Raw genomic sequence first — 60948 nt, 5'->3', positions numbered from 1 at the left:
TGGTTTTCCTCTTCCCTCATACTTTCATATGAAAAAAAATGATTAATATTTTATTGAAAAAAATTAATGCCATTTGGCATGAGTTCCTCACTCTCCTCTCTCTTCCACATCTCCTGTTACTCAGATGCCTTCTGCCACTATCTCCTTCATCCTTACCTGCATGATGAATGGGTTTAGTCCTTATCAAAGCTGAGTTCTCTACTTGGTCAGGTCATCCTGTGCCATGCCATCTCCTCCAATAGTTTTATCTCCTCTCTCATATCAACTCTGTTATTTATTTTTAATTTCTGCAGTCTACTAGATCATTCCCTATCTCTTTCTACAAACATGTCCATGTTGCCCACTTGCTGAAAACTCTCTTTCTGCTGTCATCTCTCTTCTGTTCTTTGTAATGCCCTAAGCCACTGCCATCACATCCTATTGCCTCTTTACTACAAACAGGCAGAAATGCATACATCATATAACAAGTAATAGTATCAAAACAGAGTTTTCAAGAACCTCTTAAAACTATAAAATTGAAATTTGATATTTATAAAATAAAGAAATATGGGTCACAAACCCCAAAATAACTATTAAATAAAAATAAAAGGAAGGAGATGGATATTTTCACAAAAATAATGATTAGAGAATCAAGGTTGTAGTCACAAAGATCTGAGTTCAATTTCTGCCTCAAATACTTACTAGCTGTGTAATCCTGCAGTCATGTCACTTAATAGTTGTTTACATTAGTTTCCTCATTTGCAAAATGGTGATAAGAACAATACGTAACACTCAGGGCTATTATGTGATTCAAATGAGACAATAGTTGTAATGTGCTTAGTACAGTGAGGTAAGTGCTATATAACTCTTATGTTATTTATTATTAATTACATATAGCCAGTTACTAAACCAACTCATTCACTTCAGGGAAAAAAGGTCATTCATTTCATTTTATCCTACTATATTCAATGAAAGATTAAAAAAAAATGTTTTGTCCCCAAAGAGCTATAAATAAATCTTATACACACACACACACACACACACACACACACACACATACACACACACATACACACACACATACATACACAATAGACAAATAGATAAATGTAATATAAATGTGTGCAAAATGTAGTATAAATAAATATCAAAAGAGAGCCTATGAAAAGAAAAAAATGGGATAAAAGAATATTTCATGAAATAAGTAACATGTGAACTATACACCTTAATTTACACATTAATCAATAATTTACAGAATCAACAGGTAAATGGTGGAGAAGCACATTTCTGAAAGAAGAAACATTTTGAGTCTTGGAGATTTGAAAGTACAAGGCATAGTCATAGAATAAAATTTTTATGTTGTTTTGGATTTCTTTAGGCAAGCAGTGAAAGATAAAGTCTAAGATTTATATTATTCCCTAGGTAAACTCCACCTATTAATTTTTGACAAGACAATTGGAAGCCCAAGGTCGTACAGCCATTACATGATAAGTGTCTGAGGTCAGTGTCATACTCAGGTCCTCCTTATTCCAGAGTCACTGCTTAACCTACTATCAGATCTAAGTGGCCTTATTAATTTAAATATTAAAATTAAGAGCTTTAATAAATCAAATACGATTTTGATCAACTATGGAGGAAATCAAACAGAATAATTATTGGAAACAAAATCAACAGATTTGATCATATACAGATATGTATAACAAAATTTTAAAATCAAAACAATAGAAAAGGTTTGGAAAATATTCCTAATAACTAAATACTATGTGTAACATATACATCCCTCAACATTCACTTGTTTTAATTTGTACAACTTTAAGCATTTGTATGATTTTAATTAGCAACCTCATTTTCACTTTCATGATAAAAACCCGTGTGCACAGTAGAGAAAAAAAATGAGAGGCCCAATGCTGCAAATTTGTAAAGCACCTAATTTCTAGTAGGCATTTCACTGGGCTTGTTCACACTCTTTGTAGACTGAAAAAACTCTCTATGCCTTCTTTTCCATAGTTTAATTGTCTGCCTTAAAAACTCAAGGTTTGAATTATAATTATTCTCCAAAAAGGTACTGCAAGTCTCATGGGATCCTCTGAAACAAGAACATTGTATAAATGTATTTCATTATGACATAAAACCATTAAGAAAGTAGATTAAGACACACTGCAATAATACTTTTTTTTTTAAGGTAGAAACTCTAAACACAAATTTAACAAATTGTACAATAAAACTGTAATTAATCCTGGGATCACAAGAGAAGATTCTATAGCTTAGAAAAAATACTTATTAAACACATGGTATGGGCAGAGCAAGATGGTGGAGAGTACACAGGTCTTTGTCTGAGCTCTTCTTGGCTTCCTCAGATCAAGCCTCTGAATTGGTTTTGGAGTGACAGAATCCATAAATATTTGGAGTGTAACAAATTAACAGCAGAAGATGTTTTGGAAGACAGGTCTGTTTTAATTGAGCTGGGTGGCGGAGGCCCAGGGAGGACCAAGGATGGAGTGGCTAGGGGAATCTACTGGAAGGCTCGTAGCCAAAATACAACAGCTTTAGCTACTCTGTCCTGGTTCAGAAGCCAAAAGATCAGCAAACTAGTTGTGAGATCTCCAACACTGCTACAGAGAGCAAATACTGAGCCAAGGAATACCAGCATTACTGGGGACTTGGCCATGCCCACCCAGCATGAGAAAGAAACCAGCAGCACAGGCTCTAGGATAGCATGAAGTTGCTGTCACTTGTAGAGGAAGTTTGGGACAATCTCTCCTTTAACCTGAGAACAGGCATCAACATTTAAAATGACCAAAAAAGCAAAAAGAGCTCTTAACCATAGATCACTTTTATGGAGATAAGGAAGAATAGACCTCAAGCTCTATTTACTAAAGGCAAAATATCTCCAGATGAAGTATCAAAGGTGATATGATTTTGCCTCCATCTCACAAGGCTCTCTTGGAAGAATTCAAAAAGTATCTTAAAAGAGAGAAGAAAAAATGGGGAAAGGAAATGAGAACTTTGCAGAAGGGTTTGGAAAAGGAAACACAAATTATCTGAAGAAAATTCCTTTAAAATAGATTTAATGAAATTTTTAAAAAGCATATAACCACTTAAAAAAGATATTACAAAACAGGAAAAGAATACTCTTTGAAAAACCAACTCATTTAAAAATTCAATTGGCCAAATGCAACAGGAAATAAAAAAGATAATTAATGAAAATAATTTGCTAAAAAATAGAGTGGAACAAATGGAAGTGAATGACTCAATAAGATATCAAGAATCACTCAAACAAAACCCCCCAAAAAAAGAAAAAATAGAAGAAAATATAAAATACTTCACTGGAAAAACAACTGACCTGGAAAACAGATCTAAGAGAAACAATCATTTAATAATTAATGGACTACCTAAAAATTAAAATGAAAAAGGAGCCTAGAGAACATCTTTCAAGAAATGCTCTGATATCCTAGAACTAGAGTGTAAAATAACTGTTGAAAGAATTTATTGATCACCTTCTGAAAGAGACTCCAAAATGGAAACTCCAAGGAATAACATAGCTAAATTTCAGAGTATCAGATCAAGGAGAAAATACTATAAGCAGTTAGGAAAAAACAAAAACAAAACATAATTCAAATATTGATGATCCACAATCAGGATCACCCAAGGCATAGCAACTTAGACTTTAAAGGACTGAAGTGCCTGAAATATGATATTGTCAAGGGCAAAGGAACTTGGACTACAACCAAGAATCAACTATCCAGCAACTTTAATTTTCAGGTAAAAGATGGGATGAGATGTTCTCTTCTTTTGTATAATATATGATGGTTCTCTGGGAGCAGGTTTCTTGGGGAGGTCTATGACACCAGGGTGGGAATCCAATATGCAGTCCACTTGCAGGGTATCTTGGGACCCTGATGTTTTGATAACTATGAATGTGAAAGGGATGAACTTTCCCCTAAAATGTAAGTGGATAGCAGACTGGATTAAAAATCAGAATGCTACAATACATTGTGATTACAATGTGATTGTAAGTGATTACAAGAAACACATTTAAAGAATACAGAGTAAAGGTAAAATGTTGGAGCAGAATATTATGCTTCACCCAAAGTTAAAAAAAAAAAAAAGCAAGGATAATGATCCTGATCTCAAATATAACAAAATAAAAAATAGATCTAATTAAAATAGATAAGGAAGGAAATTACATTAAGCTAAGGGGTACCATAGATAATAAAGTAATATCAATAGTAGACATACATATACTATACCCTAGCCTTATTTAGTGCAATGTCAATTGCCAAGAAATTAATTTACAGATCTACAAAAATTGTAACAAAGTTCATCTAGAAGAATAAAAGGTCAAGAATTTCAAAGGAATTAATGAAAAATGCTAATGAAGGTGGCCTAGCTGTGCCAGACCTAAAACTATATTATAAAGCAGCAGTCATCAAAACCATTTGGTACTGGCTAACAAACAGTAGTTAATCGGTGGAATAGGTTAGGATCACAGGACAAAATAGGCAATAATGACAGGAATCTAGTGTTTGACGAACCCAAAGGCCCCAGCTTTGGGGATAAGAATTCACTATTTGACAAAAACCAGCATGGAAGAAATTAGGGCTAGACCCACACCTAATACCACATACCAAGATAAAATCTAAATGGGTTCATGATTTAGACATAAAGACTGATATGAGCAAATTAGAGAAACATAGGATAGTTTATCTCTCAGACCTGGAGAAAAAAGGAGCTTATATCCAAAGAAGAACTGGAACTCATAATAGACAATTTTGGATAAATGTGGATGTGTGTGTGTGTGTGTGTGTGTGTGTGTGTGTGTCAATTGCATATTTCAGCATATACTGGATTGCTTGCTATCTAGGGAAGGAAGGTTGAAAAATTTTGCAAGGGTGAATGTTCACAACTATCTTTGCAAATATTTTGAAAATAAAAAGTTATAATAAAAAATAGTCTGGGGTTGAATTTGATTTAATTTGATTCAATCCACTGAAACCCCTAATTGTCTTACAAATGCAAAGGATTCAAAAATGTCAAAGTCCCCACATCAAGTACAATGCTAGCTTTTTTCCCCTTGGCTGAAACTATAGACACTGAAGCTCCACATTTTTTTTTTCCTTTCCCTGCCATCATTCTTTCCCATTTCAGTTCTGGGTAAAGCCTGGCTTTCAAATAGCAGGATCCAGCTATAAAATTGGAAGCTATTAAAACATCCATCAATTCCTCACTTACTTCTGTTTCACAGGAATAATGGCTATTCTCATAGTGTTGCTTTTGGAAATCTAGGATTTTCCCAAAAAATAGAAAATAAAAAATGCTACCCCATACATCGGATTATAGGACAAATTGCCTCTTCCCAATGATTAGCATAAGTGAATTTATTAACAATGATTAGCATAAGTGAATTACAGTGTAGGTTAAAAAAATACCTTTTAGGATTAATAGGACTTGGAAATTAATAACTAATAGGATTTGTTACAAATTAATCTGCCAGGAGTCTAAGAGGAAGTCCTGTAAATGACTCAGTTAGACAATTCATCTAATTAGCAACTTCACATTTTTCATTAACAAGCTGCAGTAAATCATCGTGTTGTTTGTGTGTGTGTGTATGTGTGTGTGTGAGTGTGTAAGAGAGACAGAGACAAAGACAGAGACAGAGAGAGAGAGAAAGAGAGAGAACCTCTACAACTCTTTCCCAGTGGCTCCTCCTCTTTTTCAAATGAACTCTTCCTTTTGACCCAGCTAACTGCTTTTTGCACTATTGACTACTTTACTAAACCCTATACCCACAGCTTTAATGGCCTTCTAGGACCTTGTGAACTTTTAAGACAAGGTCACCTTGGCTCATCCAAATATCTGCAACTAAGTTATGAGGTTTTAAATAATGATTTGCCTCTATAGTTGAAATATTAACAATAATTTATTCTTCATATGTATACACTGACCCTCTCCCTAATAAGTATATGTATTTTCAAATAATTATATAATTCATTACTAATTATCTCTCCACAAATAATACACAATATATGTACATAATAATGAATATACATATTATACTGTGTATAATATTATTTGCTCCATAAGACACCTAACTAGCAAGCCAAAGACCAAATATATTCAAACTACATGAAGCCCCAAGTTCTAGGCTTCCAGAACTTGTATTTGAATCTTAGATGGTAGATAATAAAAAATATTACAGAACACCACATGCCATTTAGAGAGAACACTGAAGTTCTACAGGATATCATCAGGTGTGGCAGATGTTATATAGAACATCTATCTCTTGTAAAGTATTGGCAAGTCATGTCACAAAAATAACCAACAACATGTAGAATAAGCTTCTATTCTTGGTTGTTTGGACAAAAGGAAAAAGAGAGGGAAAAAGAAGATGAGGGGGAAGGATAGGAGGAATAGGAGAAGGAAATGCAGGAGGAAGAAAAATAGGGAGGAGGAAGAGGAAAAGGAAAAAGAAGAGGGAGGTATACCTTCTGAATCCAATTCTTCCTGTGCAACAAGAGAACTGTTCAATTCTGCACACATGTATTGTATCTAGGATATACTGTGACATATTTAACATGTATAGGACTGCTGGCCATCTGGGGGAGGGGGTAGAGGGAGGGAGGGGAAAAGGCGGAACATAAGTAAATGCAAGGGATAATGTTGTAAAGAAAATTTTTTCAAAATAAAAAAAATTTTTTTTTTAAAAAGAAGAGGGAGCTAAACGGGAGGAATGGAGAAGCAGCAGAAGAGAGAAGGAGGGGGAGGGGGGACAGAAAACATAAGGAGGGTAAAAAGATAAGAAGAAGGGTAAACTAGCAGCTATTATAGCTGTGGGTTGTCAGGATGCGTATACATTTTTGTATTCTAAAGTTCAATGGACCTGGAACTGAAATAAGAAATCATTCTGAGCTTATGATGCAGAAGGTACATTTCACACACATGGATGAGGAGAGGAGGGGGAAAAAAAAAAACAAAAAAACGGTGGGAGGCTGGTGAAGAACAAAGCCAGCTGGGTAATAGCCTATACTGTTCCATTTGACAGAAATTTCTTCACGGTTTGGGGATTAAATCCACATTCCTAAAACAAAATATTTCTATCTTCTACGTTAGAATGTCTTCATTTTACAGAAGAAGAAATCGAGTCTCGGAAAAGAAAAACTTTTCCCATCATCACAAAGGTAAGCAACAAAGCGGTCCCGAGATTTGAACTAAAATCCTGGAGCTCATCCAACCTCTTGATCTGGAGCTTTGGACTCATCGCACTCAGAGCCAAACGGACCCGGCACTTGTGCACTCGGCACTGCGTGACTTGATTCTACCGCATCTGCGTGAGCCACGGATCCGACAAAAGCACGCGCAGTTCAGTTCCCCTCCTGCCGTTACCAGGATTGCAGTCGGTTCTAGAGCTGAATCGGTTATAACTGCTCCAGGCTCATAGGTTTCTCAACCTCCGCCACCGGTTATAGACATTTCCTTTTAATTCCCCTTCCAAGCAGGCTGAAGGCCTGAGAGAGGACTGTCCCACGACTTCTCCCGTCTGGTCCTGAAGTCTGTCTCCAGGATGAAGATTTTCAACTCGGACAGGAAAGGGCAGTCTACATCGCGCTCCTTCGCTATCTGGCGGAATCACTTCGAAGCCCCAGAGTCCGACTCTAACGCTGGATACCTGATCCAGGAAAAGAACCTCTGGAAGCTCCACAAAGCTACCTCGATCGGGGACATGGCGAAAGTGCAGCAGCTGCTGCTGCGAGGAAAGCACAACGTGAATGATACTCTGGATAAAGTGAAGAGGTAAGAAGAAAGGTTGGGAGAGGAGGAAGAGAAGAGAAGGTCCTCACTGGAGGAAGCTAAGTCACCCCCATCTTTTCATCCCTTGTCTTCCAGGCCTGAGCTAACCCTCGGAAAATGACAGCAAGTCCCGAAAGCCGGCGTCACCTCTCCCTCCTGCCTGTCCATTTATAATGAATGGGAAACTCTTTTCTACTTTTAGCCGGGGTCCAACTTTACCTATACTTAATCAGTGGCGACGTGGGAGCAAATACTATTCTCTTTTGCTGAAATGTTGTCACGTCTAAAACGACTGCTTGAGGAGAATTTAATTGGCAAAGTTGCTGAACTGGTTTGTCATTTCCTTCTTAAGTTCATTTTGACAAAAGAGGAAACTGAGGCAAACCAGGTTACGTGATCTGCCAGGGTCACATAACTGTAAGTATCTGTTTTTGTTTGTTTGTTTGTTTGCTTTTTTACAGGCATTTGGAATTAAGTGACTTGACTAGGGTCCCACAACAAGGAAGTGTTGTGTCTGAAGCCAATCCTCCTAAATTCCAGGGCAGGTGCTTTATTGTCTTTGCCATCTAGCTGCCCCTCAACTAACAAGGATCTGACGTCAGATTTGAACTCAAAAAGATGGATTTTCCTGACTCCAGGCCCAGAAATTCTTATTGTGCCATGTAACTGCCCCATATAGTGAAATATGGAAAGGATATGTGAAGTGTAATCCTGTCAAGGCAGAAAATTGTTGCTTTTATTAATCCACTACTATATGTGTCAGCCACAAGTACAAAGAAATGGGGGACTGGGATTGTCACTGTATTCTAGATCAATCAAATAGGGGAATTAATTAGCAAGGGAAATTGCAGAAAGTTAAAGAATATGAGAATTGAGAAGAGATCATTGGATTTGGCAATTAAGAGATCTTTGGAGAATTTGGAAGATGGACATAGAGTATTTTTAAAAATTGATAGGAAAGGAAGTGGACACACCATTTGACAACAGTCCTCTCCTGGCATTTAGCTACAAAAGACAGGAGAGATGTGGGATGATAGTGGGGATGGATTGAACAAGTGAAAAGTTCTTTTAGGGATGTTTGTAGTCAAGCAATGGAAATAGCCAAGATGCAGAGAAAGATTGGAGGAAGAGGAAAGAGGAGGAAGGTTAAGAGGAATGATAAGTAATTTAGAATGGTATTGCTTGTTTATGTAAAAGCATTTTCTTTGGCAAGAAGGGCCACCTCTTCATGTGAGATATGTGAAGAAGATAGTGGCTGAAGGGATTTGATTGATATTATATAAGAAGGATGGGGGGAAGAAGGAGATCTCAGGGATCAATTTTTCTTTCAGTAAAATATGAGGCAAGATTTTTTGCCCTGAGGCAGTTGGGGTTAAGTGAGTTACCCAGGGTCACACAGCTATGAAGTGTTAAGTGTCTGAGACCAAACTTGAACTCAGGTCATCCTGACTTCACGGATAAGTACCACCTAGCTGCCCTTGAAGCAAAAATTTTAGTTGAGAATGTTCAGAATGAACCATGGAAGGTTTGAGGAGGGATGGAAAGGTTTGGAAGAGCTTCTGTGGTAAGTGGCAAAGTAAATTATTTAGGAAGATATAAACGAATAGTCTTGCATTAGTGAGAGCCCATTTAAGGTTATGTAATACAAATTTGTAGTGGCCCTAGTAAGCACAGTTGCATGATTTTCTCCACCTTTATTTAGCAGCATGTGTATATGAGCAAAGGCATGAGTGATTCAAGGCTGAGGCTACAGGAGTGATGGTCTGGGATTAGATGTCATGGTCTAGATGAAAAACAGAGTTTAAGTTTGCAAGGCAAAGAAAGAGGTGAAAGGACAATAGACTGTGATCAGTTAAGAAACTGAGAATTTGTAAGGGTGGCAGTGCTGCATTTGTGGGTGATCAAAGGTATAACTACCTTTGTATCTGGCCAAGGTAGGATGAAGAAGTATACTATATGAATGAAATAAAGAAGTTGGGGAAACATAAAGTGAGGGTGTATTAGAAAGGAGAGAGATTGTTAAGATTACCTGGGTGCAGGAATAATGGTCTGTGATTAGATTCATGGTCTGGATGAAAAACAGTTTCAAAGAAGAGGTGGATTGACAGTAGATTGTGATCAGATAAGAAACTGAGAATTTGTAAGGGTGGCAGTGCTGCATTTGTGGGTAATCAAAGGTATAACTATCTTTGTATCTGGCCAAGGTATCATAAAGAAGTATACTGTATGAAATGAGAAAGTTGAGGAAACGTAAAATGAGGGTGTTTCAGGGAGTAAAAACTTATGTTGGAAAAGTATGATGCATTGGAAAGGAGAGATTGTAAGATTACATGGTTAAAAACAACTAAGTATAAACTAGATACTTGAGGAAGGATACTAAGGATACTACTTGAGGAAGGATACTAAGTTGAAATGGGAGTAGTCTCAGAGGGAACGGATTCGTTTTAAGGGTGAGGGATAAAGACTTCTTGTAGAAGGAAAGATTTTAGCTAAGATTTGAAAGAATCCAGGAGGTAGAAGTGAGGAGCATTCCAGGCAGTGAAGATACTGTGTCAGGAGATGGAATGTGTGGAGCAGTCAGTCAACAAATATTTATATAGAGTCTAATATATAACTGACACTGCACTGAGAGCTGGGTATACAAAAAATGATACAAGAAAGTCCTCACTCTCAGGGCACTCACATTGCAATGGAAGTGACAACATGAAGTACAAACACAATACTCCATACACATAAACTAGAAAAAAATCAACAGAGAAAGACTTAAGTATGAAGGAGGATTGGGATTTTAAAAGATACGATTTTAGCTGGGACTTGATTAAGGAAGTTAGGTCAGGGGAGAGATGGAGAGGAGAGGAGAGAGAACCCAATAAGTTGGGGGAAATCAAATGAAAATGGCTGGAGTCAGGAGATAGGAATATCTAGCTCTAGGATGAGCAAATAGTATCATGTTTCCTCACTCAAACCAAACTACTGGAAACAACAAGCCAATATGTTCTACACAGTATAGGGCAGAAGATCGTGTAATACTCAAAAATGCAACTCAATGTACAATTAGCTCCAAGTCTTATATCTACAGCCCTATCTTTCTATATTCTGTTTATTTTTCTTTAAATCATTTTAATAAGAACTCTCCTGCCCAAAAAAATCTTAAGTGCTTGGGAACACTTTATTTGTCCATATTTTCAATTTAAAACAAAAATTTAGGGCATGATTTCCATAAGGTGATAATGATAAGCATGATAAGGTGAAAAAGTAGGTTTGAAGTTAAAACTGTAATTCAAGAAAACTTGATATTTTCATGTGTAGTCTATAGAATCAGCTTAATTTTTCTCTCAGAATACTTCATTTACTTGTCCAATATAGATATATAGATAGATAGATAGAATGAGTCATAGAAATTATACATAGAGAAGTTAAATTTAAAATGCATTCTTAAGAGTATGTATGGTTTATTTTCTTTTTTAAATACTGAAAATCTGTGCCAACCAGACTGGAAATTTGATGATTCAAAGTACAAAATTCATTTGTCCAAATTATGTTTTGTACTGTTTCTTAATTGGTGAAAATCTACAAGCATTCATAGAAACAATGAAGCCTTGCCCTGATGTAAACATTTTTTATGCCATTTCTAGTATCACTCATTCATTAGTTTTGAAAATTCAAAGTGAGAGGCTATATTTTGAGTTTTTCTTAATATTTTTTACTTATCTTAAAAGCCAAAAAAAGTCATTTTCATGTTACTTATGCACATAGTCCATACATCAGTGTACCTGATTTAACATTTACAAAACCAAAGTAGGTATGGATGAGTGAGAATAGCCTGAGAGACTGAATCCAAAGGCCTGATGGATATGTTGTGCATTCAGACCATATATTGATGCAGTCTTTTTTGATATAATCATTTTTGTTTTTAAATTTTATTTTTATTTTTTTCCAATTACATATAAAAACCTTTTTTTAACATTTGTTTCCATTTGATTCTCTCCCTTCCTCCCCATCCACCACCTGTTTGGAAAGACACAAGTAAACTTATGCAAAACATTTCCATAAAACTCATGTTGCAACAGAAAACATAGATCTCCCCTCCCCAAGAAAAAACAAAAGGGGTGGGGGGAAATTTAAGTATGCTTCAATTTCTATGCAGACACAATCATTTCTTTCTCTGGGTATGAATAATATTTTTCATCATAATTCAAAGTATTCCTTGATTATTATATTGCTGAAAATAGAAAGGTATTCTCGTGTAATCATCATGCAACATTTCTATTAATTTGTACATAGTACATTTCAGAGTTCACTTGAGATTGTGAAGGAATTTCCCCGTTTTCCTGAGAGCATCCTGCTGTTGATATGATTATTAAAAAGTCATTTAAACATAGTAATCATAATAGAAATGAGTGTAGATAACCATTGACTTAAAATAGAGAAAAAATATTATAGCCAATCAATATTAGTCTCTTTTCAAGTTGAGACACTTTTAAATGCATTCAATAGTGATCTGCCTATTTGAACTTAAGCAGAATGTCAACTATTTAATTATTCACCAGTTTTCAAAGTAACTATATTTAATATAAAGACACACCCAGAATGAAGAACGTTGGATTTGCAAGCATCATCAACATGTGAACTCACTGCAAACTCTCAGATTCTTCTCTCCCCTTCTCCCCTAAAATGCACAGGAACCACCTTACTCTTCATCATGGTGCCACTCAGCCAGCATGATGACTGACCCAACATCTTTCTCCTTTACTCTCTTTCTTCTCTAATGCTACTTTGCTTCCTTCCTTTCTGACTTTTTTCACATACTCATAACTCAGTTTGCTGCTTAAACAATTTCACACATGTACATAAATGTTTTAATAGCTTCCCCTCTCTCTGCAAGTTCCTTCCCAGGAATATCATTCTGTTTACTTTGTCTTACTTTTATTTTCCTTATTCCTTTTCTGAGTGAAAAAAAAAAACAAAACCTAGTTTAATAATAGCTGATAAGCACCTGACTTAAGAGAAAATTAGCAGTGTAAACTGAGTTAACAAATCTCAAATTATTTTAGAGATCCCTTCATAATCTTGATAATAAAAGGCTTCATTTTATATCATCACATATATCATATCATAATAATATGTCATAATATATATATAGCTTTTTAATTTCAAAATACATGCAAAGATAATTTTCAACATTCACCCTTGTAAAACCTTGTGTTCTAAATCTTTTCTCCCTCCCTGCTACCCTTTGTCCTAGACAGCAAATAACCTAATATGTTAAACATGTGCAGTTCTTCTATACATATTTCCACAATTATCATGCTGCACAAGAAAAGTCAGATCAAAAAGGGAAAAAATGAGAGAAAAAACAAGCAAATAGCAAAAAAAAAAAAAAAAAATGAAAATACTATGTATTGTTCTACATTCAGTTCCCACAGTTCTCTTTCTGGATCCATCACAAGTTTATTGGAATTAGCCTGAATCATTTCATTGCCGAAAAGAGTCATGTCCATCAGAATTGATCATTTCATAATCTTGTTGTTGTGTACAATGTTCTCTGGTTCTAGTCAGTTGACTTGACATCAGTTCATTTAAGTTTCTCCAGGTCTTTCTGAAGTCATTCTGCTGATACACAATAATTTATTCAGCCATTCCCCAACTGATGGGCATCTATTAAGTTTCCAATTCTTTGCCACTACTAAAAGGGTGCTACAAACATTTTTTGCACATGAGAGACCTTTACCCTTTCTTATCCCTTTGGACTACAGTCCTAGTAGCATCTTTCCCCTTTCTAATTAAAAATTTAAGTGTTAATTTTTTTAATAGATGCAAAAATCTTTTTGTGGCTATCTATTTTAACTAATTTAACTACTAATTTGTTTAATTACTAAATACTAATTACTCAAAAAGACTTGAACTCATATTTAACCTCATACACTTTCTTTTTTTAAAAATTTTGTTTATTTTAAACACATTGCTTTATGAATCACGTTGGAAGAGAAAAGTCAAAACAAAATAGAAAAATGATGGGAGATAAACAGAAAAAAAAAAAAAAAGAACATAGCATATGTTGATTTATATTTAGCTTCCTTAGTTCTCTTTGTGAATGCAGGTAGCATTTTCTGTCCAAGGTCTATTGGGATTGCTCTGAATCACTGAAACATTGAGAAGAACCAAGGCTATCATAATTGATTGTCACACATTATTTTTATTGTGTACAATGTATTTCTGGTTCTGCTTGTTTCAATCAGCATTAGTTAATGTAAATCTTTGCAGGTCTTTTTAAAATCAACTTGTTCATAAATTTTTTATGGAATAATATTCCATTTCTTTTATATACCACAGCTTATTCAGCCATTACCCAATTGATGGATAAAAGCTGCTACAAACATTTTTGCACATGAGGGGCCTCTTCTCTATAATTTCCTTAGGATATAAACCCAGTAATGGCGCTGCTGGGTTAAAGGGTATACACAATTTTTTAGGCCTTTGGGCATAGCCCCAGATTGCTTTCCCAAAGATGTTAGATCATTTCACAACTCCACCAACAATGCATTAGTATCCCAGTTTTCCTACAGCCTCTCCAATATTTATCATTACATTTTCCTGTCATTTTAGGCAATCTGAGAGGTGTGAGGTGGTATTTCAGAGTTGTTTTAATTTACATTTCACTAATGAATCTTGATTTAGAGCATTTTTTCATATGATTATAGATGGCTTTAATTTCATCATCTGGAAATTGTTCATATCCTTTGACCATTTATCAATTGGGGAATGACTTATATTGTTATAAATTTGACCTATTTCTTTATGTATTTTGAAAATCAGATCTTTATCAGAAATACTACCTGTAAAGATTTTTTCCCAGCTTTGTACTTCTCTTCAATTTTGTTTCTGTTGATTTTGTTGATTCAGAAATTTTTGGTTCAATGTAATCAAAGTTGTCCATATTACCTTCCAATAATGTTCTCTAGTTCTTCTTTGGTAATAAATTCCTACATTCTTGAAAGATCTGATAGGTAAATTATTCCTTGTTCTCCTAATTTGTTTAGATATCATCCTTTACGCTCTTATTTTGATGTGGGGTGTAAGATGTAGGACTATGCCAAGTTTCTGACATTATTTTCCAGTTTCCCCAGCAATTTTTGTCAAACAGTTAATTTTTCAAAAAGCTGGAGTTTGGTGATTTATCAAATTTCTATAAATCTTGATTATTGTGTCATGTGCGTTTAATTTATTCCACTGGACCACCACTCTCTGTTAGCCAGTACCAAATGGTTTTGATGACTGACACATTAGGTTTGGAACTACTAAGCCACCACCCTTTGTATTTTTTTCATTAATTACATTGACATTCTTGACCTTTTGTTCTTCTGAATGAATTTTGTTAATTTTTTTAGTTCTAGAAAATAATGATTTGGCAGTTTGATTAGTATGACATTGAACATGTAGGCCAGTTTAATCAGAATTATCATTTTTATTATATTAGCTTGACCTAGCCATGATCATTGATATTTTTCCAATTGATCTGACTTTATTTGTGTGAGAAATGTTTTGTAATTATTTTCATATAGTTCTTGGCTTTGTCTTGGCAGATAGACCCCAAAATGTTTTATTTTGTCTACAATAATTTCAAATGAAATTTCTCTCTCTTGCTGATGTTTTGTCAGTAATAAACAAAAATGCAGATGATTTGTGTAGATTCATCTTATATCCTGCAACTTTGCTAAACCTGTGAATTGTTTCCAATAGGTTTTTGGATGATTTTACAGGATTCTCTTAAGGATATCATCATATCATCTGCAAAGGGTGATTGTTTTATTTCTTCATAGCTTACTCTTAATTCCTTTAGTTTCTTTTTCTATTTTTATTGCTAAAGTCAGTATTTTTAGTACAGTGTTGAATAATAGTGATGATAATTTATGGGCATCCTTGTTTCACCACTGATCTTACTGGGAATATGTCCAGCTCATCTCCATTACAAATCATGTTTGCTGCAGGTATTAGATAGATGTTGCTGATGGTTTTAAGGAAAGCCCCCTTTATCCTTATACTCTCTAGTGTTTTTAATAGAAATAGGTGCTGTATTTTGTCAAAATCTTTTTCTTCAACTATTGAGATTATCATGTGATTTCTGTTGGTTGTGTTATTTTGTTATTAATGGGGTCGATTATGATAAGTTTTCCTAAGCCAGTGCCATATTCCTAGTATAAATTTCACATGGTCACAATGTATTATCCTGCTAAGTTGCTGTAATCTCTTTGGTAATATTTTATTTTAAAATTTTGCATTAATATTCCTTAGGGAGTTTGTCCTATAAATTTCATTGTCTAGTTTGGATCTTTCTGGTTTCATATCATTACTGTATTTGTCTCATAGAAGGAATTTCACAATACCCCTTCTTTGCCTAATTTTTCCAAATAGTTTACATAGTATTGGAATGAATTGCTCTTTAAGTGTGGTACAATTCACTTTTGAATCCATCTGGCCATGGGGATTTTTTCTTAGGGAGTTTATTAATGACTTGTTCAATTTCCTTTTTTAAATGGGACTATTTAAGTAATTTATTTCCTCCTCTGTTAACTTGGATAATTTATGTTTTGGTAAACATTCATCCATTTCAGTTAGATTGTCAGACTTGCTGCCATGGATTTGGACAAAATAGTTTCTGATTATGACTTTAATTTCTTTTTCATTGGTGGTAAGTTTTTCATTTTTGATTCTGGTTATTTGATTTTTTCTTTCTTTTTCTGATGTAATTAACCAAAGGTTTATCTATTTTGTTACTTTTTTCATAAAACAAATTCTTAGTTTCATTTATTCAATAGTTTTTCTATTTTATTCTTTTGAGTTTCAAAATTTTTAATTTGGCATTAACTGATAGTTTTAATTTGTTCTTTTTCTAGCTTTTTTAGGCATGCAACACTTATCTCCTCTTTATTTTTTTCATGTAGCTATTTAGAGATATAAAATTTCCCCTAAGAACTGACTTTGTCTGCATCCCATAGGTTTTGCTATATTTTATTGTTCTTTTCTTGAATGAAATTATGGGTTGCTTTTGTGATTTGTTGTTTGACTTACTCATTCTTTAGAATTAGGTTATTTAATTTCCAATTGGTTTTTAGTCTGTCTTTTTCTGGCCCTTTATTGAATATAATTTTATTGTGTTGTGGTGTAAAAAGGAAGCATTTACTATTTTTGCCTTTCTGCATTTGATTGTGAGGTTTTATGCCCTAATATATGGGCAATTTTTGTGTAGGTTCCATGGACTGCCAAGAAAAAAGTATATTCTTTTTTGTCCCTACTTAGTTTTCTCCAATGGTCTATCATATTTAGGTCTATCATAATCATATTTATCTAGGAAAATATTCATTATTTTCTTCCTGGATTATTTTGTGGTTAGATTTGTCTGATTCTGTGAGGGGAAGATTGAGGCTCCTACTAGAACAGTTTTGCTGTTTATTTCTTCCTGTTACTGGTTTAAAATAATCTCTAGGAATTTGCTTGCTCTACCACTTGGTGCATACACATTTACTATCATTATTACTTCATTATTTACTGTGATCTTTATCAAGATGTACTTTCCCTCCTTATCTCTTTTAATAAGCTCTATTTTTACTTTTGCTTTATCTGAGATCAGAACCTACCCCTGCTTTTTTTTTACTTTAGCTGAAAATATAATAGATCTGTACCAGCCTTGTGCCTTCACTCTGTCTCTCTGGGTCAAAAGTATTTCTTGTAAACCACATATTGTAGGACACTGTTTTTTAATCCACTCTGCTATTCCCTTCTATTTTATGGGAAAGTTGATCCATTTACATTCATAGTTATGATTACCAGTTTTTCCACCGTCCTGTTTTCTCTCCTGTATATACTTTTATTCTCTTTTCACCCTGTCTTCAGTTGCTTTTATTACCCACCCCACCTACTACCTTATCTTTTATCAATCCTTCCCCGCTTTCTTCTCTCCCCTGTTATCCTAGGGTTTCTTCCCTTTCTTCTAGGCTGCATTCCAAGTTCTTTTGCCTTTCAGAATATCAAATTCCAAGCCATTCGATCCCTTAAGATGAAAGCTGCTAAGACCTGGATAATCCTTATTGTAGCTCTTCAGTTTTTGAATTGTTTTTTTTTTCTGTCTGCTTTTTCCTTAGTCTGATAGTTTTGAAATTTAGCCATGATATTCCTTGGAGCTTTAATTTTGGGGTCTCTTTCAGGAGATATTTGGTGACTTCTTTTAATGGCTATTTTACCTTCTGATTCTATAGCATCCAGGCAGTTCTCTTTTATGATTTCCTGAAAAAGTGTCTAGGCTCTTTTTTTTCATCATGGTTTTCAGGAAGTCCCATAATCCTTAGATCTATTTTCCAGGACAGTTGTTTTTCCAAGTAGGTATTTTGCATTTTTTCATTTTTCTTTTTGGTTTTGCTTGACTGCTTCTTGATGTCCCATTGAGTCATTTATTTCCATTTGTTCAGTTCTGATTTTTAGTGAGTTATTTTCTTATTTACTTTTTTTATTTTTTATTTCTTTTTTTTCTGAGACAATTGGGGTTAAGTGACTTGCCCAGGATCACACATCTAGGAAGTGTTAAGTGTCTGAGACCAGATTTGAACTCAAGTCCTCCTGACTTCAGGGCTGGTGTTCTATCCACTGTACCACCTAGTCACTTTTTTTAAACTTCTTTTTGTATTTGTCCAGTTGAATTTTTAAATGACTTGTTTTGTTCTATGGATTCTTTTTTCCATTTCATAAATTCTGTTTTTCAGGAAGTCATTTTCTTTTTCCATTTTGTCAACTCTATTTTTTAAAGAGTTATATGCTTCCATTTCACTAAGTCTATTTTGTAGTGAATTTTCCAAAGATAATTTCTGTTTTCTTTTCCAAACCCTCTTGTAAAGTTCTCATTTCCTTTCCACATTTTTCTTCCAGCTCTCTTTTAAGATCTTTTATAATTTCTTCTAGGAGAGTCTTATGTGATAGGGACCAATTTATATCACACTTTGTGGCTTCATCTGGAGATAATATGCTTCAAACCTCAGGGTTTAAAATCTCTTCTTTTCTTTCATCATAAAAATTATCTATGCTCAGAGTTTGTTTTGCTTTTTCACTCATTTTTTAAAAAAGTTGAGATCTGCTTTTAGGGAAAGGGAGATTGTTCAAGCTTCCACTACAAGCAGCAGCGGCTGTACTGAGTCCATGCTAACTCACTCCTGGTGCTGGATGGGCATGGCCAAGGGAGTCCCATGAATTTCTGGCTTGGGGTTCACATATTTACTTTTTGTGTTTGTGCTGCATATTTTATAATTTCTCTACTGGCCTACTGGCTTGCAACCAGGGCAGAGTAGCCAATACTGCTGTAGATTCCTCCTGTAGATTTTCTGGTCTGCAGAGCCCACTTTGCCCCAGATTTGCACTCCACATCTGTGCTCAGCCTGCTTGTGCTTGACCTACTTCCCTCTGTGTCTGATTAAAACAGACCTTTTCTGTCAATCTTCAAAATTATCTTTTGCTGGTAATTTGTTACACTCTCAATATTCATGGATTCTGCCAGTCCAGAACTTATTCAGAGGCTGGATTTAGTAATTAGTGTGAGGGTTATGGGAGAAGGTCAGAAAGAAATGTGTGTCCTCTCCACCATCTTGGCTGTCTTATCTTTGCCCCTTCTTTTCTCTTTCTCTTTCTCTTCCTATTTCTTTATAAGGTTAGATGAATTTCTATTCCCAATTGAATAATTAGAATAAAAACTGATGAAATCAAGCTTCAGACAATGTTCATCCCTCATTTGTAATAGGTCTTTTGCACCTCTTAATGTGAACTAATTTTGCTATTATACCTCCCCTTTACTCTTTTTTTTTTCAGTACAGACCTTTTCCACCCTTTAACATCAGATTCTATTCACAACCACACCCTCAGTCCATGTGATGCCCTCCTCTGTCTGTCCCAATAACAGATAAAGTTCTCAAGAGCTACAGATAATCATTTTCCCTTATAGGAATGTAAACGGTTTAACCTTTAAATAATATATATTTTCGCCCTGTTTACCTTCCTATTGTTCTCTTGAGTTCTTTGATTGTACGTTAAATTTTCTGTTTAGTTCTGTTTTTTTTTTCCCAGTAGAAATGATTGAAAGTTTCTAACTTCATTGAAGCTCTATTGCCTTCCTTAAAAGATAATGCTGAATCTTGCTGAGTACTTAATTCTTGGTTGTTGTAACCCCAGGTGTTTTGCCTTCCAGAATTCTAAGTCTTCTGTTCCTTTATTGTAGAAGATGACAGAATCTGTATAATCCTGACAGTTGCTCCTTGATAATTGAATTGTTTTTCTCAGGCAGTTTGCAGTATTTTTGCCTTGAGATTGTCATTTTGGAGTTTCATAACAATGTTCCTTGGAGTTTTCCTTAGGATCTCTTTCCAGAAGTGATGGATGGATCCTTTGAATCAATATTTCTCCCTCTACTTCTAGAATATTGGGTCAGTTTTCCTTAATGATCTCTTGTAGAATGCTATTCAAGCTCTTTTTTTGGTCATGACCTTCAAGTAGGCCAATACTTTTTAAATTGTCTCTTCTATTTTCCAGGTAATTATTGTCCAATGAAGTATTTCACATTTTCTTCCATTTTTTCATTTTTTTTTAAGTTTGTTTGACTGATTCCTGCTGTTTCATAATGTCATTAGCTTTCATTTGCCAGGTTCTAGTTTTTATTGTGTCATTTTCTTCAATTAGCTTTTTGTACATTTTTTCCATTTGATTAATTCTAGTGTTTAAGGAGTTGTTCTCTTCAGACAATTTTTTCCTTTCCTTTTCCAAGTTGTTGACTCTATCATGCATACCTCATTTTCTTTCTCATTTTTGGTTCTACCTCTCTTATTTGCCTCTTAAAGTTTTTTATGAGCACTTCCAGGAAGCTTTTTTGGGCTTGAGACCAATTTACAAAAATCTTTCTGTCTTCCTCTGAGTTGGCGTTTTGGTCTTTTCTCTCACCATAATAGCTTTCTGTGGTCAAGGTTCTTTTCTGTTTTTTGCTCATTTTCTTTACTTTTCTTTTGGTATTTCCTCTTCTCTTTACTTTTAAGGTGGAGCTCTGCTCCTGGGATAAAGGTGGTGCTGTCCCAAGCTTCCTGTGCAGCTCTGAGCCTTGATTTTCAGTACAGGAGCCCCTTATGTTTGTAGGGAGTAGCTTTGCCTGCTCTTTCCAAGAAGTAGAGTTTTCCTTCTGAGCTGGGACTGGAAGCTGCCCCACTGATTTGCTCATCTACTGAGCCAGGACTGAGCATCTTAGTTACTGATTTGCTGTTAAGACCCTATTACCGATTTTCCCAAAGTGTCTCTGACCTGAGCTGATCACCCTTTTCACCACACTTAAAATGATCTTTCTTGAAGTTCTTTTCTGTCTGTCTTGAACTGGAGTTACTCTGTTCAGAAGCATGGTTTCATGTGGTTTTCAAGGGAAACTGGAAGAGCTCAAGAAGCATCCTGACTTAACTCTGCCATCTTGGCTCTACCTCCAGAAACTCTGCCATCTTGGCTCTACCTCCAGAAGTAATCTGTTTAAATTCTTAAATATGAATTGTTTCTTTATTCTAGAAGAGATATCATGATTGCTGTCAGGAGTGAATCACCAGGTGTAGTCAGTTTTCTTCTTGAATATGATATGATTTCTCTTGCCAAAATACATGGATGGAAAGCCAAAGAGTGTGCTATTGTCAGTGATTATTCTAGGTAAGTATTAACATCATAATTTTAATTATCTTTACATAATTAAACTTTAAAATTTTTTCTCCATATAATTGAGTGTGGATTGGGCTTTCTATAATAACCTCATGGCAAACATATTCAAGGATATGAAGAATAAATTTGGCTAAAGGCAAAAATAATCTTCAAAGTTCAATAGGATATAAGCAAGAAATAAGATACAAAGTATCTTATTTGTCCAGATCAGAATTTTCAGAAGTAATGATGATATAGTATCCATTTTTATAGTTCTTTAAGGTTTTTCAGAGTTTTGCATACATTGTATTATCTGAATAATGTCTGATTTTAAAAGGCATGTTTTTTAACCTTTGCTGACACCTTTCAATTATAATATACCTAAAGTTAGTTTTAGGGAAAATCACATTATGTTTTGAATGCCTTCACATGAGTGATAACTAAAAAGAATCATATACAATTAAAGTCAACTTTGGAACTTATAGAAAGCAGTTTGTACAAGGATAAGAGTGTTTGATTTGGAGTTAGAGAAGCTGGGGAAAGTTCCTGCCTTGGACAACTATAACATTTTCTGGAATTCAGTAACTTCATTTAAAGTATAAATTGGAATTAATAATTTATATAGAATGTTTTGAGTTCAAAACAATGAAAATAATTTGGGGGATAATCTTGATTATTTAAGATTTGAGACACACAAACACTTTGTGTATGAAATTCTCATCTTGGTTGACGTAGACTTACATTTTATATTTTATTTTATACATACTAATCACCAACTAATTAATCAATATGAAATACAGAAGGAATGCAGTCAGCACCTTTCACTTCACATCAGCTGTTCCAGTACTGGATTTACTTTGGATGGACCTGCCTTGGACAAAGAAGGTACGAATGACAAACCCAAAGAAAAAGTTAATTTTAAAAATAATGAAAGAGCAATCTTAAAATTCATATGTACTCTATTTTGTTCTATTTTCATTTTATACTTTAAAGAAACTGGTTCATTTTTGATTGGTTACTTAATTATCCTTGTAAGTGTACTTTCCTGAAAATCACACACACACACACACACACACACACACACACACATCAATCTCAACTTTATAAAAAAAAAAAATTAGGCTACAAAAACAGATTTTTGATTCTCTATTATTCTATTTGTTAAGCCAAATCATATGAAAATTCTTTAACACTTTAAAAACATATTTAACAATATTTATTTCTGATTCTTACGTATTGGAGGAAAAATAATAACTATGTGTAGTGTATACACACATAGAGATGAACTGATTTTACATATTAATATATAAAAATTGAACAGTAAAAAAAAACTGGAGAGCAGAGTCCTTGTTCCTTTTTTGGAACTCTGTATAAATCAATTATCTAATATCTAAGCTTCAGAAATACATTTTAAATATTTCCCAAATATTACAATGTGCAATTAATGAGACTTAACAAACTTTGATGTTAGGAGCCCAGGGAACAAAGGAGCAAGTTTGAAATGTAATACACATTTTCCTAGATTTTTGATGGATATTTTCATACATGACCATATCCAACATGACCCTCAGAAGACTATAATCAGGCAGTTAAACTTTAGAAGAGACAGCATTTTCTGATTTGTCTCAACATTTTATCCTGCTAGCTGGATCACTTGAACTCTCACTGACCTGAGTAGATTCTACTCAAAAGATGAGATCATTGAAGCCATGAATACATCACATGTAAATACCTGAGCTCTGTGCATAACACTCATTGCCACTATGCTTACAGCCTTCTACAGCATACGAGTAATTCACTTTGCTCTCCTAAATGAACCACGGTTCCTACCTCTTTCTCCAATAGCCGAAAACAACCCAAATATAACTAACCCTATTATATGACTAGCTCTTGGTTGTATCTTCACAGGCTTCCTCCTCACAATGAACATCCCTCCCACCACAATAATTCCTATAACAATACCCACCTTATCAAAAATATCAGCCTTAATAATAACTATTGCAGGCATCCTAATTTCAATTGAACTAAATATGTTAACTAACAAAATGCCAATCACACCTCTAATCCACACACATAACTTCTCAAACATACTAGGGTATTTCACACATATTTTCCACCGACTAAACCCTCTGACAAGTCTACAAATAGGACAATACATCGCTACCATACTAATTGATCTAGGGTGATATGAAAAAACCAGACTAAAAGGCCAGGCTAACTTACACAGTTCCATATCTTCCGCTATTACTTCTATTCAAAAAGGACTTATTAAATCTTCCTTCCTTTCCTTCGTAATCTCTACAACATTAATTCTTCTAATCCTATAACTAAAGACCACGAATAACTTCCAAAACTACTAAAATAGTAATAAATAAAATCCAACCTAATAACACCATAGCCCAACCCCCACAACCGTACAACAAAGACACCCCGTTCCAATCCTGACCTACACAATAATTACCCAACGAATCAAACAATTCAACAGCTGTAACCACCTCAACCTCCCCTGATACTATAAATCAAACCATTTCTACTAACAAGCTGAGTAACAGCATACTAAAAGCCACTATATTGCCTACTCAGCTTTCAGGATACTCCTCCGTAGCCATAGCAGCAGTATAACCAAACACCACCAACATTCCTCCTAAATAAATCAAAAATACAATTAACCCCAAAAACATACTATTTAAACTGACAACAATAGCACGACCTAAGCCCCCATTAACCACAAGACTTAAACCCCCGTATACAGGGGAGGGCTTAGAAGCAAATGCCACAAACCCAAAAATTAATAACAAGGACAATACAAAAATAAGCATCATTTCCATATTAGTTTTAGTATGGACTTAAACCATAACCTATGATCTGAAAAACCATTGTTGTAATTCAACTACAAAAACTAATGACCAATCTACGAAAGACACACCCCCTTTTAAAAATTATCAGCCACTCTGCCTGATGAAACTTTGGATCTCTATTAGGAGTATGCCTAATTATTCAAATCCTGACAGGCCTCTTCCTAGCAATACATTACACTTCAGATACACTTACCGCTTTCTCCTCCGTAGCCCACATTTGCCGTGATGTTAACCACGGCTGACTACTTTGTAACCTGCACGCTAATGGGGCTTCTATATTCTTTATATGTCTGTTTCTACATGTGGGCCGAGGAATCTACTACGGATCTTATCTCTACAAAGAAACATGAAACATTGGTATGATTCTCCTACTTACTGTGATAGCAACAGCATTTGTTGGGTATGTTCTTCCTTGGGGCCAGATGTCATTCTGAGGTGCTACCGTAATTATAACCTATTATCCACTATCCCCTACATTGGTACCACTCTAGCAGAATGAATTTGAGGGGGTTTCGCAGTAGATAAAGCAATGCTCACATGATTCTTTGCCTTTCACTTCATCCTACCCTTCATCATCATAGCATTAGCTGTTGTTCACCTACGTTCCTCCATGAAACAGGCTCTAACAACCCCTCAGGAATCAACCCAGACTCGGACAAAATTCCATTTCACCCCTACTATACTATTAAAGACACTCTAGGCTTCATACCCCTTCTCCTCATACTCCTCCTTCTAGCCCTTTTTTTTCACCAGACTTATTAGGAGACCCAGATAACTTTTCACCTGCCAACCCTCTAAACACACCACCCCACATCAAACCAGAGTGATACTTCCTATTTGCATATGCTATTCTACGCTCCTTCCCTAACAAACTAGGAGGAGTTCTCGCTTTACTAGCATCTATCCTAATCCTCCTAATCATCCCCCTGCTCCATACTGCTAACCAACGAAGCATGATATTTCGCCCAATCTCCCAAACTCTATTCTGAATCCTCACCGCCAATCTAATCACACTCACCTGAATCGGCGGCCAACCTGTGGAGCAGCCATTCATTATTATCGGCCAATTAGCTTCCATGCTCTATTTCTCACTGATTCTTGTCTTAATACCTCTTGCAGGGCTATTCGAAAATTATATACTAAAACCTAAATGAAGAGTCCAAGTAATTTAACTAAAATACTGGCCTTGTAAGTCAGCTATGAAGGTAAACCCCTTCCTAGGACCCATCAGGAAGAAGGCATTAGGCCCCGCCATCAACGCCCAAAGCTGATATTCTACTTAAACTACTTCCTGCATTAAAAATTTTTATTTATTTTTATCGCAAAATTCAATTTGTATACTATCCCAGTATTAAATTTTTTTGCTAATTTTTAATTAAGTAAAAATATATACTCATGTATATACATATATAATGTATAAAGATATATTTATGTATATAGAGCATACATATATTATAGTCCTCTATCATATAATTATATACATACTAACCATATATTACTAAATACATTAATATAATATATTGTTAAATATTAATAAATACATGCATATCTTAAACTAATATAATTATATTATATTAATATAATCTAATAATATATAATCTACTCAAAATTTGAGTAGAATTTGAGTAGAATAATATAAGTAGATATACTTATCTCTGGTTACCTACATGAAATTGTTATGAAATGCATTAAAAGGCCCCAGAGAATCAACTAAAAAGCTATTAGAAATAATCCACAACTTTAGCAAAGTTTCAGGATACAAAATAAATCCATATAAATCATCAATATTCTTATACATCACTAACAAAATCCAACAGCAAGAGATAGAAAGAGAAATTCCATTTAAAATAACTATTGATAATATAAAATATTGGGGAATTTATTTTCCAAGGAAAAGTCAGGAACTATATTCGCAAAACTACAAAACACTTTCCACACAAATAAAGTCAGACCTAAGCAACTGGAAAAATATCAAGTGCTTTGTGCATAGGTCAAGCAAATATAATAAAGATGACAATACTCCCTAAACTAATATTTAGTGTTATATCAATCAAACGCCCAAGAAATTATTTTAATGAACTAGAAGAAAAAATAACAATAAAATTCATCTGGAATAACAAATGATCAAGAATTTCAAAGGAATTAATGAAGAGAAAAGCAAATAAAGGAAGCCTACCTGTACCAGATTTAAAACTATATTATAAAGCAGTGGTCATCAAAATCATCTGGTACTGGCTAAGAAATAGAGAAGTTGATCACTGGAATAGGTTAGGTTCATAGAACAAAATAACCAATGCTTATAACAACCTAGTACTTGACAAAAGGCCCCACCTTTTGGGATAAGAATTCACTATTTGACAAAAACTCTTGGGAAAATTGGAAACTAGTATGGCAGAAAGTAGGTATAGATCCACGCCTAACGCCATATACCAAGATAAGGTTAAAAAGGGTTCATGATCTAGATATAAAGAATGGTAGGATTAACACCTTTTTATATGACTAGAAATTGTTTCAATTTCTTCACTGAAAATTGTTTGTTCATATCCTTTCACCATTTATCAACTGGAGAATGGTTTGAATCCTTATAAGTTTTAGTCAGTTCTCCGCATGTTTTAGAAATGAGGCCTTTATCAGAACCCTTCAGTGTAAAAATATTTTCCCAATTTATTGCTTTCCTTCTAATCTTTAGCAAAATCATTACATTCCTTGTGCGTTTTGCCATTCCAAAATACTTTAGAGGCTTGATATAGCATTAACTCTGAGGGAAGCTGGGCAATGCCCTGACTTCCCTCTACCATCTTGGCTCCCCCCAATTCAGTTTTAATAAAAACAACATTAAACTCATTGATGATAGGGTTTCTGTAAAGTTTACTATCAGTCAAAAAAAATTTATCCTGTAACACTGAATTAAACATAATTATAATTGAAGAGGATGTCTTATCAGTGATAGAAGTTTTCATAAATATGTTCAAGGAAAATAACAAAATGTAGATACTGGTACCAATAATTTATCCTATACAAGCCAACAACCTAGTTTATATATAAATATTAATATTTTAAAAGGGTAAAATGACTAGAAATACATATGTGAGCTGTAAAATTGTAAGATTTTGTTTTCACAGTTGAAAAGATTCAAGAGTCTCAATCTTAACTTTCCATTTCCATGATAGAAAAGGATGTGACTTAACCTTTATGGTCAGCCCATCCTAATGGAAACTAAGTAAAGAATGTCTTAAGTCCACAAAAGTAATCAAAAGTGCTGGTTGGGTTCAAATGACCTCAATTTATGCTCCCAGGCAATCCAAAATTTTTACTGAGAATGCATTATAATAAGCCTAAAAATATTAACTTCTCCCTTAAGGAGGTTGATATATTGAAAATAAGATTGTGGCAAGGGGAGGAGGAAACATGAAAACATATCAAGGAGCGCAAGTAGAGGGAATATAATGAAAAGTTGGATTTCAGAAGGGTCTCCTAATGTAAATTGAGGAGGAGGAGTTGGGGTTAAGGCAGGATAACAGATTATAACAGGCTTCTGTGAACTTTGATTGTGTTCTCACTGAAATGCATATTGTGCCCCCTTCTGGCAAGAAATGTAATAAAATTCTTCCACTCAATTAAAAATTTGAGTCTGAAGTTTTAATTTTTAATATACATAAGAAGAAAACTTAATTATATATATATATGATTTCCTTCTTATGGTAGGAAAAAGATTAGCTTTGGAGTTAGGAAGTCATGGAATTCCATAGAAATAACATTAACCTCTGTTATTAATTCATATCTAAAATAAAAGAATTCAATTAGAGGATTTCTAAGCATTCTAGTTCTAAATTATATATTTCTGTGAAATCATTCTTTTATTTCACAGACAGTGATTGCTTATTATATGATAGTTAATAATTTAAAATTTGATATTTACATGTTTTTAAAACACCATCACTTTTTCAAGATTTATTGGCATTTAACCTAGATGTTTTCTGCCCAAATTAAGGAGAGAACTCTGCAGTTTGTTAGTGAATAATCAGTGAAGCCTGCACAACCAATTTTGGGTATTCATGAGAATTCAAAGCAATGTCATTTGGGGTGTGGAGGAGACAGTTCAATAAAATGTTCTTTATTACCATCAAAGTCCATAGCCAAAGTGATCTACATTTATTTGTATCTGGTTAATCTGATTTTACTATTCTCAATAACAGTGAATATCAAAAAATATGATTTGTACTAACTTAAATTTCCTATATTTCAATAGTAATTTATTTCCAATGATAATTATTATGTAAAGGTAATGATGGATGCTAAATTCTCTAGAAAGCACATTTTATTCAATATAGTTTTGGAGTGAAGTACATTTAAAAGAACGGTTCTTTGCTCATGTAATGGAAAAACATTTATATATTTTTTAGCAAAGATAAATTCTTTTTAAAGTTTTTATTAGTCAAACTCCAAATGGTCATGGGAAGAAAGAGGTCGATTTACTTATACTGATTGGATAAATTGCTTTTTACTTTTTGCCCTACTGTTTTTGTAATATCACATAATGACTTTTCTTTGTACAACAACTGTTATCAACCAGTTATCAACCAAAACCAACTAAGTTTTTACTGTTGTGCTATTAGATAAGGAACAAAATTGGAAGTAAAGAGAACCATATTATAAGTAGTAGGTTAATTGTATGGATGGTGATTATGTATGTGTCTTTGAAGAATCATCCCAGTTGGTAGATTAGTTTTTTTTTTTAATAGCTTTTTATTTACAAGTTATATGCATGGATAATTTTACAGCATTGACAATTGCCAAACCTTTTGTTCCAATTTTTCCCCTTTCCCCCCACTCCCTCCCCTAGATGGCAGGAAGACCAGTAGATGTTAAATATTATTAAAGTATAAATTAGATACACAATAAGTATACATGACTAAACCGTGATTTTGCTGCACAGAAAGAATCAGACTCTGAAATATTGTACAATTAGCCTGTGAAGGAAATCCAAAATGCAGGCAGGCAAAAATATAGGGATTGGGAATTCAATGTAATGGTTCTTAGTCATCTCCCAGAGTTCTTTTGCTGGGTGTAGCTGGTTCAGTTCATTACTACTCCATTGGAACTGATTTGGTTCATCTCATTGTTGAAGAGGGCCACGTCCATCAGAATTGATCATCATATAGTATTGTTGTTGAAGTATATAATGATCTCCTGGCCCTGATCGTTTCACTCAGCATCAGTTCGTGTAAGTCTCTCCAGGCCTTTCTGAAATCCTCCTGCTGGTCATTTCTTACCAAATAATAATATTCCATAATATAAATATACCACAATTTATTCAACCATTCTCCAATTGATGGGCATCTACTCAGTTTCCAGTTTCTGGACACTACAAAAAGGGCTGCCACAAACATTCGTGCACATACAGGTCCCTTTCCCTTCTTTATGATATCTTTGGGATATAAGCCCAGTAGTAACACTACTGGATCAAAGGGTATGCACAGTTTGATAGCTTTTTGAGCATAGTTCCAAATTGCTCTCCAGAATGATTGGATGTATTCACAATTCCACCATCAGTTGGTAGATTTGTATATAACCTTTTGAAATGAAGTAAAGCATGATGAGAGAAAATCAGTTGAATCTTGTCTCATTATGGTTTTAATAATCTTTTTCTTCTTTATGTACTTTCATAATTATCAAATCAATAAGACTGTACTAGAAATTCCTACATTTCTTTTACAATGGAGATACTTCCCTTCATAAATTTTTTTCTGACTTCATTGTTTCATCTCTCTCATACCTATTTCTAAATGGAAATAGAAATTCAGTAATCTCCAGTGCAGACATCACAAATTTCAGGTAAAGGTAGTCTGTGAAATAATCGAAAATGTTTACTCAAATGATAATTAAACTAAAGTTACTGCTCTATTTCAAATTTCATTTTTGGTAGTGTTTTTACTCTTTTTGTTGAGCCAAAACATCACATACAACAAAATAAGAAAGGATCCATTATATTGATATTTTCTTTGTGGCATAACATTAGAAAGAAGTAAGTTTTTGAATTGTTTTGGATATTCTCTTAAGAATAATTAAGAGGTGATTTCAAGAGGAGAAAAGTAGTAGTAAAATCTGTTTAGAATTTCTGGTATTTTCTGGTATAACGATTTTTGTTTGGATTTCCTATTTTTTTAAAAATCATTTTAATGGAAATGTTTTGCCATTATTTATTGGAGTGAATTAATTTTACTATTTATTGATATTATATTGATTATATATCCTATTCCTGTGATAAGTACATATTTAAAAAGATAAACTATATTCATAGCTTATAAATTAGATTATCCCATTTTGTTTTTCTTTGTGCTGAGTTCAAGTTAATTACTTAAGCTACCATCATAATTGCAAAATGAAGAGAAGTTTTGCTACAGTCATTCTATAGTGCAAGTTGAGCAGTTTCTAATATCTTCTAGAAAAAGAATGAGATTTTAAACAATGGGATGTAAGTTGCTTGAGATCTTGTCTCAAAAGAGACTCTAAAAAGGTGGTAATGTACAAGACCACAAAACAAGATTCTTGTACTTTGCTTTGTTACGTACATTTCACATTGCCACATTGTATAAGGCTGCCTCTTCTAATTATATCTGTGGTATGAAATGAGCCTGGAGACAATGTGCCACCTTTCTTTCCAACATGGAGGAATTTAGAACTTTTATGCTTTTTATAAATCCCATAGTGAAATCTTTCCACCTAGGGAAGAGTACTATATACTTTGTTTTGTAGGAATTTAGACAGTTTTTTTTCTGATCTTCCATGCTTTGGGAATGTGCCTAGGAATAATATTTAATCCTTCACAATATGGCCTAATATTTTAGCTTGATTACATTTTAATGGGGATTAAAACGTAAGTCATATTTGTCACTTAGGAAATTGTTACTAAGTATACCCATATGTCTTGTGCTCTATACTGAAGTTTTATTCTAAAATTCATCAGAGAATAGATGAAACTCTAAATTTGCAATTTATGTAGACAAAGTGAACATATTTGTAGGACTTAGCCAATTGAGAAGATTGGATACGGAGCTTAAAATAAGAAGTCATGGCTTTAAAACCCACTTCTGACACACACTGGCTAGTTGATTTTGCACAGGCTACTTAACTTTTCAGTGCCTCAAGTTACTACCTCATTAAGAAAATTATTTGCAGAGAAATTGCCTGCCTATCAATGGAGGTGATTTTTAGTACTGTGAGTTTCATATAAATGAAATTTCATATCCTGGAACATCCCCAGTTCAAAAGAAATCTAGCAGCATCTTATTGGGTGGATTAAAGAAAATAAATTTTGGAGAATGGTTATGAATCAAATAATACAATAAGGTATTCAGTGAGATGGGATAGAAAAAAGTGCTGAATTCACTGCTCATCTCATTCTCTTTAGATTATATTTTTAAAAAAGAATGTCAGAAGAAATAATAGATATGCACTCTACTTCTTAATTTGTTGTTGTTTTTGTTTGCAGCTTCTCTCCCCAGGAAGTCTTGAAAAGAGAAAAATATACTAGTTTGCAGTTCATCAACCTTTTTCTTCTAGTGAATGTAGAGGTATATATACAAGGGACATTATTGTGGGACTTCTTGCCCATCGAAGAAAGCTAGAAATATTGTCATACTTAACAAAGCAGTCTCTGGATCTGCTCTGATTTACCAAATGGTCATGCTTGAATGCATGTACAGTATCTCCAAACATTACATCTGTGAGGAAAGTGAAACAAATGTGGTCTTTCTCAATCTACCTACATGAAAATCCCAGATTAATTATATTATGTCAGTTTGTTCCTTCTGCTTATGATAAATGCTAAAGAGATTGGGTTTTGTCATTAGGCATTGGGCATTTGTCATTTAGCATTGTCTGCTAATAAAAATGTTAATGTAAACAAATCATTGACAGATATCTAATACTTTAAGAAGACCTCATTCTACCTCGATGGTTTTATTTATAGCATAATTCCATTTGAATTACAGGTGCTTGTCAGGTCCCAAAAAACACATTGTAGCTAAACTTCACAAATTATACTTTTCATACGAATGTCACGTATTGGTATTTGTGTTTTAATTGTATTTTACTTCTTTCTAAAATAGTGAAAGAATATTACTTAGAAGAATTTATAAGAAAGTAGATTTCATGACAGGTTAATATTTTAATTAAATAATTCTCATGGTCCATTCTCCAAATATTTTTTTTCTATCCAAAGCGAACACTATTCTCATGCCCCCCAAAAGACATATCTTCAATTTAACCTATTTTCACTATCACATTAATTCATGTTTTTACTTCATTATTTTGTACAGAATGGGATTTAATAAAGACCTAGTTTGTATATGTATGTATGTATGCATACACACACACACACACACACACACACAAACAAAGCAAATTACAAATACAAAGTAAAGATTATACAAATAAACATATATACATGTATATATGTAAATATATGTGTAAATAAATGTATATAGGCATAATATGCAAAATAAATAACACACATATATACATACATATGCATAGGTATATAAGGGTGCATAGGCAAATGTCTTGTGTGTTTGTGTGTGTGTATGTGTATGTGTGTGTGTGTATATATATATATATATATATATATATATATATATATATATGTTTAGCAGATTGGCAAATGTTCTGTATTAGCCAGCTATGAAGGATTAAGTAACTTGCTTGGGCTTACAAAACCAGTATGTGAAAATGGTAGAATTTGAATTTACTATATTTTTACTCCAAGACCTATTTATTCCCTTTCCACAATACCTTAATATAACCATTAAGAAATCATTATTAGGTGAATGAAGAATGAACAAGCTACATTCTTCCATATGGCCACACTATGTATTAGCCACCTGTTATGAATTCCTAAAAAGGCTTTTAAGGCATGTCTGTAGTACAAATATGTATCTTATAATTGTGGGAATTTATCTAAGTGCTTAGGCAAAGGAGTTAACATGGGGTGGGAATTAGCCACTGGGACCAGGATCACAAGAAAGAAAATAGTATTGCAAATTGCTCAAGAAAGAGAGCAGCAATAGAAAAAATACAGAAGTGTTTGAGTAATTTCTGCTTAGAATTCCTGTGGACAAGTCATAGAAAGCTTTTTGTATAAGATTATGCTTGATAATAGGAACTGGATGGATTTGTTTTAGCATTTACATTGTTCCTGATAATGGATACAGAATGAACTCTTTTATGATGCTGTAAGAAAAGGAGAGCAGGAGAAGGATCTGAACTAAAGGAGAAGATAATGACTTGTGAAGATAAGTTGGAAAGCTAAATTCTAAAGAATTTTGAAAAAAAAAATCAGAAGTTTGAAAATTAATAATAAAGAAATTCAGGAACCCGTAAGAAACTGATGTGACTTGATTGAACTGAAGGAGAAAGGGTCCCATCAAAATAAGGAAAAGAAAGTGAGCCCAAGGAGGATTTGAAGAAAAGCAGAAGGACATAATGAAGAAAAGATGAAGGCTATGAGGAGGAAGAGGAGATGGAATCTAGTTGAAAGAGAGAGATTTTTTTCTTTAAAAGACAGATTTTTAAAAATAAGAACAAGTAAAGTAAATTAGCATGTTTAAGGAGAAAGAAAAGAAAATTAGGCATGCCTATCAAAGAATTAGAGCTAAAGAAGAAAAAAGGCTGAATTAGTGCTAATAGGAATTAAGGAGCTAAGAAGAGAAGGTTGTTGCAGGTTGTGGACAGGAGTCTGGGAGTAAAAATAAACTAGGTTCAAATTTCCCATTGTCACATAATTGATTTGTGACCCCCAAGCAGTCAACAAATTCTTGTGTCTGTCAAGCAACTCTGACACATAACAGTTGCCCATCTGCATTATTTCCTCTCTAGAAGTTCTGTGCACCAATCACAAATTATATACTTTACTCTACTTGAATTATGGACCCCACTCCTTTACATCTCAGGTGAATTGATAAATCTGGAAATGAAAATTCTGAAAGCAGATGACCACAACAATTGTATAAAATGCAGATAACAAAAATAAAGAATAATAATTTCTTTTAAAACTTTTCAAGATGAAAAGATAAGCATTTATTACAAATTATAGCTAGAATTACTTTTATATTCCATTATCTTATGTAATTGACTAAAACTATGAAAAAGGATATGGTGCCATGAGATAGTATATAGAAAGTGGTGTAAAAAGTTTTAAGTGCTAAATGTTAGCCATTGTTGTTATTTTTAACTTTTATCATTTTACAGTAATTTTACATTTTACATCAAGCTTACTATTTTACAATATTTTTGTATATTATAGGGAAAAGGACAGATGACTGCAGATGCTCTTGAGGAACTTAATCATGTGACACAGGTACATAAGATTATGATTTGGCTCCCTCAAATTATAAGAATATTATGTTATTGGTTGAGCAACTTATTGTTGTTTAAAGGTAAGAATATTTTTAAATTTTCTAACAGAATACCAACATTAAACAGAAACATATCTTGTGTTTATATCCAAGAAGAGATCACTGAAGTCTTATTCCATTGATCGTGACTTTGGGTTCTTGGAGACTCTAATATTGGAGTCTAATCTCTGGCAAACCTCACCAAGCTAAAAGGATTATGTTTGATTCAGGCTGAAAGGATTATGTTTGGATCAGGCTGATGATTTTTCAGCCATAGAAGTTCTCAAGAATGATCTACTATTTGTTTCAATGCAGAAAGAATTAAGTACCTACTATGAGCCAAATAAACAAAATTTAGAAAAGACACATTCCTGAGCCAAGATGGCAGAGTGAAGCCAGGAAGCTGGTCTAGAACCCACATGAAACCAAGCCTCTGAACAGAGTCTAATCAAATGAAACTATTCTCCAGCTCAAGATAAATTGGAAAAACTAAAGAAAGGTCAATCTCACTGGGGTGAAAATGATGGATGAGCTCAATCCAGCTCAGAGATAGTCTGGAAAAGACAAGAGAGTCTTAATCACAACAGATCAGCAACTGAGACCCTCAGTCCTGGCTAATTAGATCAGGTACTTAGTGGGGTAACCCTCAGTCCTAGCTCAGAAGACAAATTCTGGGAAATCATGCTCAGAAGACAAATTCTGGGAAATCATCCTTTTCCTGAAGAAAAAAAAGCTACCCCCCTGCAAACACAAGGAGTTTCTTTGCTCAAAGGCTTAGAGATGCACAGAAAGCTTGAAACAGTGCCTCCTTTAGGAGCAGAGCTCAACCATATAAGTTAAAAAAAAAAAAAAAAAGAGGAAAGAAAATGAGCAAGAAACAGTAAAGAAGCTTGACCATAGAAAGCTACTATGGTGATAGGAAAGACCAAAGCAATAACTCAGACAAGGACAAAGTGTCCCTAATTAATTAATTAATTAAAGAGTGATATGAATTGGGCTGAAGCCCAAAGAGACTTCTTGTTCTTGCTCATAAAAAAGGCAAATAAGAGAGGTAGAATTAAAAATGAGAAAATAAATGAGCAATACAAAAGAGAGTCAACAGTTTGGAAAAGGAAAGCAATTCCTTTTAAAAACATAACTGGCCAAATGCAAAAAAAAAAAAAAAAAAAATACTGAAAAGTAGAACTAACCAAATGGGAAAAAGAGACACAAAGGCTAATTGAAGAAAATCACAAACATTAAAAGCTAGAATGGGGCAAGTGGAAGGTAATGGTTTCAAAAATCAATCAAACAGAACGAAAAAATAAAAGAAAATGTAAAATACCTTTCAGAGACAATTTTAAAACTATTGGTTTACCAGAAGGCCATGATTTAAAAAAAAAAAAAAAAAGCATGGATAGCATTGTTCCAGAAATGATCAAGGAAAACTGTCCTGATATTCTAGAAATGGGGAGAATAATCATTAAAGAATGTATCAATGACCTATGGAAAGAGATCCCACGAGGAAAACCCCAAGGATGCCAGAAGTATAATCACAAGGAAAAAATACTGCAAAGAGCAACAGTCAGGATTATCCAGGATCTGGCAGTGTGTACAATAAAGGATCAGAGAATATGGTATTTCAGATTCCAGAAGGCAAAGAACCTGGGGCTACAACCAAGAATTAACTACTCAGTCTGAGTATCATCTTTCAGGGTAGGTGAAGGGTTCTTCATAGAAGAGACTTTCTATTGAAATAATTTCTATTGAAAAAAGCAGAACTAAACAGTATTTAAAATTCAAACATAGGACTCAAAAAAAGCCTAGAAAGGTAAACAGGGAAAAATATATTAAATTTTATCCCTAGATGGGAAAGTGATATTTGTAACTTTTTAGAACTGTATCTATTATTGAAGCAGAGGTGAGGGATCATATGGACAGAAGGTGTAGTTTTGAATGGACTCTGATGTGATATTAAAAGAAAAGACATTAAGGGGTAGGAAAAGGATTACTGGGAGAAGAGGACTGAGGAGATAAAATGGGACAAATACATGAAGAAGCACAAAAAAACCTATAAATAATCAAAGGAAACAAGAGGGTTAAGCATATTCTGAGAGTGTATTTTATCAGTTTTGATTCAAAGAGGGAATAACTTAATCTTCAGTTGAATGTAGAAATTGATCTTACCCCATAAAGAAATAGAAGGAGAAAGAGGAAAGAGAAAAGAGGGGCTTGATAGATGGGAGGGCAGAAACACTGGGAAAAGGGGGTAAGAGAAGAGGAAGGGGTAATAGAAGGGAAGGCAGGTAGTGGGTGGGGTGGATTCATAAAACACTACTACAGATGGAAAGAGAGAACAAAAGTATATTCAAGAAAAAAATAGGATGAAGGAAATACCAAGCTGAAAATCATACCTCTGAATGTGAATGGGATGAACTCTGCCATAAAATGTAAGCGAATAGGAGAGTAGATTAAAAAACAAAATCCTACAATGTGTTGTTTAAGAAACACATTTGACACAAAGATACAGAGTAAAATGGAGCAAAATTTATTATGCTTCAACTGGAGTAATAAAACCAGGTGTAGTCATTCTGATCTCAGATAAGCAAAAGTAAATAGAGGTTTAATTAAAAGAGATAAGTACATCTTTTTAAAGGGTACTATAAACAATGAAGTAACAATACTAAATGTATATTCATCAAATAGTAAAGCATTCAAATTCCTAGAGAGGATATTAAGCCAGTTACAAAAATAGATTGAAAAACTATTCTAGTGGGGGACTTTCCCTCACAGAAACAGACAAATCTAACCACAAAATAAATCAGGGAAGTTAATAAAATTTTAGGAAACCTAGATATGTTAGACCCCTGGAGAAAACTGAATAGAGACATAAAGGAATAGATCTTTTTCTCGGCAATATATAGCACCTACACAAAAATTGACCATGGGAAAAAACAGTTCACAATCAAATGCAGAAAGGCTGAAATGATAAATGCTTCCTTCTCAGGCTATGACACAATAAAAATTATATCCAATAAAAGGCTAGGAAAAGATAGACTAAAAACCAACTGGAAATTAAATAATCTAATTCTAAATAGTGAGTCAAACAACAATTCACAGAAACAATCCATAATTTAATAACAATGAGATAATGTACCAAAACCTATGGGATACAGCCAAAGCAGTTCTTAGAAGAAATCTTACACATCTAAACAGTTAACATGAATAAAATAGAGAAAGAGATCAATGAGTTTTGGGCATGCAACTAAAAAAAGCTAAAGAAAAAATTAAAAACCTCCCATTAGATACCAAAATAGAAATTGTGAAATTCAAAGGAGGGAATAATAAAATTTAAAGAAAACTACTGAATTACTAAAACTAAGTTGGTTTTAAGAAAAAATCAACAAAATAGATGAACTTTGGTTAATTTGATTATAAAAAAGAAAGAAGAAAACCAAATTATTAGTATCAAAAATGAAAAGTATAAACTTACCACCAATGAAAAAAGAAATTAAAGGAATATTTAGGAGCTATTTTACCCAAATGTATACCAGGAATGCAGGGCTGGTTCAATATCAGGAAAACTATAGCTATATTCCATCTATCAATAACAAAACTAACAGAAATCATATAATTTCAGTAGATACATTAAAAGCTTTTAACAAAATACAGCACCTATTCCTATTAAAAAACAGAAAATTGGGATAAAGGGAATTTTCCTGAAAATATAAGCAGTATCTTATCTAAAACCAACAGCAAGCATCATTTGGAATGTAGAGAACCTGGACACATTCCCAATAAGATCAGTGGGGAAACAAGGATGCCTATTATCACCATTATGATTCAATATTGTACTAGAAATAATTGGCTTTAGCAATAAGAAAAGTGAAAGGAATTAGAATAGGCAATGAGGAGACTACAGATCTTTGCAGATGACATGATATACTAGAATCCTAGAAAATCATCCAAAAACCTTGAAATAACAGTTTTAGCAAAGTTGCAGAATATAAAATAAACCTGCAGAAATCATCAGCATTTCTACATATTACTGACAAATTCCATTAGCAAGAGATAAATTCCATTTAAAGTAACTGTAGACAAAATAATTGGGAGGGTTATAGGTAATGTCTAAGAGGTCAGTTAATTTGGTAATTGGGAGATTCCTAGTAACTTTGGAGGAGCAGTTGCATTGAATAATAAGTTTTGAAGTCAAGTTTAGAGGGGCATAAGCTCATATTGAAAAGAGAAGCAGAACTAATGAACATAGATGGCGTTTCCCCTGACTTGAGAAAAGGATGAGAAAAGGTGACAGCTATGAAAGTAATCTGATCAATGAGGACTTACACAAAATGAACACAGAGGTGTTTGCAAAAAGGGAATATAAATAAGGAAAGAATGGAAACGATAGATGATAGATGGTGAAATCTTCTGGAAAAAAGCAGATCAAGGAAGTATAAAGTAATAGTTCTTGGCAAGGAGAAGGGCTTGCCATTTCATTCAAAATGGAAAAGGAAATAGTGGAAAATGTCTCAGTGATATGAGATAAAAATAGAAGAAAAGGAAACTTTTGGTGAATAACTTGTTTTTTTCAGTGAAGATGAGTTCATCAGCAGGGAGGGTACGTGTAGGGGATACTATAGAATACTTGGAAAGAAAAAAGTTCATTACAACTGGCTATGTTAATGAACAAGGTAGGATTAGATTGCTTTGTCATTGCCCCTAAGGATTCTTTATCCTCCAGAACACTATGATCTCATTAGAGATTTGGGAAGAATTTTTAAAATTTCTAAAAACTTCTGTGATCCTGGGTCTTAGCATCTTTGGGCTCCATTATTTTCTGGACCTAAAATTTTTCAGTACCTTAAACATCACTTGGGATATATCAAATACATAATTACATGCAAAGCAGACATTTTGTGTACAGACATTAGCAACTTCTTCTGATCACACGTGTAACTATTACTCCTATTTCTCTTAGGATACTTTGTGAACCTGGTTCCTGATGAATCTGTTCTTTTGTAAACTACTAATCTTTCTGCCTGTGTATCTTAAATAGGCTGATTTTATAGACTTGTAACACTAGTTACACTGATGTCCACTGCTTGTAAGCAAAATGTTTTTCATTTTAGCCCTCCCTAGTGTAATGTTCTCTTCTCTAAATTATAATGTTCTCTGGGAGCAGGTTTCTTGCAGGGCTTCGGGAGACAGCCTTAGTTTCAGTTCAATATAATACAGGCAGCTGTTAAAGTCCAATCCTTTATTGTCTCCTTCCAAATAGCCCGATTAGCTTTCTTAGAGGCCTATCTCTCCTTGGTTCCAAGAGCTCTTGCTGCTAGTCCTTTTTGCCTCTGGAGGCTTCAGCCTCTTCCTCCCTCTGAATCCAAAACCTCCAGCCAGCACAATGGTGGAATATTGAATGGATCTGACGACTCCTCTGAGAGAGTGGGCTTGTGGGAGCTGTGACTTGTGAATCTCTCCACTGAATCCTGCCTTGTGAATCTCTCGAAGTCTCTAGTTGGCTTATGGGAGCTCCTTATATATAATCTCTTAAAGGTGTGAACTCTAAGGTGTGAACCAAGTACATAAGCATTGTTTCTATCAATTCCAGTGACTTAGCACTTTGTTTCAAGTTCTGACCCATAACATCTCCCGTTTTCTTTTGATTTAGAACATAGGTGGTCATGACCTCCCTGGTTTCTCAAGGAGGTGAGAACCCCAAAAAAGGTGATCATGCCTTTCCTGTCTGCTCAAAAAAGAAGTGAAAACACCATAAAAAGGAGGTGGTCACACCCTGACTTCTCAGGAAAGGAGATGAAAACACCAAAGGAAATGGGAAATCAAATCAGATTAGCAGGTTTCTGAAAGGGCTCACTTGAAACAGGTATACATAAATCCATCAGTATGGGAGATATTACACATAATTATATCAATTATACAAGCACATCTTGTAGTGATGTAACAAATAACATGAATCAACATGAGAATTTATACATGTCCATAAGTCCTAGAAATAGTCCAAAAGGAATCTATTGTTCATTAGTTCATGTGCCAGGAATCCAATAAGTCCTATAAATTTTGAAGTCCTGTAATAGTCTCATCAACAATTTTTCATCTCAAGGAATCCAATGATTCCTGCAGATTTTGTTCTTAGGTCTTCTCCTTTGTTTTGAGGTTTTTCTCCTTTTCTGTCTCTCTCTGATGGACAAGGCAAATATAGCTCATTGGCACCCATCTGCTTCCTTCTCCATCTGTAGAAATACAAGCAAACCCTGTTCCCCAAGCAGTTAACCTATCTGGTCCCTTCCATTCACCACTTTCTGGATCTCTCCATATCATCTGGCAATTATATTGAAGCTGTTTGCACTGGACACTGCCCTGTTGGTTTAAAAAGCCTATATTCTCTCCAATTGTAATCCCTTTCTGCCATGTGATTGCTTTTCTGCTGGTTGATCACATTGGAGTCCTGACATTCTAAAGACTCTCTGGGTGTAAACTCAGCTGCCATCATGCCCCACCTGTCTTTTGTATGTTATCTTGGAGCTGGGCCCAGCCTCTCATTTCCCTGGGTCAATCTACATTTCAAGGCCCAGTGGAAGCCCTTGTGGCATTTTGGACATAGGGTTTTAAAATAATTTAGAATGACAGAAAAAAATCATTCACATATGGATTTTATGTGGGAATATTCAAACCTAAAGGTTTTAGGATTTGAAATACTTTACAAAGAAGAAAATTAAGGTTATAACTAGGACACAAGCTTAAACTAGGCCCTTTCAGTATTTGTGGAAGATGTCACACTGATTAGAGGAGAAAATCAAAACACTTCTTTCAAAAGATACCTCCTAGATTCTAGTCTGCTGAGAGCATTAACCACAAGACAGTGAATTTCTTTATCACATGACTTTACCATTTATTTTCCTTACCCCTACTAATAAAGATTGGAATGTAACAAACTGAGAAAATAATCTACTTACAGCAAATGCAGAAGGTTAACTCTGTCTTTCTCGTGTTTTTTACCTTCCACTTTTTCCAGAGGTGGTTCACAGTGCATCTAGGGTACTGTTTTTTCTATGAAAAGTACTTTACAGCCAATGTCAGGCCCACTTCTACCTTCAGCTTCAGCTTCAGCTGCTTCATCTTCTTTTAGTGGAGTCTTTCCAAACTCTGTGGATCCTAACAGATTTTTATTCAGTGCCAGTGATTTGCAGAGATAATTCCTTTGAACCTTCAAATCCTTGGAACTTCTGTGACTCTCATTTTTCTGAGAATTATTAGTAGAATCCCAATTTCAAGCATCTGAAAAGTAAATATTCAAGTGAAATAGTACATCAGTTTTGTCTACCTGATATAATTATTTTTTTTCCAGAGGATGTCCCTATGGAATTCGCACCTATGTTTACGGTTTTTTGTTTTTATTTCTGATGTCTTATATTTCAAGTAACATGACAAAAACCCATTAACAACTGTTTTCCTTCAATACTGAGCCTATTGTCTTTTTCTTGGAGTATCAGCTCTAACACTCTTATGAAATTCTTCATTCCAAGGAGTATATTAGTAAGATCCTTAGGGATAAATTTTCTTTTTGAGAAAACCTTTTAAACTTAATGTGTGTTTGTGTGTGTGTGTGTGCGTGTGTGTGTGTGTGTGTGTGTTATTTATTTACAGAGAACTCTTAGTTAAGGAAAATGGAGGCTAGTACCTTCATTGCAACAGACTTCAGAGTTACCTAGGTAGGACACTTCGAGGTTAAGTCACTTGCCCAGGATTACATAACTAGCATAAAAGAAACTAGATGAAACTAGAAACCATGTGTTTTAAGCTTTGAGGCCAGCTCTCCACTATTTTAAAATAGTTTTCCACAGAAAATGCTTACAATTTGCATCCTTTCAATGATTATCTTTTTTCAAAAGTGAACTGTCCTTTCTAAACCTGGTTGCATCATTTTTTTCAAATGTGAACTACTTTCATTTGAGTATGTTTTGGTTCCAGAATAATCTTCTTGAAGATTAGTCTTCTAATCTTCTGTTTATTGGTTTAAATATTCCCTTTTAAAATATGACAAGATTACATTTATACAAAAAGTGCATATAAAGAACAATGGATGAAAGGGATATACCAGAATATACAATAAACAGTTAATTTTGGAAGTCTCCAAAGTTTCTTCCATCTTTTATTTAATAAAAATATCAACGTTATTGTCCAATTAACAGACTTATTTATAATCACTTCTCAAATCCTTTTTTTCTGGCTTTGGGCTTAACTCTATACCAAAACTTCTTAATTCAATGTTATTAGTGCTATCTTAACTGCTAAAGCAGATAAGACTTTTTCTCAGTCTTCATCTTTCTTGACCTTTTAGGCTCAGATACTGTCTTATGGTGAAAATCTCTTTAATGCTTTGTTGTTAATTTATCCCATTATCAAAATTTCACTTGAAAGTGGTCAGAATAGATCATACTAGAGTATCTTCACATTTTGACAGGGGTACTAGGCTGACTGACCAAGGGATTATTTTCATTATTGTATACCTAAATTTCAGCAAAGAACTTGACAGATTCCCTCATGTCACATTTTTGAACAAAATGATAGACATGTACAAACACAAAATAGAAGTATGGATACATAAAAGTTTATAAGAATTTGTTGGGATTTTTAAAAATGAACAGAACATTTAAAGAATTGCATTCCTGCCAAACAAATCTAACATACACATCTAAGCCTGAATATGGTGCAGTTATTTAATTTATGGATATTGTAATAACAGGATTGCTACTTTAATTGCATTCTACTCAATGTCATGAAAGCATGAAAAAAAAGCAGGTGATTTAATACATGAGGAAAGTTCAATTGATTCTATTTATCTTTGAGGTAGTTTAAAATAATTTAGAATGACAGAAAAAAATCATTCACATATGGATTTTATGTGGAAATATTCAAACCTAAAGGTTTTAGGATTTGAAATACTTTACAAAGAAGAAAATTAAGGTTATAACTAGGACACAAGCTTAAACTAGGCCCTTTCAGTATTTGTGGAAGATGTCACACTGATTAGAGGAGAAAATCAAAACACTTCTTTCAAAAGATACTCCTAGATTCTAGTCTGCTGAGAGCATTAACCACAAGGCAGTGAATTTTGTTATCACATGACTTAACCATTTATTTTGCTCATCCCTACTAATGATTGGAATGTAACAAACTGAGAAAATAATCTACTTACAGCAAATGCAGAAGGTTAACTCTGTCTTTCTCATGTTTTTTACCTTCCACTTTTTCCAGAGGTGGTTCACAGTGCATCTGGGGTACTGTTTTTTCTATGAAAAGTACTTTACAGCCAATGTCAGGCCCACTTCTACCTTCAGCTTCAGCTTCAGCTGCTTCATCTTCTTTTAGTGGAGTCTTTCCAAACTCTGTGGATCCTAACAGATTATTATTCAGTGGCAATGATTTGCAAAGATAATTCCTTTGAACCTTCAAATCCTTAGAACTTCTGTAGCTCTCATTTCACTGAGAATTATTAGTAGAATCCCATTTTGAAGCATCTGAAAAGTAAATATTCAAATGAATAGTACAGCATTTTTATCTACCTGATATAATTATTTTTTTTCCAGAGGATGTCCCTATGGAATTCGCACCTATGTTTACGGTTTTTTGTTTTTATTTCTGATGTCTTATATTTCAAGTAACATGACAAAAACCCATTAACAACTGTTTTCCTTCAATACTGAGCCTATTGTCTTTTTCTTGGAGTATCAGCTCTAACACTCTTATGAAATTCTTCATTCCAAGGAGTATATTAGTAAGATCCTTAGGGATAAATTTTCTTTTTGAGAAAACCTTTTAAACTTAATGTGTGTTTGTGTTTGTGTGTGTGTGCGTGTGTGTGTGTGTGTGTTATTTATTTACAGAGAACTCTTAGTTAAGGAAAATGGAGGCTAGTACCTTCATTGCAACAGACTTCAGAGTTACCTAGGTAGGACACTTCGAGGTTAAGTCACTTGCCCAGGATTACATAACTAGCATAAAAGAAACTAGATGAAACTAGAAACCATGTGTTTTAAGCTTTGAGGCCAGCTCCCCACTATTTTAAAATAGTTTTCCACAGAAAATGCTTACAATTTGCATCCTTTCAATGATTATCTTTTTTCAAAAGTGAACTGTCCTTTCTAAACCTGGTTGCATCATTTTTTTCAAATGTGAACTACTTTCATTTGAGTATGTTTTGGTTCCAGAATAATCTTCTTGAAGATTAGTCTTCTAATCTTCTGTTTATTGGTTTAAATATTCCCTTTTAAAATATGACAAGATTACATTTATACAAAAAGTGCATATAAAGAACAATGGATGAAAGGGATATACCAGAATATACAATAAACAGTTAATTTTGGAAGTCTCCAAAGTTTCTTCCATCTTTTATTTAATAAAAATATCAACGTTATTGTCCAATTAACAGACTTATTTATAATCACTTCTCAAATCCTTTTTTTCTGGCTTTGGGCTTAACTCTATACCAAAACTTCTTAATTCAATGTTATTAGTGCTATCTTAACTGCTAAAGCAGATAAGACTTTTTCTCAGTCTTCATCTTTCTTGACCTTTTAGGCTCAGATACTGTCTTATGGTGAAAATCTCTTTAATGCTTTGTTGTTAATTTATCCCATTATCAAAATTTCACTTGAAAGTGGTCAGAATAGATCATACTAGAGTATCTTCACATTTTGACAGGGGTACTAGGCTGACTGACCAAGGGATTATTTTCATTATTGTATACCTAAATTTCAGCAAAGAACTTGACAGATTCCCTCATGTCACATTTTTGAACAAAATGATAAAGACATGTACAAACACAAAATAGAAGTATGGATACATAAAAGTTTATAAGAATTTGTTGGGATTTTTAAAAATGAACAGAACATTTAAAGAATTGCATTCCTGCCAAACAAATCTAACATACACATCTAAGCCTGAATATGGTGCAGTTATTTAATTTATGGATATTGTAATAACAGGATTGCTACTTTAATTGCATTCTACTCAATGTCATGAAAGCATGAAAAAAAAGCAGGTGATTTAATACATGAGGAAAGTTCAATTGATTCTATTTATCTTTGAGGTAGTTTAAAATAATTTAGAATGACAGAAAAAAATCATTCACATATGGATTTTATGTGGGAATATTCAAACCTAAAGGTTTTAGGATTTGAAATACTTTACAAAGAAGAAAATTAAGGTTATAACTAGGACACAAGCTTAAACTAGGCCCTTTCAGTATTTGTGGAAGATGTCACACTGATTAGAGGAGAAAATCAAAACACTTCTTTCAAAAGATACCTCCTAGATTCTAGTCTGCTGAGAGCATTAACCACAAGACAGTGAATTTCTTTATCACATGACTTTACCATTTATTTTCCTTACCCCTACTAATAAAGATTGGAATGTAACAAACTGAGAAAATAATCTACTTACAGCAAATGCAGAAGGTTAACTCTGTCTTTCTCATGTTTTTTACCTTCCACTTTTTCCAGAGGTGGTTCACAGTGCATCTGGGGTACTGTTTTTTCTATGAAAAGTACTTTACAGCCAATGTCAGGCCCACTTCTACCTTCAGCTTCAGCTTCAGCTGCTTCATCTTCTTTTAGTGGAGTCTTTCCAAACTCTGTGGATCCTAACAGATTTTTATTCAGTGCCAGTGATTTGCAGAGATAATTCCTTTGAACCTTCAAATCCTTGGAACTTCTGTGACTCTCATTTTTCTGAGAATTATTAGTAGAATCCCAATTTCAAGCATCTGAAAAGTAAATATTCAAGTGAAATAGTACATCAGTTTTGTCTACCTGATATAATTATTTTTTTTCCAGAGGATGTCCCTATGGAATTCGCACCTATGTTTACGGTTTTTTGTTTTTATTTCTGATGTCTTATATTTCAAGTAACATGACAAAAACCCACCAACAATTGTTTTCCTTCAATATTGAGCCTATTGTCTTTTTCTTGGATTATCAGCTCTAACACTCTTATGAAAGTCTTCATTCCAAGGAGTATATTAGTAAGATCCTAAGGATATTACTAGGGATCCTTACAAGGATCCCTTACAAAGGATGAGTTTTCCTTTTGAGAAAACCTTTTAAACTTAATGTGTGTGTGTGTGTGTGTGTGTGCGTGTGTGTGTGTGTGTGTGCTTTATTTACAGAGAACTCTTAGTTAAGGAAAATGGAGGCTAGTACCTTCATTGCAACTTACAGACTTCAGAGTTACCTAGGTAGGACACCGAGGTTAAGTCACTTGCCCAGGATCACATAACTAGTATGAAAGAAACTAGATGAAACTAGAAACTGGTGTTTTAAACTTTGAGGCCAGCTCTCCATCCACTATCTTTGGATTATCATCTCTTAACTCTCTTATGAAAGCCTTTGTCCCATGTATGTATACATATGTATATAAATGTATTTTAGTTTTCAAAATTTTTAGGATTAGGAAAGAGTCTGAAGCTGTGAGTTTTTTAACCTGTGATTTATTTACAGAGAACTCTTAGTTAAGGAAAATGGAGGCTAGTACTTTCATTGAAACTTAGACTTCAGAGTTACCTAGGTAGAAGAACACTGAGATTAAGTCACTTGCCCAGGATCACATAACTAGTATGAAAGAAAATAGATGAAACTAGAAACGCTGCGTTTTAAGCTTTGAGGTCTGCTCTCCATCCACTATTTTTATTTTATTTTTTTTATTTTTATTTTTATTTATTTTAATATTTTTCACAGAAAATGCTTACATCCTTTCAATGAATAACTTTTTTAAAAAATGAACTGTCATTTCTTCTAAGCCTAGTTGGATCATTTTTTTTCAAATTTGAACTACTTTCATTTGAGCATAAGGTTTTTTTTGCCCAGAATAATCTTTCTTCTTGAAGATTAGCCTTTAACTTGAAATATACATTACTAATTCAATAAAAATAGTTTTAGTTTAAATATTCCCTTTTAAAATATGACAAGATTGCATTTATACAAAAAGTGCAAGTTTTTTGTATACTTAAATTTTATGAAAGTACTCAACAAATTGAAATGACAAACACAAGCTCAAACCTTAATTTGGAGGATTATGGATACATAAAAGTTTTGCAGAATTTGTTGGGGGCGGGGGGTTGAATTATATGTTTAATATCACCTTATTGTATGTAGAGAGCCAGAACTCTGCAGAAGTATACTTGAAACAAGATGTTAATTCAGAGGAATTTTCTAGTTCTAGCATATTCAGTATGCTGCAATGATATAATAGGGTGTGTATATATATATATATATGAACTGGGGACAGGAAGTCAGACAGAAGTCAGATTGGTAGACTGCTGAAGGAGATTGGGTCAGACTGAGACTGGGTCAGACTATGATAGCTACAGACTGTCAAGAGACAATAATGACTTTGGACTCTAGTTCATTCTCGTGGTGTTTATCCTGCTGAATCCAAGGCCCTTCAGAGGACCTCCAGAAAGCTAGCTAGCCTGAGCATTACACTTTATAGCTGCCAGAAAACCGAGAGCAATCTGATACTTTATTAGAAGAGATGTAATGTCCAGAGAAAGGGAGATGTTAGATGTTAGTCTGGTTGACCTCTGCTTTCACTGGACAAAAAGTGAATTTTAGGTCTGACTCCTGGACTTCTCTTGTCTTTCTGGATCTTCAAATTTAAAATAATCAAGTATGAACTCCTTCTTTCCTGTCTTTCCTTCATCTACCTTCTTAATCATTAGTATTGTCATTTTCTGTTCTCCCTTAAAAACCAGCACTCCACGGTAAGTGTCATCACCTCCCTTTTATTCATTCCCAAATCTACCTTTCTACATTCATGATCTTATCAACTTTTACCTGGATTTTTGCAATTAATTACTACCTGGTCTTCTTTCTCTGATTCCTACCTTCTCTGGTTTATTCTATACAAAGCTGTCAAGTAATCTTCTTAAGGCACTTAAATAGACCCTTCTCTTGCCTTCTTTTTTTTTAATCTTTATTTTTATTGTTTTATTTTGCTATTTTTATTCTTTATTATCCTACTTCTTTATTTCAGGAAGAATCACCTATGAAATCTTCCTTCCACATTTATTAACCTTTTATGCTCTCCCCACAATTTTCTCAGAGCATCTCTTCTCCCTTGTCTTCTTTATTCCAGATCTTTATGTTGTATTCCTTCACACAAAGAAAATCCCTTATGGCTAATAACCGTTTGTTTTTATCTTTGCATCCTAAAGTCAAACAGGAAGCATTTGACATGCATATGAGACAGTAATTGGTTCGTATATAATACTTGAATTGGAGAATACAGATAGTATTGGATTCATGTGACTTCATGCAATAAAGAGCCAAGAAGTATAAAAATGCAACTTTGAAATAAGGTGTTAAAAACACAAAATTCAAAAAAAAAAAAGACTATAGGATGCATCTTCTATTAGGTGTGATTTTTTTAAAAATTCATTTATCCTCATAGTTGTAATTAAAAGGGAAAAAAAGAAAAATATCAATATCATCAGCATCATTTAACTCAAAAGTTGTTTATGAAATCTGTAATACAATGGGGAGGAAGGGGAAAAAATAATACTGAAAAGTCCTTAAATATATTTCTTTTCTTTCTAAATTATGGAATTATCAACTTTATGTAATTTTGGTTTTTCCTTGACTCCTTTTTTCTAATCTTGGTTTGTTAAAGACTCTTTCAAGAGTGAGTTGAATAGGCTATGAAACAAGATAACTAAATAACAAGAAAGTTTTCAGTATGTGTCAGAAAATAAATTTAAAGTATCAATGTAATTACCTTTGCACTAGCATTTTTCCCTGGATGATCTGAGAAAAGGACAAAAGTTTTATTTTCAATGGTAATTAAACAACATAATTCAATTACAGCATCATCCAAAATAGATTTATTAGTTGCCAATATAGGATTTGTAGAATGAATGCTTCAATAGGGTATTCTTATCATGGCATTTTGCCTGCCTGCCTGTAATTAAAACCATTGGTTAATACTTGAAACAAAACAAGAAAATAATATTGGCCCAGCACAGAATTTACATTTCAAATAAATCAGATTTAAAGGACATACATATATATATATATATTTATACAAATACCAATATTTCTATGCTCATCAATGATACACATAAAAGTTAGTGCTTTTTAAAGAAATGTGTAGTCAAGTTCACAAGAGGTTAATTATAAAGTTGCTGCTGGATTCAGCATTTCTTCCCAAGCAATGAGAATTTTTAACGCAACAGGTTCTCATGGGGCAAATAGTTCTTTAATCATATAATTTGCAAAAGCAGGTAATATGTAAACAGCAAAGTTAAGCAGAATTTTAAAATTTCTATAAACCACATAATTATCACAGAACTAAAGGGCTAGAAACAAATGTTCTGAATACATCTGCTTTGATATATACTTGTAAAATAATTAATATGCTTTCATTTCTCTCCATACCTATGTTATCTACTGACAAACTGACTATATTTCTTATATCTGTATGTTAATCCATCTTAAAATTTCTTGATCCATCCCAAAAAGTATGTCTATAAATGAAATCTAATGATGTGAAAAAAGCCTTTCAATTTTGTAAGTTATCTTAAAGGAGCAAAACTGTTTTAAATCTCTCCATTATTAATTCAATGTTATGAATAGATAAACTTCCTTCAACAGATGTATTATCACATTAATGGGATACCAAGCAATTTACAAATATATTGATAATAAATATCAGAGAATAAAATTTAAAGTTTTGAACATTTATTTTATGATATTAAATCTGGTTACATCAGTCCAAAAAAGGCTTAATAAATTGTGTACTATACTGAAATATAAAATTAGGTTTAATATATTTCATTCTAAAACAAGTATTAAGAAATTCAAAGAAGTTTTAAAATAGGTACTTCAATAACTGCACGAAACACATTTACAATATGCATCAGTAATAGAGGCATTTTAGCTAATTGCTTTATAAATATTTTACTCAACTAGACTAATACTAATAACAATAATAATAATCCTCCTAGATAAAGGATTGTAAAATTGCCTAATATGTTTCTAACCTGAAGTTATTTTTTTCTTCACTCATGCTGGCATTCTTTTCTCATTGGGAAATAAAATACTCCAAAAGCTATAGAATACATGTGTTTGTTTAATTTCCAAGAGAGAGAAATAGCTTATGCTGCTGGAGATGAGCAATATCTGTCCTAATGTGTGTGTTCTGTGGGAGTCTAGTAGTAATGTAACAATATTTTTTGCACCTCAGAAATTAACAAAGTAGACTGACTTTACATAACTCACACAAGGTGGGTTGGGAAGTCAAGAGCATCTAGACCAATGAACTTATGGGACCTGGGAATAAATGAATATTTATAAATAATTATTTTTGTTACTATTTTACATTTGGTCTATGTTTTCCTTTAGGAAAATTGAATTCAGAGAAAACACAAAACAATGCCTATTGTGTCTTAAGTTGAGTAAGCCTTGGGATAGTTTTGTCATGTATATAATAGTAAATGCTCTAACAATAGTTGATAATGTTTATAATAAATATATCTTTAAAATAAACCAATAAATTGATATATTGGGAAACAATTTTCAGGAAGACTAGTAAAATATAAAAAAGCTTATTAGAGAAAATTTCCAAAGCAAGAGATTTCAGCAGATGATCTGAATGGATACAGGACAGGACAAAAAGCAGAACTGCAACTAAAATAATTTGGTTGAAAAAGAAAGTAAAGATAAGCAATATGAATTAAGACTCAAAAGGTAGGGTAGAGTTCTATTGTCAAGGGCCTTCTTAAGCCACCATTTCTTCATCTGCTAAATGTTTGATGGCAAGTGATTCCTGTCTCTGTCACTCCCTTATCCTCCATCATGTCCCCCATTGCCTCCCGTTATTGGGGAAACATTTTTTTCAGTTTGTATTTTATCCTATGGTCACCTAATTTTAACATCCTTAAACTGTGTAACTGTATTCTATCATGCAGCAAAGTGGGCCAAAAAAAGAACTCCCAGAATATTGTGAGGGTCTCATACCCTTTATGAAAAGAAAAGGGTCTTTGGTTGCTTTCTCTTCCTCATTCCAATGCAGCAATTCCAAATGTCACCATCTATGTTTTTCATTTCCTGTTGTTAGCTCTTTTTTTCAACTTTTATCACTTTTGTCACTATTGACTGTCGATCAATCATATATACACATATGTACATATACACACATAGTACAATATATACATATATGTATAATATACACAAAAAATATATATATTCATACACATTTTTATTTATACACATAAATAAGAAAGTAGAAAAAAGCAAAAATATTGTATAAAAAGAGAGACTAGGCCTCTCCATTAGCATTTTTCCTCATCACAGAAATATTAAGTTTTAGCTTAACCCCATCATGAATATGTATTGTACTAAAAAATTAACTGTTGCTAGTCTGGTATTCAATAAATACAATTATCACCTTCTCTTAGAGGTCTCTCACACTTAGATTATGTTTTTTCCTCTTTAATTTCTTGTACTCATGCTTGATGTCTTTAATTCACCTGATGATTTCCAAACCTCTTTTGGATCATGATTTTTTATCTATATGGTGGTAGCTGGTAAAAAAAAAAAAAAAAAAAACAGTCTCTATTTTCCATTTTACAAATACTAATAAGCTTAAGCATACTCATTGCCCTTTTCTTGTCTTCACACTTTATGCCTCTCTGCCTTTGGTTATTTACCATAAAAAACTGAGAGCTAATCTCTTCAACTCAGCCTATCAAAGTTATAAAAGTTAATGTGGTGTGATCCACATTGATCTTTTGCCAGAAAACATGGAAACCATCTGACTTTACTCTCAAGTCCCTAAAATTTAAACTATCTCTTGAGATAACTCCATTGATAGGTTTCCTGTTAACTAACACACTAAAGTTACCTTACTCAATAATCCCATAAGCCTCCCTACCCTTTCCAACTTCCTCATTTCTATTTGTGATAACTACATTTTTCCAGGTGCTTAGTCTTAAAACTCAATTATCTCCTTTGCTCTTTGCAACCAATTAATAGCTATATGGAAGTAGTAAAGGTTAAGTTATCATTTAACCTTTACTACTTCCATATCCACTCCAGTTTTTCATCTTACATCCTATTGGAACATCTTTTTGCCTATAATGTACCTCTGTTCCAGTTTGTCTTTGATAATGATCATAAAAAGCTTTCCTAAAATATGTTTCAATATATCATTCAAGGAATCCACTCACATTCTCGTTTTTGTGGAAAATAATTTATGCCTTTTATTATTGGCCCTCTGTAACAGACTAACCTCAAGATTTACATTTCTTGCAAAGCATCATTACTTCTGCCAATCCTTTCTCTTGGCATTCTTGGCATCTCTCTCTTTCCTCTCTGCCAATCAGAATATGACCCTATCATTATGCCCTAATTATGACCTTTCATTATGTCTTTCTATTAAGCACAACTGACTCTGCCATTGGCCTTCATATTGACCTCAGCAGTTGTATATAGAAGTTACACAGAAATTTGCTAAGAATTGGCCATAAAATCAACTAATCTGCCTATGTCCTATCCCCTAACTTACAGGCTATCATGTAGTAGATAAGTAGGGTTGTATTTGTCTAAAGTGTCTATTATTGGAATATAACTCAATCCCTAGAACAGCATAAGATACTATATTTGTTCATTGAATGATTGACTAAAAGGCATTTTGAAACTGGTAAGGAGGAGAGTAGAAAGCATAAAGTCCTGAAAATTAGAATCATTGGATTGTCTGTTTGGCTTTTCACTAAACTAGTTGTGAGACCATAGACTAGTTACCTGACTTTTCTCTGGGCTGTGCCTTCCCCTTGTCTTAAATGGGTAGTTGTATTAGATTATTTCTAAAATCCCTTCCAGCTCTAAAATTCCCATTCTAATTCCACCCATGCAATTACAGTGATTAGTAAATTAGTAAATCTAAAAGGTAATTTTAAAAGTAACAATCAATATTGAAGTTTCAAAATAACTTAATAGAAAATACATCTGAATCACAAAGTGACTATCTTTTTCTTCTGATCTTAATGTTGATATCATGGCTATAAAAATATAGGTTAATAACCACATTAATAATTGAAACATAGGCTACTGAGAATATGAAAGATGTTCAAATATCTACTCAGAATTGATTGAGGAAAAATTTAATGAAAATGACAGGAGACAAAAAAATTCAGGAAACAAAATCAGATGAAGAGAGAAATATTTGGACTTGGGGATTATGAACAAAATAGGATCTTTCAAAAAACAGAAGTTAATGTCTAAGTGGTAATTTTATGTGAGAATATAGAACCATTTTCTTTCAAAAATAAACTTAACATTTAATAGTTTATAATGGCATTTTACCAAATGAAACTTTTGTAAGCATGTTTTACAACTTGAGGCACAGCACAATATAGTGGATACAGGGTCAGTTTGGAATTAGGAAGCCCTGAGGTCAGTTTCCATTGCTGATATTTTGGGTGTGTGTGATAAGACACTGAATTTCTTAGCCCCCAAGTTCCTTGGTAAGACTAGATGCCCTAGAACAGTAACTAATGTGCATCACTAGAAATTTATTCCTTGTGAACTTCCTAAAATGATGAAATCGGGAGCCCTGTCAAAACAATAACTTATCTTTACTAGTAGCACGTTTGTCTAATGTACTATGAACTTGTAGCTCATTGGGAATATTGGGAGTTTCACAATCTATTTGTTTACTAATATCATTGTGAACTAATACATCAGTTTTCTTTTCTTTCTCCTCTGAGTCTGTTGTATATTCCTATAATTAATGAGAATGAAATGTACAATGTCCTCCAAAATTTTTCTTTAATCTATGGCTAGCACAAATAATGCAAACTACCATTTGTATTACCAAATAAATGCAATCTACCCTACCTACTGCACTTGCCAGAAGACCTAACAATCAAATCTTGCAAAGAATTAGATGTTTTCAATAACCTATTTTAGACATTTGGTTTATAGAATATCTTTTATAGAACATTTTGTAGAACTCTTTTCCATAACTATGTATGAATTTACCACAGCACATATATTGATGAATATTTTAATTATTCAACAAATTCAAATAGTAGGAATGGATAAAAATAATAGGATACACAATTCTTATCCTCAAATTATAATAATCTAGAAGGGAAGATAAGTAAGATATCCTCTGACTGGAGAGAAGAACCATGAATTTCAAAGGAGGGGACTCAAAACAAACATCTCATTTCTCACTTTGCTGCACTCTAGCAACTTCTGTAATTTTTCTACATGTCGCAGCACCAGGTAGTGCAAACTCCCAATTTCTTCATTTCCTTTTATATTATGTGTCATTTTATGTACATTGCAATTCTTTGAGGGCAAGAAATGTCTTTTTTTTAATCTTTCTAACCCTTGACTGGCACATAGTAGCTACTTTATCAGTGTTTACTAAGCTATAAGTATGGGAGAAAGAAGAATCTATGAAATGTATTTAAGAATTAAAAGAGTCATATAAGTTTAGAAGGACCAATAAAAGCTTTATATACACAGTATTGCTTGATGTGGGCCTTGAAATACAGCTAGAATTTCAGAAGAAAAAAAAAAGGCTCAGAAAGTTATTCCAAACATAGGGAACAATATAAAGAAAAGTAATGAGGTAGGAAAAGGTAAATAGAGATTCATAAGGAAGAAATGGCTTTAACTAAAATTCAAAAAAAAAAGATTAATAACATTTTTCAGTTTTTTTAACTTTTTCAATAAGGCATCTCCCAATATTTTATTTTCATACCTATCTCCTCAATTAAATTTATAAAGTATGTGATAGCTGGAACTGAGTCTTTGTTTCTGAATGCCATATAATAAAATACTTTACATATAAAATATATTTTATAAATTTGTTGTTGAACTGAATTATTGAAATATGAGAGCTATTAAAATATAATTGGAGAGGCAGCTAGTTGGTGCAGTGGTAGTGGTTAGAGCACCAGCCCTGAAGTCAGGAGACCTGAATTCAAATCTGGCCTCAGACACTTAACACTTCCTAGTTGTGTGACGCAGGGCAAGTCACTTAACCCCATTGCCTCAGAAAAAAAAAAAAATTGTAATTGGAGAAATAAGAAATGATATTTTGGAATCTGAGATAATTATTTCTTTTTCCCACTTCTATATGAAGTCACAATGCAATGTGTACTAATAAAATTTACTTCATGTAACAGTTTTGGAAATCAGATCTATTTTTTAAAAAGGTTAGAAGATACAGAATTGTAATAAGATTATTACAAGTTCTGATTTAAATTCCTCTTGTTATATGTGAATAATACCTTAAAGAATTGATATCTATCTGAAGAATAAAGAAAGGGGAGCTTAAAATTTGTAACAATTAAAAAGGAAATTTCTTTTCAGGGTTTTACAGCTCCTTTGGTCAAAATTACAAATTTATTCTGGAATCATTTTTTCTGATTGTTTTATAAACAGGATATTAAATAAAAATAAAATAGATGGTATATATATTAAACACAACTATATATTCTGATTGAATCTTTCAATGTTCCTTCTCTTTTTATCATTCATATTATTTTATTTAATTATTTTAATGATATTCATATTATATATTATATTAATGTTATTTATATTACAATTAGAAAAAATATTTTAGCTTATGTTCAAAAATTCTATTTTCATTCGTTTTATAAATTTAGCTAAAATATGTGGTAGATACCTAGTTTAAAATAAATGAAAGATATTATGACCTAAAATATTTTTTCACATATTATTCTTGTTTGAATTTACCTATGAGAACAGAACAACTGAATTTTAGAACTTTAAATGCTAAAGTTCAATCCGGATCTAAATCTTGTAGAAAAAAGAAGGGTTTGTTAATCAAATAAAATTTTCTGTTATTTTTATATTAAGAGAAGTAGCATTTAAGTTTCCATTATCAGTTATCACTGACACAGGAAATTCTGTAGAAATGTTCATAGTTTGTTCTTCTTAACTTACTTTATGTTTAGCTTCATTCCAATCATATTTCATACTATAAGATTCTGATGATTACTCAAACCCTCTTTTTCCTTAATATTTTCAAAATCTTCATCTTGACTTTCTTCTTCATCTTGTATACCTACATATTCTGACTCTTCTCCATCTTGACTGAATCCTCCTTTCTTTTCTTTCCTCCTCTTACTCACTTTCTTCCTCCTCTGACAATTTATTTTGATAATCTTTTAATTGTCCTTTGTCTTGACTACTTTCTAATTCTTCTTTCTGAGAATTTACACATAAATTGTCTGGACCTTCTTGTGATGTTACTTTTGAGGATTTCAATTTCTACAATCTTTCCCATTTCCATGAAGAGGTTATGAGCATAAGAGAAAAGGACAGATGGTGAACACATATAGGAAGAATGGTAAGAATCATAGCAAGTATAATTACTTTAAGAGTATCCAGAAGAGTAAACTCCATAAGGGAAGACTTTGAAAAGTAGATAGGTGAGGGATGGACAGGATCAGGAGAGCACTGGGTATGGGATAAAGATGTTTTTACTATCTGGCTGATTGTCTCTGAAAAGCTGTATGTTCTGTACTGAAAGTGCTACTCTTTTCATCAACTATATGAAAAACAAAAGCGTACATGAACAAATATATCATTTCAAGGCAAGCAATAATATAGGAATAAAAATTCTTCAAATAGCTTACTGATTTTTCTTATTTGTTGAGCAGCATTTATAATTTTGATTAAGTTCAATTTGGGGAGTTTCTGCCAAAAAAGTGAATAATGAGTATCAATACTAACATTTAACAATTCACACTTCTTTGAGATTTGCCATTGTGGAATCTATTCACTACATAGAAAATAAACTCTTCTGTACTATTTTGTTCACCAAAAACTGATAAACTAAATTTTGTATATGACAAAGTTGAAAAATAAATTTAAGCAAATCCCTACTGATAACAAAGAATTTTATTTTAGTCATTACTTTTAGATTCTTTTTATGTTTTGGAATCGTAAAAATTAGTCTGAGTTATTTTTCTTAAAACTAAAAGGGAGATACATCTGAGTAGAGGTCTCAAGATTAGGGAAACTAGGTAAGTGTTGTTATTAGAGTCCTTTTTTCTAGGTCTAGTTGTTGGATTTATTCATTCTACTTGACACCTTCAACAGGAAGAAATCAAAGCCTCTTGCTAGCAAGGAGCCACTAAACTGAAAATACAGGTTGTAAGACTTTCAGTCACGCAAGATCCTGAATGCCTTCCTTACACAAACTGCGTATTATGTTTGAACTTTTTTGTGTTCATTACATGCATTTTGAACGACTGGGCTTTAAATTATCTAGGACTAGAAAAAGCTGTGAAGGTGCATTCTAATGATGGATATTTTGTTATTTACTGTTCATTGCTTTTAAGTTGGTGTCAAATATCCAGCATTATAGACACCTAATGAAAAAAAATATATGTTTAAAACAGAAGTCTGTCTTTATGTGCATGTATGTGTTAAAGGTTTCTTTGGCAGTTTTGTAAAATTTATGAAACATTATTCAAAGAAATATTTTAAGTGCATAAAATAAAAAATAAGTTTAAATATGAAATGGATTAAAAATTAGAAAATCATTCACCCATTCCAAATGGGACTACCACAAATTTGTGATATATAACCTTAACTGGACTCTCACTGCTTCTACGGAATTTTGTCATGCCTCCCTTATGAATTCCTCTCTCCACAGCAGCTTTTCATACCTTTTTATCCTCTCTCAAACCTTCCATGGTTTCCTTCCCTCCCCAACACTTCAACTCTGAAACTTGCTCCATATCTTACTAAAAAAATTTGAGGCCATTTGGAATGAGCTCTCTCCTCTTTCCTCTTCCACATCTCCTGTCACTCAGATGCCTTCTGCCAATATCTCATTCATCCCTACCTTGCATGATGAAGTGGAGCTTTCTACTTGTTCAGGTGATCCTATGTCATCCCATATCTTAAAATAGATTTGCCCCCTCTTTCATACCACTTCTATAATTTATTTTTAATTTCTGAAATATACAAAATCATTCCATATCTTTTAAAACATCATGCCCACATGATGAAAACCCTTCCTAGATCCTTAGATTCCTGCTATCATTCCTTCTGTTCTTTGTAGTACCTTAAGTCACTACATTACATTGCCTTTTTCCTGCAAGCAGCCAGAATTATAACAAAGTAACAGACAAAACCAAAGTAAACTTTTCAAAAATGTCTTAAGACAAGGGACTATGAAATTAGAATCCAATATTAACAAAATAAAGAAATATAGGTCACAAAGCCCAAAATACTTAGCAAAAAATAAAAGGAAGGCGATCTATATTTAAACAAAAATAATGGTTAGAGCACAGAGGCTCCAGTCACAAAGATCTGAGTTCAATTTCTGTCTCAGATGCTAGCTATATGACCATGCAGCCATCTCAATTAATAGCTGTTTGCTTCAGTTTCCTCATCTGTAAAATGGTGATAACAGTACTTGAGGGCTGTTGTGTGAATCAAATGTAATGTGCTTAGTATAGGATCTACCATGAGATAAGTGCTATATAAATATTATTAATTACTAATCCAACAAATTAAGAAAAAAAAGTTATCAACTCATATTTTTACATGTATCCGGCTCTACTAGATTCAATGAGAGATAAAAAAATGTTCTTTTCCAAGGAGTTATAAAATCAATAAAATATTTACACCAATAAAACATGGGGAAAATAAGACATTAATGAATATTAATTGTGTTAATATACATTAAAAGAGGAAGAGAAAAAATGGGATAAAGGAAGGTTATAATTTATAGGGTCAACAAGTAAATGGTAGCGAATAACGTTTTAGGATGAAGAAACTCTGAAGTCTTAGAAGTTCAAAAATACAAGGTATAGTCAGAGAACAAAATTTCTTGGGTGCTTAGGATTTCTTTAGGCAAATTAGTGAATGGTAAGGTCTATGAGATTTATATCTCATAGAAAGCTCTACCTTGGCAAAGAGTAAATCCACTTCATCATGCAAGGTAGGGATGAATGAGATATTGGCAGAAGGCATCTGAGTGACAGGAGATGTGGAAGAGGAAAGAGGAGAGAGCTCATTCCAAATGGCCTCAAATTTTTTTCGTAAGATATGGAGCAAGTTTCACAGTTGAAGTGTTGGGGAGGGAAGGAAACCATGGAAGGTTTGAGAGAGGATGAAAAGGTATAAAAAGCTGCTGTGGAGAGAGGAATAGTTAATTCATAAGGGAGGCATGACAAAATTCCGTAGAAGCAGTGAGAGTCCAGTTAACCTTAACTGGTTAGTTAATCACAAATTTGTGGTAGTCCCATTTGGAATGGGTGAATGATTTTCTAATTTTTAATCCATTTCATATTTAAACTTATTTTTTATTTTATGCACTTAAAAACTATACTAATAGTAATTACTTTTTGATGAGGCAATTGGGTTTAACTAATCAGCCCATAGCTATAACATGGTAAGTATCTGAGATCACATTTGAACTCAGATCCTCTTTATTTCAAGGCCATTACTCAAATCACTCACCATCTAGCTGCCCCTATAAATTTAAATATTTACTATTACCTGTAATAAATGGAATAAGATTTTTGATTCACTATACAGGATACATTTTATCAAATAGAATAAATATTGGAGACAAAATCAATAGGTTTGATTACATAGAGATCTGTATAACAAAGTTAGCTTTTAAAACTAAAAGAATAGAAAAAGTTTGGAAAATATTTCAATCTCTATTTAAACTGTTAGATAATGACACTATGTAATGTGTAAATTCAACCTTCAATATTCATGTATTTTAACTTTTGCAAATTCAAATATTTGTGTCATTATGTTAGTAACCTCATTTTCACTTTCATGATGACAACCTGTATGCTAAGAAATGAAGAAAAATGAAAGCCACAATGCTGCAAATTTGTGGAGCACCTAATATCTACTAGACCCTTCATTGTTCTTATTTCTTCCATTTTTATAGATAAAAGAACTCTGTGCATTCCATTACCATTCCATTTATTTATATGCATTTAAAACAAGGTTCCTATTGTAATTATCTCCCCAAAACACAGTGCAAATCTCATGGGGTCCTCTGAATAAGAACATTGCAGAAATATATCTCATTATAATAAAGAATATTGAAGAAAGTAAATTAGGACACATTAAAATGAGATTTTTTTTCTTTTAAAGATAAATTCTAAACACAAATTTTGAAATCATACATAAAATAAAATGATAATTATAGGATCACAA

At 33.3% G+C, this 60948-nt stretch overlaps 1 long non-coding RNA gene across 1 annotated transcript; it reads left to right on the top strand.

Moving 5' to 3' along the window:
• The first annotated feature begins 7352 nt into the window (after positions 1-7352).
• On the top strand, positions 7353-35108 carry LOC116419221. Its single transcript, XR_004229474.1, has 5 exons — positions 7353-7770; positions 7864-8184; positions 21340-21474; positions 22263-22347; positions 34624-35108. It is a non-coding gene; the product is annotated as an uncharacterized LOC116419221 (long non-coding RNA).
• The last annotated feature ends 25840 nt before the right edge of the window (positions 35109-60948 follow it).

This window comes from Sarcophilus harrisii, chromosome 5 (assembly GCF_902635505.1).
Source record: "Sarcophilus harrisii chromosome 5, mSarHar1.11, whole genome shotgun sequence".
NCBI lineage: Eukaryota > Metazoa > Chordata > Mammalia > Dasyuromorphia > Dasyuridae > Sarcophilus > Sarcophilus harrisii.
The sequence above is the reverse complement of the archived record's forward strand: the minus strand, read 5'-3'. Positions and strand labels throughout refer to the sequence as shown.